Genomic DNA, 57,991 nt, shown 5'->3' with positions numbered 1-57,991 from the left:
CTAAATAACAAACATAAAATAGACATAACACATATGGATTGAATCTAGGTTCTTAACTTCTTCTTCATCAAAAAAACATCGATGTCCACTAAACGTAGGAGCTTCATCAATGTATATTAAATATGTGTCGTTGAAACATATCACAAGAACCGATGTGGTGAAGAATTCACGATAAATGAATGAGAGATCCAGATTTCATCTCCATGAGAGAAGATGTGGCGGAAACTTGAAGTAGTAAGAAATAATATTAATTCAATCTAACAATTAACAAAAATATGATCATAAATAGTAATAAATGGCGCCGGAAACAAACCTTTGAGATAACGTGTCCGATGATAAAAGCATCACTTTATAATAATTAAAAGAGAAGGACCACCAAAAACGCACCCGTTTTGACGTGGCTACGATTTCCTTCACACATCAATCGTCAATGTCTTGGACGTAGCCCACAAGAGAAGAAGAGTTTCATAATCCCCTTCGCTGGCCTAATCCCAAACACGAGAGAGAAAGAGAGAGAAGCTGTAGATGGTGAGGTTATGGAAAGAAGCGGCTGGAGGCAATTGGGGTGGCGATGGTGAAGGCTTAACCGGTGGAATTGGGCTTTTCTGGACACTACTCGTCATCCTTTATATCGTCGGAGCCATTATATTCAGTTGCGCTGATGGTGCATCCAGAGACAAAGCCTCCGCCACAAATGCTGACGCCTATGGTTCCACCTGCGCTGCTGGATGTGGCGCAGCCTGCGCTGGATAGCTTCAATCCCACCCGTTAAGTATCATAAACAAAGAACAACCCAAGTTCATTCCAATAATGCTGATAAGTTTTCATTGCTGCTTGTTAAGATTACGTTCCATGATTAGTATGAATCATTTTAGTTCAAAAGGAACAGAAAAATGTAGAATACAAACAGTTTTACTTGTTTGTATTGCATTAGCTATTTCTTACTTTCTTTTATCCTCTTTGGGCTTTGACACTTTGACCTGCTGCAACTCTATGTATATATGTACTAGTTGAGATATGATTTGAGGCCTAGTACAATAAAATAACGTAGAGTGACATTTGCACTCATTGGACTAAAGAATGTTTAATCTCCCAAATTACAATAATAGAAATATCCATAGGACTTAAACTCACGACCATCTTTCGTTTATATTAAGAATTAGTACAATCGAGTTTACCATCTTAACCAATAACCCATTTTTCCACTCTTTCTTTCTCCTTTTTTCGCAACATGACCAAGTGGTTCCTTTTCAATGGCCAGCATAATTTGTTTTATTCTAATGGCTTTCCTTCTCTCTATCTGGTCTATGAGTTTTAAATAATTTGACATACTAGTTGGAGTTTTGCTGTTGCAAGGAATATGGATTGGCATGATCTTTGGAAACAGAGCATGTCAAAAACACCCCAAAGTTTATACAAACAAGTCAATATTCTCATTGAAGAAAACCAAACCAAAGTCAAATTGCAACGAATCTGGTTATATTTTAGGCAAATTAAAAACATAAGTTTTACTAGAAAACAACGACTAGTGTGTCTCATTGGGAAGACAGTTGTTGTTGGTTGTGAACTTCGAGAGAGCTCAGAGTGGAGACCAGACCAGTGTCAAAGTGAGCGAGGGTTGTCTTGTAATGAAAAGTAAAACCCACAATTTACAATGTGGTACCCAAACTCTTCTTTATTTACACATTGGGTGCACATTGAAGAGTTGTCAATGGGACCCAGCCAAAATGGAGAGATCAGGGCCATTAACTCAATAAACTCGTATCAGTCGTATTATGTTACAAGCATGACCTCAGGAGTTTTAGGTGACCAGAACATCCCGGGGTATCGAGGAGTCCCTATCACTAAATAAGAAGAGGATTTGCGAGGAGATTCACAAAAGATCTTTAGGGAATTCACTCATAAATCTCTTTGCAATCCAGGGATATCCATATTTCGAAATTCATATAAAAGAGGATCTTCACTCAAATAAATTACTCATCTTTCACTATTTGACTATTAACTAAAGAGAGCTCTAAATACTCTTACTAAATTTATTGTTTACCGATATAGCTTGAGTGTCTTAGTATCTCTTGAGATAAACCTTGGGAACCTCATATCTCACGTTTTCTGCCTGTTCAGAGAGAGAATCACAACCTCTTGATCCATAACTTGATCAACTGAGACGCCTACAAAATTGAGTGGTGGATTACCGAACAATCAACGAGTCGATCCAATTTTGATAAGTGTGCTTGGCAGTGCAATTGTATTTGCAATGGCTGGGGGGCTGGCGGCACTCCCAAGCTAAAATAATGCCATGTCTCCTAAACGGTTCATGACCAATGTGGGAGTCTGTGCTTGGGTCTTCACCGTCCGATCACCGTCAGTGCTAAAATGAATAAACAAAAGTAATTGCGATAATCTACGCATAAAATTAAAAATATCGCGATAAATCGATTGAAGCAGAAACTGAATTAACTTTGTCTCCTGTGTATGGATTCTCCTAACAAATTTTTTTTTTTTTTTTTTTTTTGCAGAGTTTCTTTTTTCATCATCTATTGCCCTAAGGCCTTGCTAGCAAAACCTTTCCCATTCGTCAACAATCAACACTTTTTTTTCGTCCATGACCATCAATTAAAAGGCTTTCACATCCCCTCTTTCTCTCTCTCTAGACCTCCATTGTCGCTTCAAGACTCTTTCAACGTCACTTGGTTTTCCGGGTAAGCAAGCAAGCCTGTGAACTCAACTTGATTTGCAATTTTCATTTTCTCCAACGGCCACCTTTTTTTGTGTGGGAGTGTCTATGCAGAGATGTTTTCTTTGGTTTTATTGGTCTTGCTTCTTTGCAACTCTCATGGTCCAGTAAGTTCTTTGAATAGTGAAGGTTCTGCACTTTTGTCATTCAAGCAGTCCATTTATCAGGACCCAGAAGGGTCTTTGGGTAATTGGAACTCCTCCGATGAGAATCCTTGTTCATGGAATGGGATTACATGCAAGGACCAAAAAGTTGTGTCTGTTAGCATCCCCAAAGGAAAGCTTTCTGGGTTTCTTCCTTCTGTTCTTGGATCTCTCTCTGATCTTAGACATGTAAATTTGAGGAGTAATAGGTTCTTTGGGAGCTTACCTGCTGAGCTCTTTGAAGCTAAAGGGATCCAAAGTTTGGTCCTTTTTGGGAATTCCTTATCTGGGTCTTTGCCAAATGAATTTTGGAAGCTAAAATATCTCCAAACGTTGGATTTGTCAAATAATTTCTTTAATGGGTCATTACCAACTTCAATTGTTCAGTGCCGGAGACTTAAAACCCTTGACCTTAGCCAAAACAATTTCACTGGTTTTTTGCCACAAGGGTTTGGCACTGGTTTTGTTTCTCTTGAGAAACTTGACCTTTCATTCAATAAATTCAATGGTTCAATTCCTAGTGACATGGGCAATATGTCTAGTCTGCAAGGAACTGTTGATTTGTCCCATAATCACTTCTCTGGTTCAATACCAGCTAGCATTGGAGACCTTCCTGAGAAGGTTTACATAGATCTAACTTATAATAATTTGAGCGGTTCAATACCCCAAAATGGTGCTCTGATAAATAGAGGACCAACTGCATTTATTGGGAATCCTGGGCTTTGTGGTCCTCCATTGAAAAATCCCTGTTCCCCGGATACTCCGGATGCAAGTTCTCCTGCCTCATTTCCCTATCTGCCTAACAATTATCCCCCTCAGGGTTCAGACAATTCCGGGAAGGGTGAGAAAGAAAGAGGTCTGAGTAAGAGTGCAGTCATTGCGATAATAGTGAGTGATGTAATAGGAATTTGCCTTATTGGGTTGTTGTTATCGTATTGCTATTCAAGGGTTTGTGCTTGTGGTAAGGATAAGGATGAAAATGGCTATGGGTTTGAGAAGGGAAGAAAAGGAAGGAAGGAATGTTTGTGCTTTAGGAAGGATGAATCTGAAACATTATCGGAGAATGTAGAGCAGCATGAGCTTGTATCATTGGATACACAGTTGGCATTTGATTTGGACGAGCTGCTTAAGGCTTCGGCTTTCGTTTTGGGTAAGAGTGGAATTGGGATTGTATACAAAGTTGTGCTTGAAGGTGGGCTAACATTAGCTGTAAGAAGACTAGGTGAAGGGGGATCCCAAAGGTTTAAGGAATTTCAGACAGAAGTAGAAGCAATTGGAAAGCTTAGGCATCCTAACCTTGCGACTCTCAGAGCCTATTACTGGTCAGCAGAGGAGAAGCTTCTCATCTATGATTACATTCCAAATGGAAGCCTCGCCGATGCACTTCATGGTAAGTTTAGTGAACTTGCTTTGTATGATTTTAAATTTATTTCTCTTTCGTTTTGTGATCTTTTTTGACATTTGTTCTCCTGGTTTTGCTGATGTGGTCAGGGAAGCCTGGAATGGTGTCATTCACTCCACTATCTTGGTCCCTTAGATTTAACATTATTAAGGGAATTGTAAAAGGCTTGGTTTATTTGCATGAATTCAGTCCCAAGAAATATGTACATGGAGATTTGAGGCCAAGCAATGTACTTCTTGGACATAACATGGAACCTCACATTTCCGATTTTGGTCTTGCACGTCTTGCCAATATTGCAGGAGGGTCTCCAACCCTTCAGTCAAGCCGAATTCCTACAGAGAGAACACAAGATAAACAGCAGAAGAGTACATCCTCTGAAGTCGCCATGGTTACTTTGTCTACAGACATCAGATCATATTACCAAGCACCTGAAGCTCTTAAAGTTGTAAAACCATCACAGAAGTGGGATGTTTACTCCTACGGGGTGATACTACTCGAAATGATCTCCGGTAGATCTCCAGTAGTTCAAGTGGGTACCTCGGAAATGGATCTTGTTCACTGGGTTCAACTCTGTATTGAAGATCAGAAGCCACTCTCAGATGTGTTGGACCCAAATTTAGCACCAGATGTTGATAATGAAGAGGAGATTATTGCAGTTTTGAAAATTGCCATGGCATGTGTTCAAAGCAGCCCTGAAAGGCGGCCTACAATGAAGCACATCTTAGATGCTTTAAACAGATTGACTGCCTCCAGTCATTGAGTCTTGAATTGATTCAATGATGAAGTCTTTTTTGAGTTACTGGCAATCAGTCTGCCAGAAGAGTTTAGCTGCACAACTACCTTTGTATGGTTTGATTATTGGTTTATACAATAAAATTTGCCGATTTCTTCTTGTTCTTATCGGACCCCTTTTGTTTTCTGCTTTCCTTATTCAATGAAATTAGTCATATGATGTCTGCAAATAGAGAATAATGATCAAATAAGCAATGACTAGAAGATCAAATTACTTTGGTTTTTTACAATCATCACAAATGAAAAGAGAGAGGAGTAGAACTGTAGAAGAGTATAGCATAAATTTTCAAGACAACCTACCGTCTGTTTGTATTTCTTTCTCGTTCTTGTTTTACTTTCTAAAGATGACTGACTGTTGGCAATGATTTCCAACTGTCAGTCATCTTTAGAAAGTAAAACAAGAACGAGAAAGAAATACAAACAGACGGTAGGTTGTCTTGAAAATTTATGCTATACTCTTCTACAGTTCTACTCCTCTCTCTTTTCATTTGTGATGATTGTAAAAAACCAAAGTAATTTGATCTTCTAGTCATTGCTTATTTGATCATTATTCTCTATTTGCAGACATCATATGACTAATTTCCAACTGTCTGATACCAAAAGGAGAAAGAGTAGATGCCCAATCATGTGGCGTGAATGTAGGGGAAGTGGGGTATACCAATCAAAGACTCCAAATCTATGAGAGAATTCTTAGGCTGTCCTTTGGACATGGATGGATTGGTTGAAATTGACATGTGTATATACCCAATTTTCTTTGGTGATGATGGCTAGTTATAGTGGGTACCTCAGAAATGGATCTTGTTCACTGGGTTCAACTCTGTATTGAAAATCATAAGCCACTCTCAGATGTGTTGGACGCAAATTTAGCACCAGATGTTGATAATGAAGAGGAGATTATTGCAGTTTTGAAAATTGCCATGGCCTGTGTTCAAAGCAGCCCTGAAAGAAGGCCTACAATGAGGCACATCTTAGATGCTTTAAACAGATTGGCTGTCTCCAGTCATTGAGTTTTGAATTGATTCAATGATGAAATCTTTTTTGAGTTACTGGCAATCAGTCTGCCAGAAGAGTTTAGCTTCACAACTACCTTTGTATGGTTTGATTATTGGTTTATACAATAAAATTTTGTCGATTTCTTCTTGTTCTTATCAGACCCCTTTTGTTTTCTGCTTTCCTTATTCAATGAAATCAGTCATATGATGTCTGCAAATAGGGAATCTATCATTACTTTATTCTATTGTTCAGTTTTTTGGGGCCCTGTACGGGCGAGTCCCCTTTGTTATTCATACTCTCGCAACTGTTGACCTCACAAAAAACAAGAGTTAATGGGTTTTTTTTTCTCCCCAAAAAAGAAGACTTATTGGGGTTTTTTTGTCCCTTACTCTCCCTAGAGCAATAGTAATAGAAGACTACAACTGCAGTAGAACTGCACTTGCGTGTGTCAGTCAAAAAACAGGAGTTAATGGGCTTTTTTTCTCCCCACAAAAGAAGACTTACTGGGCTTTTTTTTGTCCCTACTCTCCCTAGAGCAATAGTAATAGAAGACTACAAGTGCAGTAGACGTGTGTCAGTTTAATGCTCTGTTAATATCAAGCGTACGTTATCGAGATTGGGCTGCCTGTACATGATGCATGCACCTAATGATATAAAAAAATAAAAGGTTAAATGGGTAGATGTTTATCCCGTCACTGGTTGTATATATCATCATACAGACCGTTGGATTCCTATCAATTTCTTTTCATCATGACCGTCAAAATAATACATGCATCTCTGACATCAATTTACTTTCACTTCATCTCTGCACGCCTCTTCCTTCCCATTAACGACGAAATACCCAAAACGACGAAAACTTTAGTAGAAGCTGCGGGGGATTTTTTTTCCCCAATTTTCCGTTGCTGTAGAAGCTGTAGTATAAATACGTTTACACTCGCCAAAACGATCTCTCAATCTTTCCAACCAGCCGTCGTCTCGCATATTTCCTCTTACAAGTAAGTTCTCTACATCCCACGAGTGTTTAGAGTAGATTGATGATCTCTTTTCTCCACACCTGTGGTTATTTCATAGTATCTCTTCTCTTCTCTCTAAACTCCCATCGCTCCCAAATTCCATTCTATTTGATGGTTGTTTGTGTTGTTCGAGGTTGTTTTTCCCACGGGTGATTGGGGTTTCTCACCCGTTGTGTACGTTTGTTGTTTTCATCTCTTTGTGGATTTAGCATTGCTACTCTGTCTTGCGCTTCAATTTCTGGGTTTTGGGTCACTATACTTTTTTGTCGTTTGTATTTGTCGGCTTTTAGTTCACTGACGATTCAATCTCTCAGTTCGCTGTCACTGTGCTTTGCTATTTTTTCTGTTTATTGTATGTCTGGGTTCGTTTATTGCTCTTCTTCGTCTTTCTTTTGTTTCTTTGCATGCCACATCACATCTTCGAATTACGCTGCCCTTTTTCGTCGTTAATTTTCTTGGTGTTCTTATGCGCATCATATCATTACTTTTGTTTCCTTGGTGACTTTCTTTTTTTAAATCCCAATTTTACAAGATTCTTACTACTGTGATAACGTACCACAATATTATCTATGTGTTCCTTAATAATTTGTAATAGAACTTTTCTTTTAACGATCAATCTGTCATTTACGGACATTGAGATTGTGATGAGTGAAAATTTTTATCATTTCTCACTCATTTACACCAGATTTGTTGTCACTAGAAAAAGTTCCAAGAGATACAAAATAGCATTATGAATCTGCTTATGCTGTAGTTAGTCATATTCATAACATGATAGATTCGCCTCAGAGTCTTGGCCTGGGCTATAGAAGTTTAAGATGTCTTAAAACTTTTTATTGTCCCATTGTTTTTTATCATCGCTAAAATTCCTTGGTTAATGCAGCTTCTTAGGGTTCGCACATTTGAACTTCCCATTGTTTTGGGGCCTTATTCCGGCGAGTTCCCTTCGTTTTTCATACTCTCGCGGGTGTGGATATTTTCATCTTCATACGGACCGTTGGATTCCTATCACTCTCCTTTCATCCAGGTCGTACACGACGATGCATGCACCTTAAATCACGAGCTGTCTTCTTCTTCACGTTTACATTTCACGATTTCAACCCAATTTTTGTCTTTCTTCGATTTTGCCTCTGCTTTCATTCGTTGATTCTATGCGACCTGCAATCTCCACTGTTCGAGAATATGCCAAATCGCAAAATACTTTTTTCCCGTTCATGCATCTTCCCGATCAGCCTCATTCGGTTTGACCTCTATCCACAATCGCTCTCAATTTCTCGAATCCTGCTTGCAACTGGTTATTGGGGTGGATTTCGATTATTTTGCTCTCAATACTTGCTCCGATTCTTCATGTTGTTACAGGTGATTTGGGTGTGTTTCGACACTTCTGCTTTTCATATTTCTCATTTAATTTTGATTTAGTGTATTTCGTTCGTTATAATTTTTTTTTGTTTGGAGTTTATTTCCCTATTCTAGCAATTTGTTTTCCGTCTGTAAATTTTCAGACAACGAAAAGAGTATTTTGCATGGCTGAGTTCTTCGATTTAGGTATACTGTGGTGCACTCCGTTACTTCGATTTTGTTAGCTCTTTCTATTGGTTTATCGTGCTTTGTTTCTGCTGGTCAAGAAAAAACGTTGGATTTGTGCAGCTGTTCTTCTACCAGCAGGTTCACTTTCTGCTTTGATGGGTTTGGTGTTTGGTCTTTTATCTGTTCTTCTTCAATCTACACTCCAACTCTGACGGCTCAGGTGATTTTTTTTAAAGTTTTTTCCATGTTTAATTTGGCTTAATGCCCTCTGTTTTATTTATCGCGGTGTGTTCATCATGATAAAGGCAAAACACTGAATCTGTGCGGTGTCAACCACCGGTGTGTTAATATCTAACAATTGGTATGGGGATTGGTATGACAAAACCTAACAATTTAGAAAACGTGGGATTTTATCCTCTGGTACCACAATCTCAATGAGATCTTGAAGATTTTATGCTTTTTTTTGGGTAGATTTTGTAGCTACTACGAATTCAATGCGTGTTGTTTTTCTTTCCATGAAGAATTCTATGAATTTGATTTTACAATTAAAATGTGAACTTGCGTTAATCTTGATGGTGTGGATTGAGATTTTGAAGTCATTGCTCATTGAATTAATAGTCAGATTGTTGATATTTCATTTTTATTTATCTCCTCCTTTGATTGAGGAGGTTCGGCCATTGAAAAGTAAACCAGGTGAAGATGGAAGGGTAATTTGGCGAAGGAGGATCAAAAGAACTGGATGAGCTCTGCTCAGCTTTGCAGCGCTGACACGGAGTTCGATTAGAGAAAACAAGACCCAATATCAGAATTCTCACTGGTAAAGCCTAAAGCTCCCTTCTTTTTGGGTGTTTTCTCTTTTCATCAATGGTTGCAATTGTTGTGAATATTGTTTTTGCGGACAGAGAAGGAGAGAAACACTTGGTTTATGCTGTCATGTTGTGTAATAATAAGTAGACTAAATATGTTGCCTCTCTCCTATTGTTGTGGCCTTCATTTTGTTTTTGTTTGTGTGCGCTTCACCTGAGACTAACTACTGCATTTTCCCATTTGGAATGCAGCATTTTCTTCCAACACCATAAGTAAGAATATATCTTCTTTGATCACTGCTATAAGGTATATGATTTTATTTGAATACAGACTATTCATTAAGAGGGATTTCCTAAATGTAAAATTTTGCTAGGGCCAGAACTCAAGCATGGGAGTACTAGATTTATGTCTTTCTCTGGTGAGTATTTATGTAAATAGTTTTACCAGGTATGGACTGAGTTTATAGGCTTTCCTAGCATTGGGGTCAGCTATTGTGAAATTTTTAATGAAACTGGTCATTGAGGTTTTTTTTCCAGTACTCAATTTTTCCTTCATTTCACTACACTGGTTCCGCATTTATGCTAATATGATTTATTAAAAATTATCAATAATTGCAGGCCAGTGTTGGTGTTGGTGTTGATGTTGTTGTACCCATTATAAGAAATTGTTTGTCCCATCAGTTCTTTACACTGTTATGCTAAATCGATAATGTAATTTTTTGGGTGATTTAGGTATGCATCAGTGGTGGCAGTAGAGTCATTCCAAGGTGGATTATGAGCAGTGACTTGCATATTGGATCCTATATTCCTTCCTAACTGTTACAGAGACTTTCCTTCAATCTATTCTAGAATGGTAATTAGGAAAAAAGTTTCTCTATCTATATTTAATTTTTATTTTCTATGTAAGTTTCTTTTCAGGTTTTCCTTTTGGACCTTTTGGTTGCTGGTATGATTATTTGCATTAGACATTAATACAGGTAAATGCATCTTCATGAGTTAGTTATTGGTGTTCTTTGTCTTTTTTTTTTCTTTGCATGCATCAAATCTTCGAATTAAGTTGGTCGTTAAAGTTTGGTGATCATGTTCATGTGTTTCTTTTCTATCTTTTTTAATTTTTTTGTAGGCAGTACTTTGTTAGCATGGATGACTCTGTTCCACAAAAAGTAAGTATTTCTTTGCAGCAAATATATCTTCAATTTTGTGGGGCCTGTGATTCTAGCCTTTTGAACTCCACAAATGGGAGTGCACTTAATTTGGTTTGGGAATTTTTGCTGGTACATTGTTTTATTTTATTTCAATTTTCTCTATAACCTATTGTAGCCAGTTCTAATATGAAAATCCATACTTTCCCTTGGGGATGGGATATAATTATATGGTTATATGCCCTTATGTGTTTGTCTGTATGCAGTGTTTTGGTTTTGATTTTGAACTGGGCTAATAAAACATGCTCTTAGTAACCAATGTTGGATTTCACACACTTGCTTTGATGGTGGGGCTTTCAATTGGTATCACTTATTATGACTTTTTATAGATTGGCTGATGAGAACATAGAAGCTGTGTTTTTCCTCATTTTTTATTTCTCATCTCTACTTTGATTATAAGCTGACATTGTGAGCACTCTAGAATGGATTTATACTTATCGCTCGCTAAAATTACTACTCATTGCCCCTTTGTAAATCCGAGAAGTCTTTTTTCCATGTTTCAGTGCTTTATTGATAGATTGACAAGTGATATCAAAAAATATTTTACATTTTTAATGATGCATATATGGGTTTTTAGTACCTAAGTTATTTAGTAGTATTTAATCCCAAGGTTGCTTATGTACCACTCACTTTCGAGTAATGGTTCATGTGCCTTAGGGTGGAGTCAGTGAAAAATAATGATCAAATATCATTTATATAATTGTTTTTTGAGACAGAGTAACTTATACAAATTTTGATGAAGCAAAATACTAATTTTGCTTCATGCTTCATAGTTTCTGTCAATTTCTTACAACTTTTCATCCTGTGAAGAAGAAGTTATGCTGCTGCTGCTAAACAAGAAAAAATATATCAAAAGAAGAAAACGAATGGTGGCTTAATTTCTTGCAAATAAGAACCAAACCCAGTTGTAGAAAGATGTCATGACTTGAATTTAAAGTATAGAATTAGTCCTCCACACCATACAGTGACTGATCATCCAGTGAATATTAAGACTGAAGAAAGGAGCAGTCACATTGATATGTGTTTCCATTGTAATGAAGCTCCATCACAAAGAAACATAACGTACATCCATTCATTAACCATTGCTTTAGATTATTATTCGAGAGCATGTTCTCCCTCCCCCTTTGTTATATGAATTTTGAACAAGAAAATTTTGTAACTCTTCTATTTATAGGTTTTGCAATCGAGAGAAGATGAACTCTAATCCTTAGTTTTTGCAGACTGTTTTAAGTTTTCACCTTATGACCGTTCATACGCTTCAGCAGTACTTATACCCAACTACGCCAACACAATTTAAGCATAATTTTTGTCACCCCTCATTTAAGACATTTGCACATTGAAGACATTTCCAAACAACCAATCCCCTATTTCAGGGCGATCTCCGTTTTAGCTAGGGTCAGGGATCTCTGATTAGTGAAATGAGCCCATCCCTCTGGCCACAGATTAGCTAATTTTCAGACTCATGATTTCAATTGAAAAACAGAAAGTTGCAACTATAAAGAAAAAAAACATGATGCACTAAAAGCAAATACTGTTTTACAAGTACTTCTAGATTCATGGAAAAAAGGGACATCTGCATGGGAACAAATTTAAAAAGAAAGATGGGGAAGAAATGATCCAGTAATAACCTCACCTGCAGGCCTGTTAGGTGGATCATGACTCAACTGGAACCTTTGGTAGTTCTGGAGTATTTTACACATTTCAACCAGACGAAGCCAGCGGTATTGTGCTTCTTGCAAGAACTGATCTAGGTCTGAAAAATTGCACAATTAGAATAAATTCAACAAGACATTCCAGATATTAAATTGTGTGGCAACATTAGACTCTATGATTATCACAAATAGAATGCAAGCTATGTCGTCCATGAACTACGAATGCCTTCATGAGTTTTAAGGTTGACAGTGCTTAAGCATGCCTGATTTTGCTTTTTGCTAGTACAAGTAACCATGATTTCTTACTCACAGTAAACTGAGAAAGGAAAATTTAAGTATAGGTAAACTCCACCTCGATGTTAAGATAAAATAGGGTAGTAATGGAACTATATTGATCTACCAATGCAGGGCCTTACAAAGATTACATCCAATAAATCCACGAAAAAAAAAAGACACTTAACTTGAAGCTTTATATGAGACGAAACAAGAAAACTTGGCGTAAGGACAACATAATGAAGCCTCAATATGACACGTTATTTTATAGCTCACGAAAAACGTGTGATGGAAGTTCCATTTATCATAAAAAGTTTAGTAATTCAAAATCCCTTGCCTCTTAAGACTATTTAGACCAACTCGTCTGTTTTACGCCAGAGTAATTAGAAACTCTCCATTCCATAAGAAATCACTTTGAATACCAAAGAGTTTGCCAGAACTTGAACTAAATATGAAATAGAATTATCACCATGATTAAAAAATATTTTTGAAAAAAGCCAATCATTGGTTGGCACTAAATAAATCTAGTTTCAAACCATACAACCCCATATCATAAGAAAAAAATATTGAACAAACCTATTTTTTTGGAACTAAACATTACCTATTTATTTGCACAATAGATAAACTATCAATTGTTGCACAGTAGGACTTGTTCCCATTGATGCTAGTACTCTTTTGCAACAGGTTCTCAGGAATGCTCCATGTTCAGTTGTGAAAGAGACTTGAGAGTTGAGATAGTGATGCACAACATTGCTTAAAATAAAGGCCAAGATGAACCCTTAAATCATTCCTCCATTGGAGACTGTCTTCGTGGAAATATCTTGACATTGAATTAACTCTCCGTTGGATGTAGTAGCATTATTGTTTGCGTCCATTCTCTCGTTCTGTTTTGTTTTTTTTGGTCTTCATTTAGTTTGATCTTTCTTCCTCCATAATGCAGAAGGGAATGTACAATTTTCTTCAGCTATTGTTCTTCAATAGTGGCAGTGATTTTGTGAATGATTGCTTAATATGAGGAGAAAATGGAGGAGCAAGCTGAGGAGATCATTACAACAAAATATATAAAAGCATTAGACGCACGTATAATGCAACTGAGTGATTGAGAATGGTACCATAGTTCTCTTGCTGTCTAGGTTTAGATCCCAACACAGAGACTCTAATCGATATGCCTGCCAACTCCTGCACCCGACTAAACTAATTAATGAGCAAATTACACATTCTATAAACAATTTTTTTTAAAAAAGGGTTTAGAACATAATGTTATGACAATAGGAGAGTCAAAAATGATATGGCATGACAAATTTCATATGTTATGACAGTAGATAAACCTTTTCACCTTGAAAGCAGCAGCATATGCAGCCTGTAAATTGTATATGCCTTCAAATGGCATGCAGTTAGTAAACAGCTTCCGCAAGACAATCCCAAAGCTATAAACATCAACCTTGTTATTGTGATGCTTCTTCTCTCCCTTAACGCAATGTCACAGTGCTGTATAACTGCAGAGGCACATCCGATTTGTCAGAATAGGTGTTTTAACATTCACAGACTGTAACAATAGGAAACATAGTAATGGACTCAAACTAAAACGAATCTTGACATGCAAGTAAATAACAACCTGCACACTTCATGACCACAGTACATGCGAAGTAGCATAAAGGAACAAAATAGATTGAATTCTCATCACCAAAATAGACATGAACTTTTGAAGCATAAATACTTCATAAATCCTTTTAATTAAGAAAATAATACACAAAAGGATTTTATTTTCCAGTGGTCATGAAGGGTTGCAAAAGGATCATGTATATAAACTGTAACAATTTCAAAACAAAATCTAGGATAAACACCTTTAATTGGTGCATTTAACAAATAAATACTTTTATTTCCCAACAACATGTACAAAGTTAATGATGGTACCACAGGTGGCAGAAGATTTAGACCAAAACTATATCAATAAGCATGTTCGGGAAAAGTTAAGTAGGAATGGCGGGCAAGGGGGAGGGGGTGAGGGAAATAGAGAGCATTAACCTTTATAACCGACATAGAATGGATTCAGCATTGTATTAGTTTTGTTTCAAGAGTTTAATGAAATAGGGGATTAGTTTTATCACCTCGTGGCGAGTTAGTTTGGTTTTTCATACTCGCGCGTTTGGTCCGGTAATGAGAGAGGCAAAATAAATTGTGCCCATTAGATGTGGAAATGAGATGTGGACCGTTTGATCAGGAAGGATATTTTGGAGAGAGTAAATGCTGTGTAAAGCAGTCTTGCGTGCAAGCATCATTTGGCGTGTTGATCCTTCTCTCATTTAGAGCTTCTATGTAGTTGGTGTTTCTCCCTCCTAATCTCTTTGCAATCTACCTGCTTTCATCTTCTCTGTCGATCAAGAACCCGAACAAAGTTGGATTCAATGTGGACCGTTTGATCAGGAAGGATATTTTGGAGAGAGTAAATGCTGTGTAGAGCAGTATTGCGTGCAAGCATCATTTGGTGTGTTGATCCTTCTCTCCCTTATAGCTTCTATGTAGTTGGTGTTTCTCCCTCCTAATCTCTTCGCAATCTACCTGCTTTCATCTTCTTTGTCCATCAAGAACCCGAACAAAGTTTGATTCAAGTACAAAAACAGCACCGCCCTCCTTAATTACAGAGGGGAGCAAGTCGGAGAAGTTCTGATTCCCGCCGACAAGATCTTGGCAGGCGAGACTATGGCTGTGAACTTGACCCTCACGATCATAGCGGATAAATTGTTCTCCAATTGACAAGTTTATTCGGATGTGATTGGCGGTGAGTTGCCTCTGTTCACTTTTACTCGGATCTCCGGTGAGTTCAGTATTATTGGTGTTAAGCTCAAAGTGGTTTCCACCGCCATTTGGGATTTAACTGTCTTTATTTCCGATAGAATGATTGGTGATCAACACTTCAAATGTAAAACAAAATTATAGTTCTATTTTTGGTTCTTATGTACTTGATTATGCTATTGCTGTCAATTTTCCATGTAATTATTTGTCTGATTATAAACTCATATTGATAAATTTTACTTCTTCCATCAAATTTTTTACTAAGGCTATGAACTTGACCCTCAAGATCATAGCGGATAAATTGTTCTCCAATTGGCAAGTTTATTAGGATGTGATTGGCGGTGAGTTGCCTCTGTTCACTTTTACTCGGATCTCCGGTGAGGTCAGTGTTATTAGTATTAAGCTCAAAGTGGTTTCCACCGTCATTTGTGATTTAACTGTCTTTATTTCTAATAGAACGGTTGGTGATCAACACTGCAAATGTAAAACAAAATTATAGTTCCATTTTTTGTTCTTATGTACTTGATTATGCTATTGCTGTCAATTTTCCATGTAATTATTTGTCTGATTATAAACTCATATTGATAAATTTTACTTCTTCCATCAAATTTTTTGGGTATATGTAACAACTACTGTGGAATTCCTCGTATGCATACGGAATTCACATCTCCTTGATTGTGATGGTTATTTATTGTTTTGTGCTCTCTGTAGTACAGAGTACCGTGTGACATTCTTTGTGGAGCAGAGTACTGTGAAGGGTATTCTTCCTTCATACTTACATTGCTTTCATGATTTTAGATTATTACTTTATTTTTCTTATCTTTGTCTTTTCATTCAGGTTTTTTTACTTTGTTTACGTCCGTTTTAATGTGGTGTTTTCTTTGACGGGCCGTTTCCATATATAGATTTCTTGCCTTTGGTTATGGGTGATGGTGTTTATGTAAGTTGCATCTTTAGTTATTGGTGATGGTGTTTATGTAAGTTGCATCTCATATTTTTTGTACTTTTTTGGGGTTAGGTATGAAATATCATGTACGTTCTGTTTTGGATTATTTTTTATACATGTATATCCAGGTTTTAATTTTTTTTTTAACTCAAATAATTGTTGTTTCTCTTCATACTTACATTGCTTTCTTCATTTTTTTTACTATTACTTTATTATTTTTCATCTTTGTTTTTATGTCCGTTCTAATGGGGTGTTTTATTAGACGGGCCGTTTCCGTAAATAGATTTCGTGCCTTTGGTTATTGGTGATGGTGTTTATGTAAGTTCCATCTCATATTTTTTGTACGTTATTTAATATCCATGTTTAAATTGTGTTTTTCTTTTTTTTTTAATCAGTTTCTTTGTTGTTTATCTTAATACTTACATTCTTTCATCATTTTTGATAATTACTTTATGTTTCTTATCTTTGTTTTTTCATACAGGTTTTTTTACCGTGTTTATGTCCGTTTTAATGGGGTGTTTTCTTAGACGGGCCGTTTCCGTTAATAGATTTCGTGCATTTGGTTATTGGTGATGGTGTTTATGTAAGTTGCATCTCATATTTTTTGTTCGTTATTTAATATCCATGTTTTAATTGTGTTTTTCTTTTTTACCAGTTTCTTTGTTGTTTATCTTCATACTTACATTCCTTCATCATTTTAGATAATTACTTAATCTTTCTTATCTTTGTTTTCTCATCCAGGTTTTTCTACCGTGTTTGTGTTTATGTCCGTTTTAATGGGGTGTTTTCTTAGACGGGCCGTTTCCGTGAATAGATTTCGCGCCTTTGGTTATTGGTGATGGTGTTTATATAAGTTGCATCTCAATCTTTTTGTACGTTATTTAATATCCATGTTTTAATTGTGTTTTTATTTTTTTACCAGTTTCTTTGTTGTTTATCTTCGTACTTACATTCTTTCATCATTTTTTATAATTACTTTATGTATGTATTGTCATCGGTCATTATGCACCATAATTTTATAATTCTTCAAAAATAAGAAGTTGGGTTGTGGGATATTTCTGCCTGATGTTTGTAGTTAATTTTCTGAATTATTTGGGAGTTCATGCGTTTGTGGTTATATTTTGTTGTCTTTCAATACAACCATTATCTGAGTTGGTCATGCTATTGGGGTTGGTGTCTTCAATTATGTCGAGTACCTTGGAGGTTCATCTTCTACGTCTTTCCTCTTTTTTCTTGGTTCTATTTGTGGTTGATTTAATTGCCTTATTGATACTTTTGGTTTTCCCTTAATTTGTTTTACTTATGAGTCTTGGTATGGTTTGAAAGGTTTTGTTGTCATTAACTCTAGGGCTCCTTATATGTAGGTGTTACCTTTGTTGACAGTCTTTTAAAGCTTGGTGTCTGCAGTTCTGTGGGATACCTGGCAGGGTAGTTTACTGGGGCTTTATATGTGTTCTCATACAACTATTTTTACAGGGTTTTGCTATTTTCTTCTCACTGGTGTTGCTTTAATATTTTTTTTTGTGGTATATGATTTATTTGGACTATTGGTTGACCTCTTTCCTCTGCTTTTTATGTAGAATCTCCTCCTGGTTTTGTTAATTATTATCCAGGTTATTTTTGTTTATGTCTATGTATGTATTGTTAGTGTCATTCTGAGATAGGCTGCGGCCGTGGTTCGATTTTTTTAGTCTGGTTACTTTTTATGGTGTTGGGTTCTATATGCTTTAGATGGGCAACTTTTGTTTGGCGAGAAGAGACTGTGGTATGTGGGACTATGTCATTGCCATTATCGTGCATAGGGATTGAGAACTATTATTTCCAACGGAGTATTTATTAAGTCAAATCAAAGAAGGCTTTTATGTTCTTTGCTCATGAACTGGACCTAAAGTTTTAAGGAGCACAAGACATGGAATTTCATTGAAAGAGAGTTATCATCATCATTTTACTGGATAGTTGAGCAAAAGATTTTTACTTGAAAATTTTAGTGCTGGTGATTCTAAATATTATATTTCGATCGAGTTATGGGAGTTGATCTGGATGGGATGTGTTGATAAATCAATGAATTGGACAGATGGAGCAAAGATGGAAAGAAAAGTGGTATTTATTCAGCTTAAGAGACAGGAAGCACCCAACTGGGTTAAAAAAAAAAGGAGCCACTAGAGCTACTAGAATGCCACAGGGAAAGACAGAGAGGTTTACAGTGCTTCAACAGGTGCTTTACTTTGCATGAAGAATTTTTGGGTATGATCAACATCTTTCTTACATCAATTTCTTGGTTATTTCTTTTTAGTTACCATCTAATTCTATAATTTTGTTGTTGCTATCATTGCAGAGTATGTTTGATTCTAATTAGAAAACCCAAGATTGGTCTGAATCAGTGTTGGTTATTGGTTTGTAGATTGAATTTCGAGAATTGTCTTAAATCACTTTACATGATTAGATAGATATGACTTTCTTTCTATTTGATTTGAAATTTTCGTTCTAGATTTAGAGTCATGTTTAATTTTGCGGGGTTTATATCTAGACAAGGGGATATTGAGATACAGTTCGTGAAAGTTGAGAAATTCAATAGGAATTTAGTTTCAGATGGCTGCAACAATGGAAACTGGCAGTATATGGGCTTTGGATTAGAAGTTTGATTAGTCCATGGATGAGGAGGCTGGCAGTCTCAAGAATATGTACAGAGAAAATGTACTTTTTTATTTTTTGTTTATGTCATTTTGTTTATTAGTGAGTGAATATGGTTGTACCTTTCGAAGTAGTACAACAACATCTTCCTTTACTATTGTAATTGACCTACAACTTAAAATTCCGATTGATATAGCTGTGAATTTATTGGTTATACTATGTCTTATGCATTCTGTTTTGCTATTAATTATGATGCCTGAGTGTCAGTCTGTAGACTGATGTCTATTTGACAATGAATATAGGCCGTTGACAGTTACAATCAATTGTAGAAGAGTTATTCTATCTAATTGAGTCATACCGATGGGGAGATGCATGGTCTTGATATACAACGACCATGACCTTTACTAATTACACACTAACGAGGTATGACATAGTTATGATGCTGTTTTTTATTCCCATTTCTTGGCTAAATTTGTTTCCCTTCGATTTGAAATGCCCATTTTTATTCCTCTACTTTCTTTGGCAGATAATGTTATGTGAAGTGAGCTTCTCGATCTGTTTAGACATGGTCTGGTATGTCATTTAAATACTTTAGTTGGGAATTTGATTTATGATTTATGTGCATAGTTTTAGTTTTGGACTTTCAAGGATTGAATTGGATTAGATTTTCAAAAGTTGCATTTCATTTGTTGAGGTGGTGCATTTCATTTCATGACCTAGCATTGAAAAAAATTGTAAACCCAAGATGTATGTGGCATTAATATATGTTCAACCCAAGATGTATATGGCGAGGTGGTTCCAGGCATTGATAACAATGTCTTGGGAGAATGAGATAGAGATTCGCCTGTTCGATATGGAGGAGAATACGACGTCTCTGTCTGTGGTGTACAAACTTGGTTTTGAGTTTTCGATCCTTCTAAATGGGTGGGATTGTGTCAGTGAAATGAAATTTGGATGCTATTTCTTTCTGAGTGAATAGACACTGATTTTCATGTTGGTGGTACTATTTTGATTCTTCTATCTGGGTTTGTATTCATCTTCGTTTACACTATTTAGATTCCCCTGTGAAATGCTGAATTTTAATATCTATTTGTTAATTTTTCCCCTTTTTTCATTGTAGCTTTTGATCATAGATTGGAAGCTTGTGGTGAGTGATTTTTTTGTCTGTCTATTGTCATTGTGTGTCTATTGTCATTGTGACTGTTTTGGTGTTTTTCCTTTTAATTTTTTAGTTTTTGACTTTTCCGTATGGGGTGTGGGATTGGAATAAATTTGTCGACATGAAAACTTACTCCCCTAAGGTCAGTCCTAGGGGGTGCTGCCTCAAAGTGATGTTGGTACATTCAATGTTGAGGACAGAAGCGAAACCATGGAGATCGTTACTTCTCCAAGGAAAGAAGTTGAGAATAATATGGGGATGATGAACAAGAAGACCGAAATTGATGGGGATAGAGACAGGATGTCAATTGGGAGGAGAACAGTAGTGGTGGATTTAACATATGGAAGTGGAGCGTAAATGGGATTGGAGCTATATGTTCATTTGATGTTTGCTGCTACTACCTTTTGTGTCAGTCGCCAGAGAAACAAACAACAGGAGCAGACCAGAAAATATTGACTTCCTGATTTAAGTGCTTTCTTAGCCAACTTCTAGACATGAATATTAGTAATCTATTCCATGGAAATTTTTATTAGTATCCTTATTAAGGGAATTGTATTGAAAAGTTGTGGAGGTGAATTTTGGATGGAAATTGATCTGCCTATGATTTTTGGATGCATATGACTTTTGGATGCAGACAAACTTTTGTCATATCACCGATCATTGCCTTCACAATGACATTATCCCGCAGCAAAGCGCGGGCTGTCAGCTAGTAATAATCAAATAAACAATGACTAGAAGATCAAATTACTTTTTTTTTTTACAATCATCACAGATGAAAAGAGAGGGGAGTAGAACTGTAAAAGAGTAGAAAAGTAGGATAAATTTTGCAAGACAACCTACCGTCCGTTTGTTTTTCTTTCTTATTCTTGTTTTACTTTCTAAAGATGACTGATTGTTGGCAATGATTTCCAACTGTCTGGTACCAAAAGGAAAAAGAGTGGATGCCCAATCAAGTGGCGTGAATGTAGGGGAAGTGGGGTATACCAATCAAAGACTCCTAATCTATGAGACTTGGATTGGTTGAAATTGACATGTATATATACCCAATTTTCTTTGGTTATGATGGCTAGTTATAGTGGTTCTTTCTCAATATAGAGAAACCAATGATGGATCATTTGAGTGAGAGTTTACTTGTTAAATTTCTTTGGTCCAAATCGTATGATTTGGTCCAAATCGTATGAATTCGGAAAATCATGACCTTAATTCTCATTGAAAAGTAATATTCTTGTGGGTATTGGGTTTTAATCCAATTTATCATATCGTCAGATGAGAAACTTCTATGGACGCGTGCATATCGACCCGAGAGAAAATTTACCACAAAACACAATTTCAAAAGTAAAAGTACTAGTTGCTTATGCAGCTTATATTTTTGACTGAAACAGAATTCTCTCTTATTGCAAATTCAGCTGAATGAACAACACTAATAAAGATCGTAATCTCTGCCCATTTTAGCTTTCATTTTCTCTGCATCTAAACTATTTAGGCTCATAGTTTTGCTTCTATCTAATACCAAATCTGAAACAGTACAGATAATGAGCTCCATTTAGGCAAATTGAATCTGATTCAGGGGAGAACTAAGATGAGCTAGCTTCAGTTTTTCGAGCAATCCATAGTCGAGTCACACGCTCTACAAACTCCCTGTCAGATACCAAAATGACAATCAGAATATGACTGTCTGCTCCACTATTACAAGAGAATTCATATGTGAAAGAAAATAACAATGAAAGAACATACTTCCATGGAACATCACCAACATTCTTCCAATTCTCCTCTCTGTCCTTATAAACCAATGAAAACTCGGAACCGGCATGGAACAACCTTAACCCTGATATAGATTGTGTTCCTGATCCAGTTTTTACCTTGACCATGTTAGTTAATTTTTAGCAAGAAAAAATCTAAAGCTGCTAAAATATTTAGTTCTACTTACCAAACATCTCTTCTAGTTGATGCACAAGGCTTGAGTAACTTCCATGATCAACCATGCAGACTTTCCTCCCAACTACAACCCCATCCATGTTGACTTTCACATAAGCCCACCTCTCCTTGCTCTGAACTCCTTCTGTCTCGTCGTTGCAATCGTCCGCTATGCTTCTTGGATATCCATTATTGAACTCTTTTTGCTGTGAATCATCCTGCGGCCAGTCTACCACTCCACCATATCCCTCCAGGCTTAACACTAAAACAAATACCAATTTCAGTTAAAACATAACAAAAATAAATGGCATCCCACAATGGTTTTAAGAACAGAAGGGGAATAAAGGGCATACACTGTCCCGATGAACGATAAACTTGAGGCTGCAGAGTTCTTAAACTAAGTCCAAGATCAATAAACCCATCTTCATTTTTGGTCTGGAAATGATAAGGGTGAAGAGTTGAAGGGTTTAAGTAATAGCCGGATGTGTGTGAATCCATTGGAAAAAACTACTAACAACTATTTTAGCGTCTCTGATGGCAATTAAGGTTAGGTAAATTGTGTATGTTGAGAAACCAATTTATAGCATCTCCTGCTCGCAGAAGAACCGAACATGTGGAAACTGGAAGTTTGGGAGACAAGAAACCCTCCCCCCATTTTCAATCATTGAGGGCCTGCTTATCTCAGTCTGCCACCAACAACATGCTAAGAAACAAACCAGAAGAACAAGGGATGGCCACTGTGATCCTAACAAAAGTGTGTTTGGATTCTGCAACCCATCGTTGCTACAAAAGATTCTAGCTTTTCAGGTTTCAATCCAAAAGTGAACAGAACCAACCAACCCTGTGGACTTGTCTTGATGTATCTAGTTAGTCTGTGATCTATTATTACAACCCAACTCTCATAATCTCCTTTGTTTAGTTTGTTCTTCACAGCATTGATATCTGGTCAAAACAAGATTATATGAGGAAGAGTTGATGCCACAAAAGTTCTAATCTTTTTCAGTTGAGAAAACCTTTCTCCATGACAAACAACACTACCACAGCTGCGACAAGAGCCCCACAACCCATTATTTCTGTGGATTTATGTGTTTACTGCTGCAGTTACACAAGGAAGCAAGGAATGGCCAAAGTGTACTGACAAAGTTGCCCTCGATTTTTGTAACCCTACATTGCTACAATGACTCAAACTTGCAAACAAGCCCTTGGTTGAACAGGAAGGACTTTGCATGTAAAGGACAGCCCACCCACTAAGATGTGGGTTCCAATCCTGCCCCCTCCCCATCCCTTGTATCAAAAGAAAAGGCTCAAACTTTTCCGTTTAAAATTCAATGGTCACCAAAACAAGCAAACAGCTTGCTTTTTAGCGCATTTACTCGCTATTTGCTAAGTGGGGATCATGGCATGTCCTATATTTGTACTTTTGAAAAGGTGCTGCTGTTCTTATGATAAATAATTTCGTTCTCCATTATTTCTCTATGGCCTATGTAAAGAGCTACGCACAACAATGGTAGTGTTTGTAGTTCCTTTCAGTTTTCACAACCCATTATTCTTTATGGGCAAAAAGATGAGAAGGACAAAAGATAAAGCACGGCTGCACAGATGTCTCGTGGATAAGGAATGTTAATAAGCATTGCAACATTTACACCACTTGTTTAGGAAGAAAAATGCATACCAATCGACCTCCAACCAAATCATAGTGAGCGTAACGCTGACCACCAGGTTCTCCAAATACTTGGTAGCTAACCAAATCCTCAGGAATCGCTTGAAATCCCTTCTGTTTTGGTTCGGTGGGTCTGTGTTCTTGCGACAGGCAGATGTTTAGATGGAGGGGGAAGGGGGTGGTGTGTATAATGAGCTGATGGGCTCAGCCCATAAATTGTTGGGCGCCAATCTTGGGCCTTAAGTTTTGTGTATTACGTTTAGTGGGTACAGGCCCAAAAACCGGACATCCAACTACTAGAAAGCCCACTTTTGGTTGCCACATCCCACAGGTAAACATGATCGCTTTGCAAGGAGTAGAATGGGTTGATCATTGATGGGCTCAGCCCTGAAAATGTTGGGCTCATATAATAAGATCTTCAGCAATGCCCTAATATTGTACTTCATGGGTACAGGCCAAAATTACTGGACATTCAAGATTTGGGCTGGGGATCATCTCCTAGCGGAAGAACAGGCCCATAGTCGCTTCTCTTTCACAACCTTTTTCGAAGTTCGCGTATTTGCTTAAACCAGTTCGGTCGCTCTGTTATCGGAACAATTGAAGTCACCATCATGTCTGACGATAGCGGTAACGATGAAGTTGAAGTGAAGAGAGTGTTCATTGGAGCAGGATGCAACAGAGTAGTGAATAACGTCTCATGGGGCGCCTGCGGATTGGTCTCTTTTGGTGCCCAAAACGCTGTTGCCATTTTCTGCCCTAAGGTCGCTTCTCAGTTCTCTCTCTTCTCTATAATTCTAGGTTGATAAACTAAACTTGTTTAGTTTTTTCCACAGAGTGCACAGATTTTAACTACGCTTCCGGGTCACAAGGCCTCTGTTAACTGCACCCAGTGGCTTCCAAGTAGCAAGTTTGCATTTAAAGGTACTTTTCATTGAGGCTCTAATCAGCTCGTGATGGTTTGGTGCTCTTTATTACCATAAATCATTTAACTTGATGTCTAAATTCGTTAGTCAATATTGGATTTTTTTTTTCGGTTTATTATGATTAGCAATACAAAGGGTTGGGGGGCTGCAATTCCGCCCAAAATCATGGTCTAAATGTGTTATCGAGTATTTTGGGTTCTCGTAATGTTAGAATATGGAAGTTCACACAGTTAACGTTTGGTGCCGTTTTTTCTTTTTATTCATTCTCACAGCTAAACAGATAGAGCGGCATTACCTGCTTTCTGGAGATGCTGATGGCTCCATTATTCTTTGGGAATTCTCTCTTGTTGACAAGAAGGTATTTGGTTCAGTTTTCATTCGTTAGTTGTGAAATTTTCAGTGATATGCCTTTGCCTTAAGAAGTTCTTAGCGCTCTGAATTTTTTTCTTAGACAAGTTAAGCGGATGTGCAAATTACTGGTTTTCGATGTTTCAGGCTTTTCAATCATTAATGCATGTCTATTCCCCATTAGAATTATCGCTCTTTTTTAGTCATAATTTTTGAATGCAATGCTTCTTATCTTGATATTTTTGGTTCTCAGAATACTTGGTTTGAACTAGCAATGTATTGGATATTCTTTCAGCATTTCTTCTTTTGTATTTTTTTTTTTGTTTGCAGTGGAGGCAGATGTTACAATTACCAAAATCACACAAAAAGGGTGTCACTTGCATTTCTGGAATAATGGTTTCTCAAGCTGATGCAATATTTGCATCCAGTTCTTCTGATGGTCTAGTTCATATATGGGAATTGGTCCTTCTATCTGCTCCTGGAGGTTAGGTGAAATTTACAAATGCTGTATATATTACTTAATTGTGTATAGATTGCTTTTTGTTATTTTTGCTATGATAAGATGGCCCAAATTTACCATTTGGGCAGCATCAATGCTTCTTCTATACCATTTGTGAATAGATTATTGTTTCTGTGTTTTTTGAAGTGTACATACAAAGTTCTTTTTCTGCTAATATCTTTATAAAACAAGTTGCTTTTACTGATGGTTAAAGAGGCTTTTTTTAAACCTTTTCCTTTTTAATTAGGTGATGTCAAGTTGTCATGTCTGGAGTCTCTCTCGGTTGGATCAAAGTCTATGGTGGCACTTTCATTAGCAGAGTTGCCTGGAAGTTTGGGGCATATAGTTCTTGCAATGGGGGGATTAGACAACAAGGTTCATCTTTACTGCGGGGAGAGGACAGGAAAGGTGTGTAGCTTATCTGCATATTTATTTACGTTTTCTGTAGCTTTAGTAATTTGGGTTTTGTTCGTGTTGATGCATCCAGTTTGTTCATGCTTGTGAGTTGAAAGGGCATACAGATTGGATACGAAGTTTGGACTTCTCACATCCTGTGTGCACTGATGGTGAAGCAGACATCATTCTGCTTGTAAGTTCGTCACAGGACAAAGGCATTCGTATATGGAAAATGGCCCCGAGAGGTTCTTTAGCCAACACCCAAGATGCAAAAGAAATAAGCCTAGCTTCTTATATCAAAGGTCCAGTGGTTGTGGCTGGCTCTTTCTCTTATCAAATATCCTTGGAGTCTCTTATAATTGGACATGAGGATTGGGTGTACTCAGTGGAGTGGCATCCCCCTTCATCTTCCCTTACAGAAGAGCTTGCTTGCCATCAGCCCTTGAGCATTTTGTCTGCATCAATGGACAAGACAATGATGATCTGGAAACCAGAAAAGACAACCGGTATTTGGATGAATGTAGTCACTGTTGGGGAACTAAGCCATTGTGCTTTAGGGTTTTATGGTGGCCACTGGAGCCCGGATGGAGATTCCATTTTAGCGCATGGATACGGAGGATCTTTCCATTTGTGGAGAAATGTTGTTACCGACAAAGATAACTGGCAACCACAAAAAGTTCCATCTGGGCACTTTGCTGCAGTGACAGATCTTGGATGGGCGAGATCTGGTGATTACATGTTGTCAGTCAGCCGTGACCAGGTGATATGTTGCCACATTTCGGACTTCAGAAACAATTGCATGAACCTGTTTTTTTGTTCCTGAAATACAATATCTACATGCTTATAGTCTGACTACACCACAAGTGAACATTGGCCTTTGTTGATATATGATTTTTTTTCCATTCAAAAAAAAAGTGAACATTGGCCTTTTTAGAGTTACAATCGAGCATGTGGCCTAGTCGTATAAAGTTGTAGGGGTGCAAGTTAGAGGTCATCCTGTATGTCCTCAACCCCGCCCACTACGGCACTACGGGTGCCTTGTGCACAAAGTTGTTTAGCTACCTTTTACCTTTGCTAGCTGCATTTTCTAGGTTTTTTTTTTATTTGACGAATGTGAATTTCTTTTGCACATGACTAAGAAAGTTACGAAATATGTGAATAACTATCCTTCACTGCAGACAACTCGTATTTTTGCTTCATGGAAAAATGAAGCTTCACCTGCAGATGAGGGTTTCTGGCATGAGATTGCTCGGCCTCAAGTTCATGGTCATGATATTAATTGTGCGACCATCATCAAAGGAAAGGGGAACCATCGTATTGTCAGTGGAGCAGATGAGAAAGTAGCTAGAGTATTCGAAGCTTCTCTGTCTTTTCTTAAGACACTGAATCATGCCACTTCTCAGAGGTGTGGTTTTCCAGAAGACCTCCAAGTAGATGTTCAGATTTTGGGTGCAAATATGTCTGCTCTTGGGCTGTCACAAAAGCCTATATATGTGAATGGTATTGATGACTTTCTCTCTCTCCCTCTCTCTCTCCAACCATGCGTGTAGATAATACAAGTATTATGTTTGTTGTGAGTTGTATTGCAACTTCTCAACTGATCTTGCAGTTCGCTGTGTGTGTAGTTTATGCATGATTTCTATCTATATTAGTTTATATGAAAGAGTTCGTAAATTATACATTATTTATATAAGTTTACTTATTTTTTCCAGCTGCGCATGAGAGCCCTGATAGAAATGGAAATGTTGGTATGGACACCATTGAAAGTATTCCTGATGCAGTTCCAGTTGTATTAACTGAGCCTCCTATTGAAGACATACTGTCATGGCATACGCTATGGCCAGAGTCACATAAACTTTATGGTCATGGAAATGAATTGTTTTCTTTATGCAGTGACCATGAGGGAAAGCTTGTCGTTTCATCGTGCAAGGTATTACCTCCATCTTATTTTACTGATGTCACGGGTACTCTCAGAACTTGGCCTAACTGTAAGTAAGATGCTCTTAGGATTAAGTGCATGTGAATAGGAGGTCGTGACATTCCTTTTTTTATATGAAGACAACATTTCCCGCAGTGATCTGCTGCTCAAATTAAAATACTGGGTAGATTAAAGTTGGTAGGAAGTAATGTGCTTGTTTAACCATGAATAGAGAGTTCTGTAAGGAATTAAAGCACATATTTGTTTATGGATTAAGAAGATTATGACATTCCTGTTCCCCATTACATTTGAGAAGTTGTTTCCCAAGGAGTTTTCATGTGGAAAGTGGCATAAAAGTGTGCATGTTTAAACATAAATGGAGAGTTCATAAGCTTTTCCCGCCCTTCAATAATGTGGCATTCTCTCGGCCTGTATCATTAGTTTCTCAATTTGAGTTTCCATTCTGATGCACTTTGTGTGGTGTATGTAAGTTGAAACCTCTAATTAGTGCACCTTACATCTTTCAGGCTCAGTCAGCAGCAGTTGCAGAAATATGGTTATGGCAAGTGGGTTCATGGAAAGCAGTTGGTTGCCTGCAGTCTCATAGCTTAACAGTAACTCAGATGGAATTCTCTCATGATGATAATTTGCTCTTGGCTGTCTCAAGGGATCGCCAATTCTCAGTTTTCACAATCAAAAGAACAGGTATATCTTGGCCCCTCATACAGAAATGCTGGTCTTATCATTTTTGCGGCTTTCTTTGTGGTCTGTGGGTTAAACTGATTTTTATTAATAGAAATAATGGTTAAACACCCAAATACAGGGAAACTGTGAACCCTAAATAAAATAAATAAGAAGTTTCTTCTTATTGAAAATCATCTTGTAAAGTAGCTTCCCTAAACACCCAAATGCAAGTTCATGTAGCAAGCCATCCAAGAGAAACGGTTTTTCAGTATTAATCTTTTTCGTATTTTGAAATTCAATATTGCATTTCCCTAATAACTTGACCTTGTAGTAAATCCATTTTTCCTTTTGTTGGGGTTTCATTGATTTTACATGTCTAGTGACTGCCATCTCCTCCTTTCTTGAGGAAAGCATATATTGTTTTTCAGATTGCCTTTCTGTTTGAGGACCGTTCTAGGTGCAGCATTTAACTATTTGCAAGTGAAAGGGCACAATTGATTTGAAGTAACGCCTGGATTAATTTCGATGCTGCTATAATTTCACTCAATGAATTGTAATCATTCTTCTTGATGTCTATTTAGGTGATGAAATTAGCTACAACCTCTTGGCGAGACAAGAGGCGCACAAAAGAATTATATGGGCTTGTTCGTGGAACCCTTATGGTCATGAATTTGCAACTGGTTCAAGGGATAAAACAGTGAAGATTTGGGCAGTAGATAAAGAGAATACAGTTAAACAGATCTCGAGTCTCCCTCAGTTCAGCAGCAGCGTCACGGCCCTCTCTTGGGTTGGTGTTGATCGTCAGAGAAATCGTGGGCTTCTTGCAGTTGGAATGGAAACCGGACTCATTGAACTCTGGAACCTCTCTGTCACAAGAACAGACGACGGTAGTATAAAAGCACCAGCCCCTGCAGTGGCTGCGCGATTTGATCCATTTATTTGCCATGTTTCCACAGTCAACCGTTTGGCTTGGAGAAATGCTGAGAAGCATGAAGACAGCAGGAGCGTGCAACTCGCCTCTTGTGGTGCCGATCACTGCGTGAGATTATTTGAGATAATTGTTGATTAATCAGATAAAAATTAATGTTGTATCAACAGACATCTTAAATCCATATGACTGATGGTTACTAGTTTCATAGAACTGAAATTCTTGGGCAGTTTTCTATAGATGAATGTTCTTTGTTTGCCCAAACTCATTAAATCATTGGTTCTGCAATAGGTTTTTTCTTGTAAACTTCTTGCTTAGCGGGTGAGGATTTGATTGATTATAGGCCCTCTATGACCCTAATTTTCAACCTGGATTAAGGAATTCTGATTCTTTACTCAACTAAGATGTGATCTTTGGTGTGGTGTGGAAATTCTTGATGCTCTCTTGTCGTGTATTGTATTTAGTCAAGCATAAACTGTATTGATTTCTCATATTCAAAGCACGCCATGACTGCATATTATCATATTCTGTGATTCTCATGTGCACTACATGTGTTCCTAGTCAGCAATGTTTGAAGATGGAACGGTGAGCCTGAGGCTGTTGTCACTTGTCACGGGGTTTATCAAAGGGGTTTATCAAGGATGTTCAGTTTGTTTAGCAAGTTTAAAAAAAATTATGTGGATCCGACATTGATAAACAAACTAGACGTTCAAAAAATTGTGGGTTGAGGATCTCACATTGGTAACAAGATTAGACGTTTGTGATTAAAACTGTTTTGACTTCTACTGCAAGGGCTCTTAACCCGGTCAAAACCCAGTACGATTAATACATAATTTAGGCACTAATTAGTACGTTTCAGTGGTAATAAACACATGAGAATCAGTGACAAGATAAACAAACGTGCTTTTCTTGATCAGATTTGCTTATTGTACTTTGAATATTTTAATCTGTTTGTTTCTGTTTCTAACACAACTTTTCGTTTCAGAAGCTCAAAATCCAACAGGACCCTGACTCCAATCACATTGATTCGACAAATGTGATTAAATATTTTCCTACGAAACAAATAATTTGGGATCTGAATATCTCTGGACTCTGACACAAACACAAGCTTTTTAGTTTTCTCATGAAAACTAAAAAAAATTGCAATAATCATAAATGGGATTGCTACAGAAAGTACACTATGATATATGAATTAGATATTGTAAATCTTTGAAAGTGGCTTTGTACCTTAAATTCATACGTTAAGTGCCAAAAGAGACAAAAAGTCTTTAAAGATTAGTGTTAGGTCACTGAGTGCAAAAGATTCTATTCCTATAGCTTTGTTGACAACTACATGAGAGATGCAGAGTAAATAGAAGAAAAAGAGATACCAGGGCAAAGAATCCCACTAAACTTTCTGTATATCATGCCCAGTTGTACATTCTGTTGACATTGAAGGATGAGAATATGAACAAGGAGTCGAATGAAATTTCCAGAGGTGCTTACATAGTTGGGAGAGAGGGTGGGTGGGCAATGGCTTTTCTGGGTTGGGAGGAGTTGTGTTTTTTTCGCAGCCAGTAATGAGAAAGCACAATCGACTCCCCATTTTCCAGAATTCATGCTTAAACCTGACTCAAAATCCAGCCTCAACAAACTGAACAAAGTAAATAGGGATACAGAGATGTAGTTCACCCTCACGTGAAAGAGCTTCTTCTGAGAAATCTCCAATCTCCCAAGTAACAATGATCTCAACCCCAAACACATCTTTTGCAGATATGTAGGCTGCACAGATCAAATCCTTTTTCATGAACCCTATACCAAAAACACCTGAATCAAATATCTAATGCAAACTAAACTCCCAATTATATTACATTTATTCAGTAATGGATAACTAAATTCCCATAATTCAAGCACACAATATGAGTTTTGAGCTTTTACAAGTATACTCTTGGACCACTTTTCTTTTCCTTTGACAACAGCAACAAATTTAAATGAGACAACAAAAAAGAGTTTCCTTATTATCTACCACAAATACATAACCACAAAACAATACCAATATAGATATAAAAGCAAACCCTTTCCTCAAAATTGTTTATCCTTCCTTGAGTGATTTACTGTGCTTGTGAAGTTCTAATCTGCTGCTTGATGTTCTCGGTGGGAATCTGAAGAGAAACCTCTGGCATTGCTACACCAGATGCAGTAGTCATGGTTTGGTACTGAGAAGGCATTGAGGGTGCTAAAGGCTGAGTGTAGTATACTTGGTGGTGTGCAGGATCTGTGTATTCATAGACAAAGTTTGTAGCTGCAGTAGTAGGGGGGCCACCAGACTGCGAAGGATGATGAATCTGGGAGTAACCAACATACTGCTGCTGATGCTGACTTGAAGGCACTTGAAGCAGCGACGTTCCACCTGCATTTGCTGTCCTATACATGTTTGAAGCAATCATTTCCGGCTTAGCTGAAAGAGGAACATTTCGAACATGATTGTATCCTGCTGAAGGAGCCACAATTGTGGGATTTGGGGGAGTTTGGGAGCGGCTAGAAGGCATAGTATTGGCGGCATCACTGATACTAGATTGCTGTACAGGCAAATTGTAACCCTGGGGTTGTTGTCGAGCGGGCATATAGTACATTGGGAATTGATGATCAAGCTGATGATGTTGTTGTTGCAGGTGTTGTGGCTGGGAATGGTACACAGGATAATATGTAGGCACTGCCCCAGTGGGGTGTTGTTGAATGTAGTGAGTACCAGCATGAATGAATTGTTGTGGCTGTTGTCTCTGTTGTTGTTGTTGCAGCTGCTGCTGCTCGAATTGGGATTGCAACACATAACCAGAATCGTGAACCTGTTGTTGTTGCTGCTGCTGCTGCGACTGCTGCTCAAATTGGGATTGCAACACATAACCAGAATCGTGAACCTGTTGTTGTTGCTGCTGCTGCTGCGACTGCTGCTCAAATTGGGATTGCAACACATAACCAGACTCGTGAACCTGTCGCTGCTGCTGCTGCTCAAATTGGGATTGCAAACCAGAATCGTGAACCTGTTGTTGTAACTGCTGCGGTGGTAATTGGACCCGATTGTTTGGATCAGAGACATTAATTTTTGGATCAACAGGACTAGCAGGAAACCTGGTAATTCCAGAGGGCACTTGAACAACTTGGTCTTGATAAATTAGTTGTTTTTGTCGAGCTATTGCATTTGTTAAACTACTATCACTGAAAAATTATGACAAACACCAATCATTCATTTCAGATTCCGATCATTTCTCCCCAAATACCACAATTATCAGATCATTAAAACAAAAATATTACTAAAATAAAGTGGAAAATGAGCACGAAAGTACGGCAGATTGAAATGGTACCTTGAAACTGAATCTGGGGAAGGCAAATCAAGGCCACCGCTTGACTTCTGTTGCGACTGTGGAAGAAAAGTCTGTTGCTGCTGTTGTTGTGACTGTGATGTTGGTGGTTTCCGATACCCAACCGGCACGCCATGGTCCGATCTCTCATCATCGGAGATCACCCGATTGGAATAGTCCCCAGCAACAACCCCCGAGCTCACGGGCATACCAGGCACCGAAATTGTCCCCGGCAAAGGAGGCGGAGGCGCCGAGGACAGAACCACAAAACCCTCATCCTGCTTCTGCCCCGTACCAAAACCCATCTGCATAAATTGCTCCTCAATCCCCACAACCTTCTGATCCTGCTCAATTTTAACACCACCACGGTCCTCCACCTGCACCCTAATTGGGGGCAAGTTCGCCAACGAAGGCGATGACGATGTTGACCCAAAAGACGATGTCGTCTCTAACATGGGCGAATCTGGTACCGAGTGTACATCCTGTCCTTGACCCTGCTTCACATTCTTCTGTGAACCCTCCGTATCTCTCACAATATTACTCCCATTCGCAGCATCATCATCTAGACCCAGTAAGCAATTCACTGAGGCCGAATCAGAGAATCCCCTGTTTAACAACCCAGCCCCGTTCAACGCGTTCAAGAACCAGTCGTCAGACTTGGCAGAATTTTCCAGAAGTGGCCCAATAGACTGTGACGAATCGGGCTTCAAGGGGAACAGGAAAAGCCTCAATCGAGAGGGTTTTGAAGAACTTCCAGATGTCCGATCATACTCGTCGATCATGTTCTCCAAATCTTCATCAATTGTGACGGATATGAGAGAATCCAGGTCCTCAGTCGGGAGCTGATACTTGAGAGTAAACGGTCGGTCGTTGAGAAGAGTACGGGAGAGGCGTGAAGAAAGGGACGCGAGACTCGTATGGCGGTCCACGACAACGATTCGAGTATCCCCGCCGACGTAGCACAACGACTTGTCGTGCGGACGAGGAACGATATGGCCGCCGTAGCTACACATGAGTCTAAGCTTGGTGGTGACGGCTCCGCCGCCGGCAGGAGCTGGTGGGTCATCCCAGGAATCGGTGTTGAGAGAACGAGGGGAAGAGTCAATGGATTCAGTATAGGTGGGCGCGTTTAGGTGGGTGGGTAAGTTGGTTGTGGTGTTGGTTGTGGTGACGACGGCTGCTGGTGTAGGAGTAAGAGGTGGAGCCGCTGGTGGAGGAGGTGGTGGTGGATCCATGCGGAGTGAGTTGGAAAGAAAATGGGTTTTTGGTGTCGAGGAAGAGAGAGAAACGGCGCGTTAGTGTAGTGGGAGTGATGCTTTATAGGTACTCATCACACACCATCTCCCCTCCAGCTATTTATTCTTCTATTTTGAAAGTTTTATAAAATATATTCTTATCCTAATTAATTCAATTTTAATTTTTACTTATTAAATTCCCGATACTCAATCGTCCTACCCTCTCTAAACTTATACTCGATTCTCCAAATATCTTATAAGTTACAGGGTGTTGATGTTCATTGATTTCATTAGTTTAATTTTATAACATGTTTGAAAAACATACGATAATCTATTAGATAGAAAAAAATTCCGCAATAGTTATGAGAAATAAGAATGGTAGATTACTCAAATTATTTGGTAAAATATCCCAAAATTATTATTGTTAAAAATTTGGGGATATATTAAAAAATAAAATACATTGATAGCTTCGATCTGCTTCAGATGTCTAAAAAAAATTTTGTCGGGATCATAAATCGTAATACCTCTTTCTCGGTTATAAAAAAATCAATGCGTTTGGTAAGATAGACATTGCATGGCTTTCTATAATTAATTAACAAAATGGAATATACACTTAATGAGTTATGATCCTTATAAATTAGCAAAAAATTACTTTGACACAATGACACCCATAAAATTGATCCATAAATCAAGTGATTCTAACTTCACACATTAATTCCCAAAAATGAGAAATAACATGAAAACGCGTTTGCTAAACCAAAAAATCGTCCCGCACTTTTTGAATTAAAAAAAAATCTTGAAAAACTGAAAATTCGGAGAGTTACAGATGACTTTGCACGCACTGTATGTACACGCGCGGTTTTATTGGTCAACGACGGCTGGAGAGCCTACTTACCGACAAGTGGCTGGAAATGCGCGTGGAAAACAGCCAGGCGGCGTCCCATGTAGATGCAGTGCTGTAAAGATGTGAACGTTATATCCAAACTGCCACTGCCAACTTTCAATCGCTACAAAACAAATATTTTTAAATAAAAACAGTCTCCAAAGATGGCTTCCTATAGAAGATAAGAGAATCAAGTGCTTTTGGGTGTGCAAATCTTTTTGTGAGGTTCACACATTTGAATCTAGCTAATGAAAAGACTACAAGAGTAAGGTCAAAGGTATGGGAGTTAATAATCTGTCCGGTCCGGATTAAATGAAGTTTGTACATAAATTACATTTTTGAAATTTAAGTTCAAACACAAAATTTTTGTCTGGTTTAAAATCAGGTTAGGATCCAAACACATAAATCTTATCCGATTTATTTGTCCATAACCTAACCCATATTAAGTTAATTTCCAATTTTATTTATCTTAATTTAAACCAATCTGAATTTCGTCAATTAAATACATCCGAATTTCAATCCATATTAGGTTCTGAACATATAAATATTTCATAAACAATCCGATCCATAACCGATTGGGAGTCGATTTTTTTTGTCATCCCTAGTCAAAGGTGGCTATTGGGTTTCTTCATGGGTTCAATCTTCTTTTATAATCATGTGTGTGTTCGTCTACATAGCTCGCTAGATTGTCTATATGTGACATGAATTCGTGAAAGCAAAAGTAGAGTGAAGCTTTTGTATTGCTCTTAGTTGCCTTTGTTTTTAAGTTTAGTGAACCACTAAGTTGGTGTTAAAGCATGAAGAGTATCAATACGTCTCTGTATTGTAATTCTATTTATTTATTTAATTATGTTCTTTGTAATTACAAATGTCACACAGTAGTTGGTCCCTCTCTAGGGCTTCATATGTATTCACACAGTTCACACTATAAATACAAATGCTTCTCAGTGCAGCCGGCAATGCTTGAGCGGCTGAGAACTGTCCAGCGTATTCTAGCTCGTGTTCAATATTCTGTCTTTGTAGTTTTTCAACTTGGTATCGAAGCTTATGGCTGGAAACGGCGGCGATCCTAACCCCACGCTCACATCTGGAGATGATGGTGTTACTGATATAACCGTAGGCTCTGTCCAGAAGGAGCAAGCCTCTGTTTTGTCGAAATCAAAGAGCCGAGATGTGTCTACAGGCTCCCTTAGCACACTGAAGCCTATCGGATCAACAGGTAATCCTTTGGGATCCTATTGTTCGATTAAACTGACTCATGAGAATTATCTACTGTGGAAGAACTTTGCTCTCCCAATGATTCGAGGAAATCGAATGGAGGGATTCATTACTGGTGCGAAGAAATGTCCGCCGGAGTTCATTGCCTCATCTGAAGAGGGTGATAACTCTGAGGTGATTGAAAACCCAGATTATGCTGAATGGATTGCTCAAGATCAGACCTTGTTAGGATGGATTTACAACTCCATGGATATCGACGTTGCTGCCGAAGTCATGGGATGTGAGACTTCAAAGGATCTCTGGAACTCGATTCAGAGTGTCTTTGGAATCAAGACAAAATCCAACATTACCTACTACAAAAGAGAGTTTCAGAAGGTCCAAAAGGGAGCCATGACCATGTCAGAGTACTTGAAGACTGTCAAGAAGTTAGCGGATAATCTTGCTTTGGCTGGGAAACCGGTTCCCTTAGATGATTTGGTTCAACAAGTGTTGACCGGACTCGATTCAATAGAGTACAACCCGGTGGTTTGTCAAATCTTGGAGAAAGAAAACATTAGTTGGGTTGATTTACAAGCAAAGTTACTGAGCTATGAGAAGCGGTTGGAGCAGATCAATGCCGGCTTATCATCACTTGCTTTAGGTCCGGTCTCAGCTAACTATGCTGGCATGCGAAATTTTGCCAATCAATCTGGACAGAGTAGAGGTCACGGTGGTGCCTCAGGATATCAACACAGAAATCAAGGGTTTTCAACCAATAACAACAATCAGCGGAATTATGGCAATAGAGGAGGAAGATCCAGTCGAGGAAGAGGAGGCCGATCCAACAATTCTCGCCCACTTTGTCAAGTTTGTGGCAGGATAGGGCACACTGCGGTCAAGTGTTATTATCGGTACGATGACACTTATCAAGGAACTCCACCGGACCAACAGAGGAATGCAAACAACATCAACACCAACAACAACAACACAGCTGCTTTCATTGCTAGTTCGGAGGTAGTTGGTGACCCGGCATGGTACGTCGATAGTGGTGCCAGTGCGCATGTTACAGATGATGTTAACAACATTGGACAGCGAGCTGATTATCAGGGTAAGCAAACTCTCACTGTTGGTAATGGTAAGCAACTTCCAATTGCTCATGTTGGGAATTCAATTTTGCATACTGGTGCTGACAAGGCTTTATTCTTGAAAGATATATTGCATGTTCCAGAAATTAAAAAGAAACTTCTCAGTGTTTCTCAGCTTACTGCTTTTAATAATATTGTTGTTACCTTTGACTCTTGTGGTTGTGTTGTTAAGGACAAGGCAACAGGAACAACTCTGCTCAAAGGGAAGCTTAAGGATGGACTTTACCAGCTTGACATTTCCACCAAGCCTTCTCATGATTCTCAATTTCCAGCTCAGCATTCTCAGTGTCGTTCAATCTTTTTAGTTCAGTCTGATAGTTTCAAGTCTTTAAATTCCCTAAGAGAATTGTGGCATAGGAGATTAGGCCACCCCTCATCTAGAACTCTTGATCTCATCCTATCATTTTGTAATCAAAAAGTTCAAGTTAATGACAAGACGATTTTTTGTGATGCCTGCCAGTATGGTAAGTCCCATCTTCTGCCATTTAAATCTTCTACTTCGCATGCTTCTAATCCATTGGATCTTATACACACTGACTTATGGGGACCCTCCCCAGTCTTGTCCACAAATGGGTTCCGGTATTACATTCATTTTCTTGACGATTTCAGTAGATATACTTGGATTTTTCCATTGCGGAACAAATCTGAGTCCTTCAAAGCCTTTATTCAGTTCAAAAATCTTGCTGAAAATCAACTCGAAAGGAAAATTAAATGTCTTCAAACTGATATGGGGGGTGAGTACCAAAGTTTTGCTGATTTTGTCAAACAACAGGGTATTGAGGTTCATCATTCTTGTCCTTACACCTCTGCTCAAAATGGAAGAGCTGAGCGAAAACATCGACATATTGTTGAGACCGGCTTAACACTTTTAGCCCAAGCAAATATGCCCTTGAGGTACTGGGCAGAAGCTTTCCAAACCTCAGTTTACTTGATCAATCGTCTACCTACACCGGTGTTGCGAGGCTTCACACCTTTACAAAAACTCTTTAAAAGATCTCCAGATTATTCTAATCTCAAAGTGTTCGGCTGTGCATGTTTCCCATGCTTGCGTCCCTATCAAACACAAAAATTCCAATTTCACACTACCAAGTGCGTTTTCTTAGGATATAGTGATGCACATAAAGGGTTTAAGTGTGTCAGTCCTACGGGCCGTATATATATATCTCGGCATGTTGTCTTCAATGAGCTTGAGTTTCCTTTCAAGTCTGGTTTTCTCCATGCAAAACAGTCTGAGACTCTTACTCTCTCACAATCGTGCACCTGGTCTCCTCCGTTGCTCTCTACTAGCCCTCCATCTCCATTAATTTCTGATGCTTCCTCTTTGTCAGATGGTAAAATCACCCCTTCAGCTTCCTCTGACGCTGTAGCTGCTCCGGTTGCTCCCTTAACAGCATGTTCACCTGAGCAAAATCCATCACCTGCTGCTATGAACCAATCTGATGAGCATGCTGATGGAGATGTTGGGCACCATGAAAGTGCAAGTTCAGGCAACATGCCAATCCACTCTCGTGAACCTGTCGAAACTGTTATGGAATTACAGTCCGGTAATGTTGTTCCATCAAGCATTCACAAACATCCCATGATAACAAGATCCCAATCCGGCATAATTAAAAAGAAGACATACCCCTCAGAATATCATGTGTATATGGCTTCAAAGGACCAAGTACCACGTGAGCCAAGTACTCTTCAAGAAGCACTGAACGATGTTCCTTGGTTTGATGCTATGAAAGAGGAGATCACTGCTCTTCAACGGAATAAAACTTGGGTTTTAGTTCCCTACTCACCTGCATATAATTTAGTTGGCAACAAATGGGTGTTCAAAACCAAATATAACTCTGATGGCAGCTTTCAACGATGTAAGGCGAGACTTGTGGCCAAGGGTTTCACTCAAACTCCAGGGGTAGATTTCTCTGAAACTTTCAGCCCAGTTATTAAAGCTTCTACAGTCAGAGTTGTTCTTACTCTTGCAGTGTCACGCAATTGGATGGTAAGACAGTTGGACATCAATAATGCATTTTTGAATGGCACTTTGCAAGAGACGGTGTATATGAGGCAGCCAGAAGGATTTGAGGATGTGTCTAAGCCAAATTTTGTTTGCAAATTGCAGAAAGCTTTGTACGGTTTGAGACAAGCTCCAAGAGCATGGTATGAAAAATTGAAAACTACCTTGGTAAGTTGGAAGTTTCGTAACTCAAAGTGTGATTCCTCTCTTTTCTCTTACAAAGACAAGGCTCAGATCATTTTGGTCCTCATTTACGTTGATGATATCATTGTGACTGGAAGTAATTCAAGGTCCTTGCAGATGTTTGTGACTAAATTACATAGCATGTTTGCCTTGAAGGACATGGGAGATTTACATCATTTTTTGGGCATTGAAGTGCGACGGGATGATACCGGTATGTATTTGACTCAGACTCGTTATATTGGAGAGTTACTTCAAAGAGGTCACATGGAGCATGTCAAACCTTGCCCCACACCAGCCGTGGTGGGCAGGTCCATGTCTCTTGCTGATGGTGAACTTCTGAAAAATCCAACTGATTATCGACGTGTAATTGGTGGACTTCAGTATTTAACCAACACTCGTCCTGACATTTCATTTATTGTAAATAAGTTGAGCCAATTCTTGCATGCTCCAACTGTTAATCATTGGCAAGGGGCAAAGCGAGTCTTAAGGTATTTGAAAGGGACTCAGAATATGGGACTACATATAAAGCCATGCTCAAGATTGACTCTCCAAGGGTTTTCAGATGCGGATTGGGCATGTTGTATTGATGATCGTAGATCTACAGCTGGTTATTGTGTGTATTTTGGTGACTCTCTAGTCTCTTGGTCTTCACGAAAGCAACATGTTGTGGCTCGCTCTAGTGCTGAGTCCGAATATAGGGCATTGGCTCAAGTTTGTTGTGAACTGTCTTGGCTTGAATCACTTCTTCGAGAGCTGTCCTTCAGATGTTTTTCAATTCCTATTACTTGGTGTGATAATTTGAGTGCTAGTGCCCTGGCTGCCAATCCCGTTTATCATGCTCGAACGAAGCACATTGAGGTTGATATTCATTTTGTTCGTGACAAAGTTCTGGCCAAGCAGCTCGATGTGCGATATGTCCCATCTCATGATCAGGTTGCTGACTGCCTCACTAAACCACTGTCTCACTCTCAATTTGCGTGCTTTAGAGACAAACTTGGAGTTGTTGAGAGACCTCTACCACTCACAAGTTTGCGGGGAAGTGTTAAAGCATGAAGAGTATCAATACGTCTCTGTATTGTAATTCTATTTATTTATTTAATTATGTTCTTTGTAATTACAAATGTCACACAGTAGTTGGTCCCTCTCTAGGGCTTCATATGTATTCACACAGTTCACACTATAAATACAAATGCTTCTCAGTGCAGCCGGCAATGCTTGAGCGGCTGAGAACTGTCCAGCGTATTCTAGCTCGTGTTCAATATTCTGTCTTTGTAGTTTTTCAACTGTTGGTACTAGGTATTATTCATGCTAATTAAAACGATTTGTCGTGCATAGAGTTGGACATATTTGTGTGAATGGAATGTTTTTCATATTCCACCTTCTCTTTTGTAAGATAATGGATAATATATATATATACACACATATATATACACATGGAACCTTATCATGTTAAATCTTCTGATGATCTATTGATCGTTTCTTCTCAATTGAAAATCAAATTGGGTCCCAAAATTTTGATGGGTCTGACTAGACGTTTTCTATTTTTGGTACCTTGTTCCACATTGTATAATAAATGCTAGTGTCATCACAATCGACCCACCAACATGATAAATTTAAATATTCAATCAATTGTTCGAAGAGTCAAAGGTTGAACTGTGTATTTTTAAATAATTTAATTTATATATAAATGATAAAAGTAAATAATATGAAGCATACAATATGAAATTTGATATATATCAATAATATATTATAAATAATAACAAAATAATAATGAGATGAGTTGTTAAAAGTTTTAAAATTTTATGTGTATCAGCAATTTTCTTATACGGACACTCGAAAGTTATATTAAAATACATACTTCAATATTATCATTGATTTGAAACATATGAGGCTCAAAGTAGTGGGTCTCACTTGTCATTTCACTTTTGAAAACATTTAAAAAATGAAGTGTGTAAGTTAGAGCATCCACAGTGATGCACCAAATATCCAGCACTCCAAAATCATTTTTTCTCTTCTCATCTATCCTGCGTGGCACAATTTAATTGGATGAGTGAATCCCAAAATATATACTATTCATCAACACTCCATACATTCCAACACTTCATACTTATTTTCTCTATTTTCTCTCTCTTCCTTTTCATCATATCTCCCTTCATTTTCATCATCTCTCTTCACTATTCATCAACTATATACATACTCCAACTCTCGAGTATCATTTTTCCACAACTAAATTTTCAAGTGTCATTTTTCATCCATTGTGTGCATTTGGCGCTATATTTATAAAAAAAGTTACATTTCAAGTACTTAAAATACACTCTATTATACTCATTGTGAACATCTAACGCTTAACTTATCAAGAAAGAAGTATCATCTCAAGTACTTCAAAATCATTTCATTGTAGATGCTCTTATTAAGTTACAGAAATTCGCACTTTAGAATTTATGTTTACTACATATATATACATTTTTAGATAGACGACCAGGGTCAAATGTTTCACAGGGTCGACATCAAAACCGTCTCGACCTTTTTGAAAAATGTCAGTTGAATTGGCATGATTAGTGGATCGGGTCAATTCTGATAACCCTGATAAATGAAAATGGACGATCAAACACTTCATCGAAGTTGTGTTTGGTTGCTCGCCGACAAAAAGCTCTCAAGCCTCAAAGCAATAAGCTGTAAATCATATCTTGAGTTTTGGGGTCCAAACAAGTCATGTTTTCTGATTACGAACTGTACATAATAGTTCTTTTTTGACTTTTTAGAATCTCGATATATGTGTCATATAAACAAAAATATTAACCTTATTAAATTTTTTTTTTTTAAACAGAAATTTAGGAAGGGTTAGGATTGGAATTCACAATTTAATGGGTGGATGATCCCTTATATGTAATGTGATTACCGTTCAACCAACGACTTACTTGTCTTATTAAAATATTATATGTTAGGTTTCCCTAGTTTCTATATATTATTAATTTGAAGCAAAAATATATAAAATTATTTAGCTGTTTTTTATATTTTAATTTAAGGGAACAGATCCCGATCCAAGTGATAGATTAGCCCATAAAAACCAATAAATCTACAGTTTACTATGGAATGTGATAAAGGGCGTTAGGGAGATAATATATATATATATATATATGCATATATATAGTTTTTCTAATAATGCATTGCTTCCAAGGCATGACATTCCACAAATAACAATATAAACAATTACAAAAGAAGAAATAAGAGAAAAGAAAGAGGAAGTGATTCAATTCATGAGCTATTAGTGGTGAGTTTACGTCAAAAGGCAATCATTTATGGGATCTTGTCGCAAGAAAAAAAAAATTCTAAAACCTATTTATCAAGTGGTATAATACATATCGATCGACTTTCTTGGTCACTTGTGTATTTACTTTATCACGTCATGAGTTCAAGGGAGAATGTGATATCATTTTCTGAAATAAAATACAAAATATTATACGTTGAGTGTACATACGTCGACCATCAATATTTCTCCCCAAAACCGATATACAATTTACAAAGAAGAGGCCCATGTACACAATCGGTGTGGGCAAAAACAATGACAAAAATCGACACACTTTTTTTTTGGGTCTTTAAAATTGCACTATATTCCTGTGGTTATTCTTCATGTATGGTTTACGTAACTGAAGGGATCATGAGATAAACCAGTAATTTACTTATCCGTTTATTGGTCCAATTCAACTAACAACTAATCGAAATTAACGGGTAATTACGTAGCTGATTATGACCCAATTAATTTCTCAATTAACCAAATTTAAATATATCTTAATGTATGAAATTTTCTATACATATATTATCCCACTTGATATTACTTTTCATTAAATAGATTTATACATATATACATTATTATTGCTTTTGGTAACTAAATAATATTAATTACTACCAAGTAATTAAAAGTTCCATTTGATTATAATTTAAGCTTCCGGAGAAATGAAGGGTCATACTTAATTCATATATCATCATTAATAGAATTATATCATCCGATACACAAAAAAAAGAAAGATGATTACCTTCATCACACATTTAGACCTTATTACAAAAAACACTTTTAGACACTGCGATAAATTGTTATACCTAGGAGGTATCAAACTCTGAATCACTTGACAATAATCTAATTTGTAAAGAAAACAGAGAAAAAGAATTGTGTATGGTGTTGAGAAAATTGTATGTTCATTTACATCTATGTTAGTGATATATATAGGAGAAGAAAGCACTAAGTCAAGCCTAAACAACGGCAAACAACTAGAAACATTGCCTAATTTATGCATGCATTTAAGGTAATGGAATCAATAATATATTCTCCTTGATATCCTCCTTAACATCCTCCTTAATTTCCTCCTTAATACTCCCCCTCAAGTTGGAATAGATGTTGACTATGCCCAACTTGCTAAGTAAGATGGAAAATTGTGGGACACCTACAGCCTTCGTGAAAATGTCTGCCGGTTGCTTCGAGGTTGAGATGTGAAATGTCTTGAGTAAACCGGCCTGAATTTTTTCTCTTACAAGATGACAGTCAATCTCTATGTGTTTCGTTCGTTCGTGAAATACTGGATTTGACGCTATATGTAATGCTGCTTGATTGTCACAATACAACCTAGCTGGTTGTGGATGCTTGATTCCAAGATCACATAGAATGTACTTTAACCAAGTTATTTCACAACATGCCGAAGCCATGGAACGATACTCTGCTTCCGCGCTTAAGCGGGACACTGTGTTTTGTTTCTTAGTTTTCCAAGAGATCAGTGATTGTCCGAGGAACATGCAATATCCTGTGGTGGAACGACGTGTGTCTCGACATCTAGCCCAATCCGCATCGCAAAAAGCATTCAGCTGTATCGGACTAGTGGCAGAGAATAAAATACCTTGTCCGGGGGCTTGCTTGATGTACCGCAATACTCGGTAAGCTGCTTCCAGATGTGGAGTACGGGGCTTATCCATGTATTGGCTAAGAATATGGACAGCATACACTAAGTCTGGGCGAGTAAGTGTCAAGTATATCAACCTTCCAACAAGTCTTCGATAAGAAAAAGGATCGCTGATGCACTCTCCATCAGTCTTGTTGAGGGATAAATTTTGTTCCATAGGAGTGTTGACTGACCTAGCAGCAAGGTAGCCTGCATCCTCCAGTATTTCAAGGGCATATTTACGTTGTGAAATAGCAATCCCCTTGCTAGAACGTGCAATCTCTATACCCAAGAAATATTTCAACTCACCGAGATCCTTCAACTTAAATTGTCTCATGAGACCATTTGTAACTTCCTCAATGTCTTGCAGACTATTCCCTGTGAGGATGACATCATCAACATAAACAAGAAGTGCAGTGAAGACGCTACCTCGGGTTCGGATGAAGAGTGAATAGTCCGACTTAGATTGATGAAAACCAGCAAGTTTGAGTGCTGTAGACAATTTTATGAACCATTGGCGAGAGGCTTGTTTGAGCCCGTACAGAGATTTGTGCAACTTGCATACACGAGTCTCCCCCTTTCGTCCGAAACCCTGAGGTAGGGACATATATACTTCTTCCTCAAGATCGCCATGGAGAAACGCGTTATTGACGTCAAGCTAACGAAGATGCCAATGTTGGGTGGCAGCCACGGCAAGAAGGAGACGGACGGTAACAAGCTTGGCAACTGGGGCAAAAGTCTCCCTGTAATCAAAACCTTCAATCTGACTGTAACCTTTGGCAACCAACCGTGCCTTGTAACGTTCAACTGTGCCATCAGGATTGAATTTGATTTTGTAAACCCATTTGCAGCCAACAGGTTTCTTGTGCGGTGGCAATGGTTGGAGGGACCACGTACCATTTTCTTGGAGAGCCTGAAGCTCTTGGTCCATAGCATGGCGCCATTGGGGGTCCTTGACAGCTTGGGAAAAGGTGGTGGGTGTTTTGATGGCTGAGATGGATGTGGCAAAGGCCCTGTGGGAAGGAGACAAGTTATCATAGGATATAACATGAGATAAAGGGTGAGAAGTACCTGTATGTCCAGCCAATGATGGAGGCGATGACGGTGGATCCCGAGTGGGCAATGAAACCTCCACATGGTAGTGTTGAAGATAACTGGGAGCATGGGTTGTGCGGCGTAGCCGAGGTGCGGGTGTGGAGGTGGGATTTGGGTGTGGCGGAGACATAATGGGGTCAAGTGTGGTAGTGGTGTCACTATGGAATGATGTGTTTGGTGGAATGTTAGGTGTGTCTGAAGGAATGGGCATGGCACTCGGTGCAGGTGTCGGTAATGGGTCAATAGAGACCATTGGAGTGGGAAACAACGTGGAATTGGGGGGAGGGGAAAGAGTGGCAGCGGAAGTAGTGTAGGGAAATAATTGTTCGTGAAAAACAACATCCCGAGAGATGAATATTTGACCAGTTTCGAGATTGTAAACTCGGTATCCTTTGGTACCATATGGGTATCCAAGGAATAGGCAACGGATAGAACGGGCATCAAATTTAGTAGGACGAGTATGGTGGGTGGAGGCAAAACACAAACAACCAAACACACGTAAATGTGTATAAGAATGTGTTTTGTGAAAGAGAATTTCGTATGGAGTTTTACCTTTAAGAACAGGAGTAGGAGTACGATTGATGAGATAAGCAGCGGTAAGGATGGAATCTCCCCAAAAAAATTTAGGAAGGTTGGCTTGAAAAAGTAAGGAGCGGGCAACATTTAGAAGGTGACGGTGCTTGCGTTCGGCTACTCCATTCTGTTGTGGGGTGGAAACACAAGTGGTTTGATGCATAATCCCTTTTTCAGAGTAGAAATTATGCATGGAGAATTCAGGGCCATTGTCACTCCTAATGACTTTGACGCGAGTAGAAAACTGTGTTTCAACATAGTTTATGAAGGAAAGAAAAGATCCACGTGCATCGGATTTGCTATGTAATAGATAAATCCAAGTACAACGAGAAAAATCATCAACAATTGTAAGAAAGTATTTTGCCCCATTGAGTGATTGGATATGGTATCCTCCCCAAATGTCAACATGAATTAATTCAAATGGAACTTTCGTAGTAATAGAACTCAATGGAAAAGAGTTACGAGTTTGTTTGGCAAGAGGACAAATGGCACAATCATCAACTGAACAAAAATGAATATTTTTGGTAGACAAAGATATGGCTCGTAGGCTTTTGTTAGATAAATGACCTAAACGTTGGTGCCATAAATGGGATAAGTTGGAAGGTGTAATTGTTGAGGCGGAATAACACCCAGATATCCTCGCAACGTCCAAGTAATAAAGCCCATTGCGCTCAGTTCCCATCCCAATCATCTCCCCCGATCGTTGGTCCTGAACAATGCAAGACACATCAGTAAAAATTGCAGAACATAGGGATGTTTTGGCTAATTTGGCTACTGAAATTAAGTTTAATCGGAATGATGGAACACATAAAACATTATAGAGCACAAGATTATCAGAAAACCGTATGGTGCCTATATGTGTTATGGGAGCAATGGCATGATTGGGCAGGTATACATGACGATTACGAATTGGTGTCTTGGTGGTCATAAGAGTGGATGAGCAGACCATGTGATCTGTAGCACCTGTATCAAAAATCCATTCCTTATGTGGAATAAGAGAGTTTGCACAAACTGTGTTACCTGAAACGTTGCTCATTGTAGTTGCCGCATTCACTTGACTAGTCATGTTTCCTACTTTGTTTTGATCAATAAGAGCAAGGAGATCATGATATTGATCTGCCGTGAGGTTGTAGGAAGGTGGTGTGCTGTCAGTATTGTCTGGTTGAAAACTTACATGATAAGCCTTTGAACGAGAATGAGAGTTTGTGTTCAAATGATTACTCTTATCACCGTGAGAGTTGGCCCTCTTAAGCTTGCAGCAAATGTCGATTGTGTGACCTTTGTGTCCGCAGTAGTCACATTTTAAGTGTGCCCGACAGTTTTCAGTGGAGTGACCAGTAAGGTGGCAACGATGGCAACGGATAGTGGAGAGGTGGGACAAAGGAGCTTTCCCTGTATGATTGAACCTTTCTCTAGCGGTGAAAGCTGCTGCCTCTGGTGCTTTACCCAGACCTTGTGAGGAGATGACTCGTTGTTTTTCGTCTTGATTGACAAGAGAGAGCACTTTGTTAGCAGGAGGTAGTGGATCCATGAGAAGAATTTGACCACGTGCTGCTGCATAAACCTCATTGAGTCCCATAAGGAACTTGATGGTACGTTGTGTCTGTTGGTATTGATGTAGAGTCTTGGCAATATCCCCACTACAAGGTGGTAGAGGACAAAGTGCATCTCGTTTGTCCCAGAGACTTTTGAGCTTGGTGTAGTATTCACCAATGGTCATGTTGCCTTGCAAGCAATCATGGATTTCCTGCTCAATGTGAAAAAGGTACACACTGTTGGTGGTAGAGAGTAGTTCCTTTAGTTCATTCCAGACGGCAAGAGCACTATCATTGTACATGACGCTTTGTCCGATTGCAGGAGTTACTGTGTTGAGGATCCATCCTTTGACAAGAAGATCACAACGAGTCCATTGCTTTACCTCTGCCATGGATCCTGTGACAGGTTTGGTCACGGTTCCATCGATGAAACCGTCTTTGTTCTTGGCAATAAGGGCCATGAGCATGGCATGACTCCAAAGAGGATAGTTCTCTTGATTCAGCGATTGGGTCACCAGGATAAGACCAGGTTGGTCCGAGTGGTGAAGATAGAGAGGATCACTTTGATCATCGTGTCTATGGTTTTGCATCTTGGTTATCTCAGATTTTTCTGGGTCATTGTTGTCGGTCTTTGCCATGAGTGTGGAGGCAAGGTGAAATAATGATTTGCAGTTGATGTTGTTTTACAGGAAGGGTGAAAGCCTAAGCTCCGATACCATGTAAAGAAAACAGAGAAAAAGAATTGTGTATGGTGTTGAGAAAATTGTATGTTCATTTACATCTATGTTAGTGATATATATAGGAGAAGAAAGCACTAAGTCAAGCCTAAACAATGGCAAACAACTAGAAACATTGCCTAATTTATGCATGCATTTAAGGTAATGGAATCAATAATATATTCTCCTTAATATCCTCCTTAATAATTGGTTATTTCTCTGAACTTATTTCTTAAAGAATCTCACTCGAGGTTAAGAATTCGATTCAACTGACGCAGATATTTTCAAATAATTTGTGGTGGGCTTCGACATAACTAAGTAACTAACATGTCGGATAAGTTTACGCGCACAAAATACACGTTTACTGAGTTGTTATTGGTTTTAAAAAAATAATATTGAACACTGATTGAAGAATGAAGAGTATGATTATCATAACCTTGGCTGACTTATAACACAAATAAATAAAAATGTTTCGTGTGTTTGCTTAATTGCATTAAAGAATCATATATTACATTAGCTGTAACAATTGAAAGGCATATAAAGATTGGTCTAAAGCAGAGTGGACTAAAAGAATCCAACCATTCTGCCAACACTTTGGGGAGACACTCAAGCTGTCACACAGACAGAAACAGTGGTTTCTCTCCTTTGGAATTAGGACTGGACCCTCCAGAAATATTGTCGTCAAACTTACCAAAGTAATATATATATATATATATATATATATATATATATATATATAAAGTTACCCAAGTAATGTAGTCAAGAAATTATTTTAATGATTAAGGAAGACAAAATTACATAAAGGATTGGATGAATCGTATATATGAACTGAATAACTTAAGTCGGCAGATCCACGAGTAAAAAAAAATTCTCCACTTGATAATATGATAAGTTGGGCCAAGGGTATTTGAAATTAATAGGAATTGAACTAAATATTTACCGAGTCCACGTGATTTGGTTTCAGATGGATTCACTAAGTTATCACCCAAAAGTGGTTGGATGAATCATATATTATATACCAATTGAATAACTCAAGTGTTATTTTATAAGGACCATTTGGTATGGAAACTATCTCAATCATAACAATTTTGAAATTCACCAAGATATTTTAATCCCTCCACCATTAGAGGACAAATGTAATATTCCTAGGATTTTTTATTTTTTTTTTAAAGATGAGACTCCTAAGACAAGAAGTTGATGATAATTTTCTCAAAAAAAAAAAAGGTTGATGATAAAAACACATTTTTACTTAGAATTATTCTCAGAAACCAATCAAGGGATCAACCATCATTTCCTTTAAAAAATGATACTATTTTTTTTTTCTATCAAGATAAAAATTCCAAAGCAATGTGATTGTAATTTTGAAATTCTAAATTCAATGATTTGATGGTACATACTTATTATACCCTCACCCTTTTCATGATTTTGAAAGCGATCTTTGTTTTTCCAAATTCTCTTAAGCCTGGGCTTGGCCCAACGAATAGGCCCAAAATATTCAATCGAACATGACGAGCCTTGAGCCCTTGACAGCGTCAAAAAAGTGCGTTGAGGCTTTTTAATTTTGTCCCTCTCTCAACCTCTGGCGTGACTCTGACGTGGCGACTTTTCCTTAGCGAACTACGTGTGGGCTCCACACGGTTCTTCCAATAGAAGGGGAATAGTTTGAGTCAACATATCCAACGGCTACGATCACTTCCTATTTGATCGAGTATTTAAGCCTGCCGATGCTGACCACCATTTAATACGTGATCGAGAAATTTGAATTTTCAAACAACGGAGGCTTCGCCGTTAAACCGAGGATTCCTTTATATAACTGCTCGTCAGCGCCAAATCGAACAATTTCAAAGCCCTCTTTTGCCGGAACAATCACTCTCTCTTGAATCGCCGGTGCCGGCGTCCTTCGCATATTTCAGAGAAGAAGAATTTTTTTTTTTATAATTTGAATATTATTTTATAGGTAACACGGATTGTCTTCTTCTCTTCCTTCTGTGCTGGAAACAAGAGTGTTTTTGTTCGTTTCTTCTTTTTTTTTTAATGAACTTAAGATTCTTCAGTTTTTAGGTTGCGAGACTTCCACAATGGCTTGGATGAGTTTGGAATCACTTCGGTCTCTCTTCAATTTTCGCGGCATTGTACAGGTCCGTGGCTTAATAAGTAAATATTTACTGTTTAATGACGATTTTAGGAGTAGATTCAGTGAATTCCAATTGTTTTTCAGATATTATTGTCTGTTGTAATGTAATGTTGTTCACTTTGATGAATACTGTCTTCTTTCTTTTTCGTTAATTTTCAATAGAGGGAAACAATGAGGGAGATTGATCTTGGTGCGTGCACTATTAAGTCTCATGGATCCAAAGTTGCGAGGAAGCACATGCATGATTGGCTTATCCTGTTGCTGCTTGGGGCAATTGAGATCGTTCTGTTCACAATTCAACCATTTCACCGCTTTGTGGCTGAGACTATGATGACAGACCTCAAATATCCCATGAAGGACAACACTGTGCCTGTTTGGTCTGTGCCTGTAAGTCTTTCTGACCATCCACCATCAGATTTGTTTTGTGTTATGGCTTGATTGAGTAACACGAGACATTGAAAATCAATCTGGAGCAGTTAATTCTGTGTATTTGTGGTCTTCATAACCGTTTTGTGCTGTTGAATATCAGGATAACAGGTTTCTTTTTTCTTTTGATGTCCAGATGTATGCAGTTTTGTTGCCTATAGCCGTCTTCCTTTTCTTTTATTTTCGTAGGAGAGATGTCTATGATCTTCACCACAGCATTTTAGGTAATAATCTCTAACTAGAGTCTTTGTGCCGGGTTGAAAAATTGTTTGGGAATAGTTTTTTTTGTAATGATTTCTATCTTATTTTCTGGAGCAGGCCTTCTATTTGCTATGCTGATTACTGGGGTTTTCACGGATGCAATAAAAGTTGCTGTGGGACGGCCTCGACCTAACTTCTTTTGGCGTTGTTTCCCGGATGGAATTGATGTATGTTCTTGCTTTTCTCGAACTTATGTTCCTTGTTTCTCCTTCCTTTAACCCATCACCACAAGTCCACAACGAGAGCCTTGTGCAACGAGTGTTTTTTGCTTTATATCTTTCGCATTTGTTATAATTATGCCAAAGTACTACAGAGACCTATATATTAATATCTCTTTCCTTTTGGCACCTTTATAGCTCTGAAAATAGTGCATCACTGATTTTTATATCTTTTTTTTTTGCCTTTTATAGCTATATGATCATTGGGGCGATGTGGTTTGCCACGGGAAGGCTAGTGAAATAAAGGAAGGATATAAGAGCTTCCCAAGTGGCCATACTTCATGTAAGCCTTTTGACATCCCTAATTCAATAGTATATCAGACAGATCATGTAAATTTACAGAATAAGCATATGAGACTATGAGTGTCTAATTGTATGATACAATTCAAAATTTGTTTGCAGGGTCCTTTGCAGGACTAGGTTTTCTCTCATTGTACTTATCTGGGAAGATCAAAGCATTTGACCGCAAAGGGCATGTTGCAAAGCTCTGTGTAGTATTTCTCCCATTGCTTGCTGCATCCCTAGTTGGTGTATCTCGAGTTGACGACTATTGGCACCACTGGGAAGATGTGTTTGTTGGAGGTCTTTTAGGTTTGTTTTCAATGATATCACGTTATTGATCATCATCAAAGCCTCTTTCTAACTAAGCATATTTTCTAACTGTCTAAAATCTATGGCTTTTACCTGGTTGTAGGGCTTGTTGTAGCAGCATTTTGCTATCGGCAATTCTTCCCCCCACCGTATCATGTTGATGGTAAGGATTTTCTTGTCTTCATATTTACCAATCAATTTCACTCTCTCTTCTTAAATATTAAGCTATTTTTTATTTTTTTTCAAGGATGGGGTCCTTATGCATACTTCAGAGCTTTGGAAGAATCAGGTAGCAGGACAACTAATGGAACCCAGATCACAAATGCAGTTAATGTGCAAACCCAGGAATCTGTTCGTGCTGTGAATCAAGAAGTCAGCCACAGAGACGAGGCATATGTGTCGCTATCTTTAGGTAATGATCCAAACTCACCATTGGATGCAATGGAATTAGGGAGGAGGTGATATTTCAGACATTATTTCCTGTAACAAACTAAATATGTAGTTTTAGGGTTTTAGTAATAAGGCAATGCAGTTTTGTTTTTGCCACAGTTATTATTTTATTTTTTTGATTTGTTACAGTGTAAATCTTGTAAAATCACATTTTTGGAATGTATATACTTATATATTGTTAGTCCTATCATCTTGGCTGTAGGAATTTGAATCTGAATCTGAATCTCCTTCCTTTAAAGGCAAAGAAAAGAAGATAGATTAAACCAGCAAGCAAGGAATCTACAAATCTAAATTTTGAGACTGTATCTATAATTTATAATATAATAATATCCATTAATATACCTATGAATTTTATCTAACCACTCAAGTGATTTTTCAAGTTGATTGTAATGAATCATTCCAACTACTAGATTAAAGTTCCTTATCTACCATCTGTAATCTGTTAAAATATTTAACAGAAAGTAGAATGATTCAAATGTATAAATTTATATGCGTCAATTATAGTGGCGAATCTAATGTTATTTCACTTAGGGATTGAGCCCCCGATGAAATTACATACATCCCATGATATATGAGGCCCTCAATATTAAGCCCTTGATGATTGAAAATTCCGAATCTGCCACTAGCCAAACGTATCATAAAAATAAAATAAATAAATTATCTTATTTAAAAAAAAAAAAGGGGAAAAAAAAAACAGAAAGAACAAGGTTTCCAAATCCCATCGTCCATTCCATCTTTGATGTAAATGGAAGATACAGACCTAACATATGAACGATGAACTGACAGCACTGAAACCAGGCACAAACACAAGTGCTCTATTTTGAAAGATGGATTAGACAATCTAAAAGACTTTTCCCACTAACTTTGATACACAAAACAAAACTGGCAAGGGCAAAATGCCTGTCTGTTTCAGTAAGTAAAAATGTAAATGGATAATTACAATTTTACGAGTAAGTGAATATGAATTTAGATTATCCATAAATATTTGATATAAATTTATAATATAAGAATTCCCTTATGCAGATAATCATAAATTATATTAAATTATGCACGTTAATTTTATAAGAGAATTCTTCCTTAAATTTTATAGGGTTAAAATAGGTGGTATAAAAATAGGAGATGTGTTAGGTGGTGTACATTTTCTTGATTCCTTGTGTGTACAATCTGTCTTCCTCCGTCGATGGCGACAGAGATTTGAGAGAGTGACGCAATTCGCGGGTAAAGAAACCTACCCCTGCTGCATAGCTCTTTCTCAGCTTTCACTCCACTGCAAATTCACTCCATTTTTGTCGTCTCTCTCAGCCGCGGACAAAATATACACACGCTTTTGTTTCTTTTTAAGAAAAGCTGAATTCCTCTCACACTCAACCAGTGCTTCTCGTTCTTCAAAATTTGAAGGTTTTTTACAGGTCAGTTCATATTCCAAATGCAATTTAATTTGCTATTCGTTGTTCTTTCTTTACCTGTCTTTCTGGTTTCAATATGTACTGATTTTCGGCCTGTGAGCGATTACATTTGTTGGCTGCTACTTTCTGATTTTTGCTTCCGTTTTTGATTGTTAACACTTTCTCGGCTACCAAACTGAGCGTTTAACAGAGAAATACCTGAAGGAATTGGAGGGTTTTAGTTTAATTCGATTAATTTAGTTTGTGAATTACGGAATAGATGCTCGTCTTCCACAAAGGTGACATATATTACGTATTTTATTTTTATTCAGAGCTGTAAAACAGAAACAAATGCCCGAGGTTCAGTCAGGTGCTTACACCATAAGATCCCATGGAGTTAAAGTTGTGAAAACGCATGTGCAAGACTGGCTGATTCTTTTGCTTCTTGGGGTGACAGAGATCATTTTGAATATCATAGAGCCGTTTCATCGCTTTGTTGGACAGGACATGATGACAGACCTGAAATACCCATTGCAAGACAATACTGTTCCATTTTGGGCAGTTCCAGTATGTTCGGTTCTTATTCAAATTTGTACAAATGGAATTCACTTCTACGACAATCATAAACAATTTGTTTTTCTGTCTAACAGATCGTTGCAATAGTGCTGCCTTTTGCTGTCATTATTTTCTATTACTTTATCAGAAGGGATGTATATGACCTGCACCATGCCTTACTGGGTAGCTTTTGTCGTCTCCTGATTATTTTTTTATTTTTTTATTTTTCTGCTTGCATATTGTTGTACAATGTGATGACTTTAATGTATTATGATGCAATTTCAGGACTTCTATTTTCTGTTCTTATTACTGGAGTTATTACTGATGCCATTAAAGATGCTGTTGGTCGACCTCGTCCTGACTTCTTTTGGCGTTGTTTCCCTGATGGAAAAGGGGTTGGTCTCTAATTCATAACTACCCTTGAATTACCTGTTAGTGATTTGTTGACTTTAGGTGCTGTATTGATCTCATGCTTTTGCCAATGGCACATGGCAAGCACAGGTTTTTGATCCTATCACAAAGAATGTTATGTGTACTGGTGACAAGAGTGTCATCAAGGAAGGACACAAAAGCTTCCCTAGCGGGCATACTTCTTGTAAGAAGTCTAATATCTTCCAGTCCTGTATGTCTATGTTGTATATGGGGCGTGTGTTTATGTTTTGGACTCTTCCTTTCTTGATTTTAAAGTTGATGCTAATGAAAATCTTTGATGTAATTATTCTGCGCCTGATTTGAAAGTTTTAATTAAATTCGTATTCCTTGATACTGCTGTTTATTCCCGTCATTGATGCATCAATTTTAACATTTCTGGTTTAAAGATGTCTAAGTTGTGTTTCATGTCATACTTGGTAGTGATGCCCAAAGGCTGAATCTTTTGCCTTTATGCATGATTACAAACTGTAATTAGTGTTTATTGGGAAGTGCCAGAAATATTTGAACAATTTGTATCATATTTACTGAAGCAGTTAGTAAGCATCTCGTATCAATAATTCAGAATTAAACCATACAGCTGTTAGAATTCAAAATGATACTGTTGGGTATTCAGTAAAAATCAGTTGACTTTTTTACTTGTCTGTTGTCTTTTTCAAAAAAAGTTGATTGCAGTGTGGGATTTAGTTCTACTCCTCTAGTTTCTTTTTTATTTCTTGGTGATTGAACTGGTTTCTTCATTTTATCTCACCTATACTCGTATCATTTACTATTGACATCAGAGGATTGTATTCTTTACGAATCATATCATACATACACAAGCACAATGGAACATATGTTGATACCTTGTGCTATCAATTTCCCTTTATTTGTGCTTATCTCATTTTGCATAAATTGTCTTTAAACCTATGTTTTCTAGAATAAATAATCAAGTGGATAATTTTTCTTTTGATTGGAAAATAAATGGATAAGTAAATGAGAGAGAAACTTTCTTACTATTGCTGTGTTAGCATGTCTGAAAGATGGTCTTTGGCTATGGAAGTTCACTATATGGCTTATGGATTGAGTTAAGATTATGTTGTCTGCAGCTTTTCATACGAAAATGTTTGCCAATAAGATTTTTATCTCCATGCAGGGTCCTTTGCAGGTCTTGGTTTCCTTTCTTGGTACTTATCTGGGAAAATCAGGGCTTTTGATCATAGAGGCCATGTAGCGAAGCTATGTTATGTCCTTTTACCATTACTTCTTGCAGCTCTGGTTGCAGTCTCTCGGGTTGATGATTACTGGCATCATTGGCAAGATGTTTTTACAGGGGCTATTTTAGGTTTGTTTATTGAGGACTTATTTATATGGTTTAGTTTGCATACTCCTGCAATGAAGCTTTCCAATTCTTTTACTGTCCATGCTTGCAGGGACAACAGTTTCTTCATTTTGTTACTTGCAATTCTTTCCGCCTCCGTATGACATGGATGGTAGTGTCTCCTCATCCCTTATCATATGCTTTTGATTTTAATCTGCTTCACTCTTCATCTGCCTTGGGTTTAACTTTAAATTGATTGTTCATTACTGGATGTCCAAGATGGGTAGAAATGCCAATAAAATGTTGTTAGGTTAAGGCTTGTATTCGGTTTTCAAAAAGTTTTGGTGGGGTGAAATGTCGCCATTCACTTCTTCAAAGACCTATGGGTTGTATTCTCCGTGTTCTCATCAAGTAGGTCCATGGGGAACTTATATAGGGAAGAATCATGGCTTCAGGGACTAGAATGTTAAAGGCTGTTGCATTTTATTTTATTTTTCATTTCAAAAGCTATTGGAAGGTTCTATTAAAAAAATCTTTCTGTCTATAACCCAGAAGATGGCTAGAAATATTCATTGGTGACATGTATTTAGCTCTTCTGAATTCTCAAGTTTCTTGTACCTATTTGCAAATGATAGAGAATTTCGGCTTACGTTCTTTTTGTTGGATTTCAAATAAGATCATCTGTCCTTGCATTAGTTGATCGTGGAGAGCTCAAAATTTGTTGGTATAATGAATGTACTTTTGTGCAGGTTGGGGACCTCATGCATATTTTCAAATGCTAGCAGAATCTCGAAATGACCTTCAATCTGAAACGAGCACCAATCCCATAAGCGTACGGCAAACAGAGCTTGAAAGTGTAAATGTTGAAACTCAATCTCAGGTGGAAACTTCAAGATTAAATACTGGAGATGCCATTCTGGATGGATCCAGAAGTGGAATGACCCGCTGACATTGGGCTGTTGCCATGGAGATAGACATACCAGGTGTGAATACTTTGTAAGATAAGTTGTATGTGTTTGTTTGCTTTAACAAATCATCCTTCACCTTTTTCTGCTCAGGTCTTATACTTGTTCGCTTCTTGTTTTCCAGATTTAATTGTTTTTGTAGAATTTGATACGGTTTTATAGTTGATTGATGCTAGTTTCTTTTGATTTTTACTTCAAGGATTGAAGTAGGTTTTAGTTTTAAATCTTACCGGCATTGGATTAGGGTCTGGACAACTAAACTGGACAAGATTTATGTGTTTGGATTAAGACTCGGACCCGGTTTTAAATCGGACAAAAATTTTATGTTCAAACCCACATTTTGAACATATAATTTATGTCCGAACTTGGTTTAATCTGGGTTGAACAAATTCGATCATCCCAATTTGATAGAGTTTTGCCATCCCTATCAGTATACGCCTGCTCTCGCTTTAGATTCTAATTAATAACTTGATTAAGCCAAGACCTCGTCATTGTCGTCAGAGACAAAATATGGTATAAATTAAGACCCAACTGTTTGTCTCAAATGTAGGAACTTAAAGCCGCTTGAATCTGGTCAATTATGGCCACCAAGACGAGTAGGAAAAAAAACAAAACAAAACAGGAGATTCGGAAAAAAAACAAAACAAAACAGGAGATTCTGTTCATGGATGATATATAATTATATATATCTAATTTGTATTAAAAATAATATTAAGTAATTATTAAAGGCGGTAAATTATACTAAAGGGGGCATTAAAAATATTCTTCAATTATTAATGCATAATTTTTAAAAAAAAAACTAAAAAAGCACAAACTTATAAAAATTTGGGGACGGGTTACAATTCCATTAGGTAGAATTCGTTACAATCCCTCAAACTATGTTAAGTAATGGTTTATAATGTGTTATCGAGTATTTTGAGTGTTCAAAATGTTAGAATATAATATAAGAACTGGAAAAAACCAGACTGTTAACTTGTTTGGATTCTAGGTATTCATTCGTACCCTAATCCAATAATAACCGTATACGCTCCGATATGGTTAAATTAGGAGTAATATTGTTATTACAGAAGATGTCATCTACAGACTACATAAACCATATTTTATATAGATGTGT

At 37.8% G+C, this 57,991-nt stretch overlaps 7 protein-coding genes and 1 long non-coding RNA gene across 27 annotated transcripts; 5 read left to right on the top strand and 3 right to left on the bottom strand.

Moving 5' to 3' along the window:
* The first annotated feature begins 2,556 nt into the window (after nt 1-2,556).
* LOC119982379 (receptor protein kinase-like protein ZAR1) lies at nt 2,557-5,176 on the top strand. The gene is made up of 2 exons (XM_038825713.1): nt 2,557-4,267; nt 4,369-5,176. Exons 1-2 carry the CDS (start codon nt 2,791-2,793, stop codon nt 5,037-5,039), a joined length of 2,148 nt encoding a protein of 715 aa, XP_038681641.1. The 5' UTR covers nt 2,557-2,790; the 3' UTR covers nt 5,040-5,176.
* A 7,036-nt stretch (nt 5,177-12,212) lies between these two features.
* LOC119982232 lies at nt 12,213-14,625 on the bottom strand. Of its 2 annotated transcripts, none has more exons than XR_005464325.1 (4): nt 13,871-14,278; nt 13,647-13,713; nt 13,136-13,569; nt 12,213-12,362 (listed from the first exon to the last, which is right to left on the bottom strand). XR_005464325.1 is itself a non-coding variant. In XM_038825501.1 (4 exons), exons 1-4 carry the CDS (start codon nt 14,588-14,590, stop codon nt 13,495-13,497), a joined length of 333 nt encoding a protein of 110 aa, XP_038681429.1. In that variant the 5' UTR covers nt 14,591-14,625; the 3' UTR covers nt 13,427-13,494. The 2 variants fall into 2 exon arrangements, 1 of the variants encoding a protein (XP_038681429.1); XM_038825501.1 differs by lacking the exon at nt 12,213-12,362 and adding an exon at nt 14,560-14,625 and having other exon boundaries at nt 13,427-13,569; nt 13,871-14,030.
* Nucleotides 14,626-14,645: 20 nt separating this feature from the next.
* LOC119982200 lies at nt 14,646-20,679 on the top strand. Of its 14 annotated transcripts, none has more exons than XR_005464317.1 (6): nt 14,646-15,313; nt 15,593-16,085; nt 16,755-16,856; nt 17,015-19,327; nt 19,431-20,051; nt 20,137-20,679. It is a non-coding gene; the product is annotated as an uncharacterized LOC119982200 (long non-coding RNA). The 14 variants fall into 14 exon arrangements; XR_005464324.1 differs by having other exon boundaries at nt 15,593-16,591; nt 18,348-19,327; XR_005464313.1 differs by having other exon boundaries at nt 15,593-16,591.
* A 756-nt stretch (nt 20,680-21,435) lies between these two features.
* LOC119981475 (auxin-responsive protein IAA32) lies at nt 21,436-23,773 on the bottom strand. Of its 2 annotated transcripts, XM_038824619.1 has the most exons (5): nt 23,650-23,773; nt 22,331-22,919; nt 21,991-22,239; nt 21,798-21,906; nt 21,436-21,701 (listed from the first exon to the last, which is right to left on the bottom strand). In XM_038824619.1, the coding sequence occupies exons 2-5, from the start codon at nt 22,473-22,475 to the stop codon at nt 21,638-21,640; spliced, it is 567 nt and encodes a 188-aa protein (XP_038680547.1). In that variant the 5' UTR covers nt 22,476-22,919; nt 23,650-23,773; the 3' UTR covers nt 21,436-21,637. The 2 variants fall into 2 exon arrangements, with proteins under 2 accessions (XP_038680547.1, XP_038680537.1); XM_038824609.1 differs by lacking the exon at nt 23,650-23,773 and having other exon boundaries at nt 22,331-23,575.
* A 415-nt stretch (nt 23,774-24,188) lies between these two features.
* Nucleotides 24,189-29,704, top strand: LOC120016688 (elongator complex protein 2). The gene is made up of 10 exons (XM_038869594.1): nt 24,189-24,398; nt 24,471-24,558; nt 24,833-24,918; nt 25,239-25,392; nt 25,655-25,815; nt 25,895-26,563; nt 26,982-27,303; nt 27,516-27,733; nt 28,249-28,426; nt 28,987-29,704. The coding sequence occupies exons 1-10, from the start codon at nt 24,249-24,251 to the stop codon at nt 29,472-29,474; spliced, it is 2,514 nt and encodes an 837-aa protein (XP_038725522.1). The 5' UTR covers nt 24,189-24,248; the 3' UTR covers nt 29,475-29,704.
* A 1,449-nt stretch (nt 29,705-31,153) lies between these two features.
* Nucleotides 31,154-33,995, bottom strand: LOC120013044 (probable serine/threonine-protein kinase yakA). 2 transcript variants are annotated; one of them, XM_038864670.1, is made up of 2 exons: nt 32,675-33,995; nt 31,154-32,441 (listed from the first exon to the last, which is right to left on the bottom strand). In XM_038864670.1, the coding sequence occupies exons 1-2, from the start codon at nt 33,904-33,906 to the stop codon at nt 31,424-31,426; spliced, it is 2,250 nt and encodes a 749-aa protein (XP_038720598.1). In that variant the 5' UTR covers nt 33,907-33,995; the 3' UTR covers nt 31,154-31,423. The 2 variants fall into 2 exon arrangements, with proteins under 2 accessions (XP_038720598.1, XP_038720589.1); XM_038864661.1 differs by having other exon boundaries at nt 31,154-32,528; nt 32,675-33,993.
* Nucleotides 33,996-49,920: 15,925 nt separating this feature from the next.
* LOC120016820 (lipid phosphate phosphatase 1-like) lies at nt 49,921-52,418 on the top strand. 2 transcript variants are annotated; one of them, XM_038869755.1, is made up of 9 exons: nt 49,921-50,120; nt 50,225-50,301; nt 50,460-50,684; nt 50,860-50,947; nt 51,042-51,151; nt 51,395-51,485; nt 51,605-51,793; nt 51,897-51,956; nt 52,041-52,418. In XM_038869755.1, the coding sequence occupies exons 2-9, from the start codon at nt 50,242-50,244 to the stop codon at nt 52,253-52,255; spliced, it is 1,038 nt and encodes a 345-aa protein (XP_038725683.1). In that variant the 5' UTR covers nt 49,921-50,120; nt 50,225-50,241; the 3' UTR covers nt 52,256-52,418. The 2 variants fall into 2 exon arrangements, with proteins under 2 accessions (XP_038725683.1, XP_038725676.1); XM_038869748.1 differs by having other exon boundaries at nt 50,218-50,301.
* Nucleotides 52,419-53,351: 933 nt separating this feature from the next.
* Nucleotides 53,352-57,069, top strand: LOC120005355 (lipid phosphate phosphatase 2-like). 3 transcript variants are annotated; one of them, XM_038854968.1, is made up of 9 exons: nt 53,352-53,461; nt 53,546-53,652; nt 54,086-54,195; nt 54,279-54,366; nt 54,469-54,578; nt 54,685-54,778; nt 55,748-55,936; nt 56,025-56,084; nt 56,662-57,069. In XM_038854968.1, the coding sequence occupies exons 3-9, from the start codon at nt 54,136-54,138 to the stop codon at nt 56,859-56,861; spliced, it is 801 nt and encodes a 266-aa protein (XP_038710896.1). In that variant the 5' UTR covers nt 53,352-53,461; nt 53,546-53,652; nt 54,086-54,135; the 3' UTR covers nt 56,862-57,069. The 3 variants fall into 3 exon arrangements, with proteins under 3 accessions (XP_038710896.1, XP_038710890.1, XP_038710881.1); XM_038854962.1 differs by having other exon boundaries at nt 53,961-54,195; XM_038854953.1 differs by having other exon boundaries at nt 53,383-53,652; nt 53,961-54,195; nt 56,662-57,061.
* The last annotated feature ends 922 nt before the right edge of the window (nt 57,070-57,991 follow it).

The sequence above is a fragment of the Tripterygium wilfordii genome, chromosome 2 (assembly GCF_013401445.1).
Source record: "Tripterygium wilfordii isolate XIE 37 chromosome 2, ASM1340144v1, whole genome shotgun sequence".
NCBI lineage: Eukaryota > Viridiplantae > Streptophyta > Magnoliopsida > Celastrales > Celastraceae > Tripterygium > Tripterygium wilfordii.
This window is presented reverse-complemented; position numbering and strand designations above follow the sequence as displayed.

Excerpts from the sequence above, each read along its gene's own strand:
- LOC119982379 (XM_038825713.1), top strand. The coding sequence starts at position 2,791 with ATGTTTTCTTTGGTTTTATTGGTCTTGCTTCTTTGCAACTCTCATGGT. Across the intron at positions 4,268-4,368 it reads CCTCGCCGATGCACTTCATG|GGAAGCCTGGAATGGTGTCA; the intron begins GTAAGTTTAGTG and ends TGATGTGGTCAG.
- LOC119982232 (XM_038825501.1), bottom strand. The coding sequence starts at position 14,590 with ATGCTGAATCCATTCTATGTCGGTTATAAAG. Across the intron at positions 14,031-14,559 it reads ATTCTATGTCGGTTATAAAG|TTATACAGCACTGTGACATT; the intron begins GTTAATGCTCTC and ends GTGCCTCTGCAG. Across the intron at positions 13,570-13,646 it reads TAGACAGCAAGAGAACTATG|CTTGCTCCTCCATTTTCTCC; the intron begins GTACCATTCTCA and ends TGATCTCCTCAG.
- LOC119981475 (XM_038824619.1), bottom strand. The coding sequence starts at position 22,475 with ATGGATTCACACACATCCGGCTATTACTTAAACCCTTCAACTCTTCAC. Across the intron at positions 22,240-22,330 it reads TTATCGTTCATCGGGACAGT|TGTTAAGCCTGGAGGGATAT; the intron begins GTATGCCCTTTA and ends TATTTGTTTTAG. Across the intron at positions 21,702-21,797 it reads GTTGGTGATGTTCCATGGAA|GGAGTTTGTAGAGCGTGTGA; the intron begins GTATGTTCTTTC and ends GGTATCTGACAG.
- LOC120016688 (XM_038869594.1), top strand. The coding sequence starts at position 24,249 with ATGTCTGACGATAGCGGTAACGATGAAGTTGAAGTGAAGAGAGTGTTC. Across the intron at positions 25,393-25,654 it reads CCTTCTATCTGCTCCTGGAG|GTGATGTCAAGTTGTCATGT; the intron begins GTTAGGTGAAAT and ends CTTTTTAATTAG. Across the intron at positions 27,734-28,248 it reads TTGTCGTTTCATCGTGCAAG|GCTCAGTCAGCAGCAGTTGC; the intron begins GTATTACCTCCA and ends TACATCTTTCAG.
- LOC120013044 (XM_038864661.1), bottom strand. The coding sequence starts at position 33,906 with ATGGATCCACCACCACCTCCTCCACCAGCGGCTCCACCTCTTACTCCT. Across the intron at positions 32,529-32,674 it reads TCCCCAGATTCAGTTTCAAG|TGATAGTAGTTTAACAAATG; the intron begins GTACCATTTCAA and ends ATAATTTTTCAG.
- LOC120016820 (XM_038869755.1), top strand. The coding sequence starts at position 50,242 with ATGGCTTGGATGAGTTTGGAATCACTTCGGTCTCTCTTCAATTTTCGC. Across the intron at positions 50,948-51,041 it reads TCTTCACCACAGCATTTTAG|GCCTTCTATTTGCTATGCTG; the intron begins GTAATAATCTCT and ends TTTCTGGAGCAG. Across the intron at positions 51,152-51,394 it reads GTTTCCCGGATGGAATTGAT|CTATATGATCATTGGGGCGA; the intron begins GTATGTTCTTGC and ends TGCCTTTTATAG.
- LOC120005355 (XM_038854962.1), top strand. The coding sequence starts at position 53,980 with ATGCCCGAGGTTCAGTCAGGTGCTTACACCATAAGATCCCATGGAGTT. Across the intron at positions 54,579-54,684 it reads GTTTCCCTGATGGAAAAGGG|GTTTTTGATCCTATCACAAA; the intron begins GTTGGTCTCTAA and ends TGGCAAGCACAG. Across the intron at positions 56,085-56,661 it reads GCCTCCGTATGACATGGATG|GTTGGGGACCTCATGCATAT; the intron begins GTAGTGTCTCCT and ends ACTTTTGTGCAG.